The following is a 72,089-nucleotide window of genomic DNA, read 5'->3' on the forward strand; positions in this document are numbered from 1 at the left end:
GAGTGTGTGTGAGCTGCCACACTGACTTAAAGTGTCGTCATGCTCCCTTGATAAGATTGATGCTCTCTGCTGCAGCCATCAGGAACGCCTCCATTAGCATAAGTCTGCATGCCGGAGCTCATGGCCGCCTCCCTCTGGGCTCTTACTCTCCACGACCTCCGCCTGAACCGCATCGCTGACGCACATTAACACACACTTGGACCCAGAAGCTATACACACTACTTCAGAATGAGCCGCTTTGTGGTAATGTCACAGATGAGAGAGGAACAGCGGTGGTCTGTTTCAGAGCGTGGCATTTATCTATAAATCCAGGCGTTGGTTAACAGCATTAAATCACTCCATGGCCGAATTAAATACAAGATAACAAAGTGTGTCCAGAGAAATCATGTCCACAAACTAATCATAGGCTGAGATGGTTTCTCATGATGTAGTTTGTGCAGCAATCCTGCCACAAAGCATGATCCTTACGTGATAGTGAGACTTCTTACATCATAGTACTGTTCTTACTGGCCAAACTGGAGCTTCCGATTACATAAAGAACATTTTAAAGACAGTTTTGACACTTTGGAACCAGGAAGCAGATTTAGCCATGGCTAGAAGTCCGGTATACACTGAATCTGTTGCACCTCAGGTAGATGTAACAATGCCTTCACGTATTGTCTGTAAATTGAACCGATATGCATTAACCCTTTGACTTCATTGCTTGAAGTAATTTGACCCGTGTTTTCATAAAATTCATCCTTAAGTTTTGTTTGCATAAAACCATACTCTGTGAATATTGATGCACTCTAGAAATTACTGCATCTGAAGCTCTTGCGCTGCTTTTGTTTGGGAGCAAGGGTGTAAATGAACGGTATCATCAGCATAGAGGTGTAATTGTGCTTTGATGTCCTTGCTCCGGTCATCCACGAAAATAGAGAACAGAAAGGGTCCCAAAATAGAACCTTGGGGGACACCTTTAGTGATCTCTGTACTTTCAATCAATCAATCTTTATATGTTAGCTCCAAATCACAACAAATGTTATCTCGAGGCTTTTACAAACAAGAGCAGGTCTAGACCCTTCTATGTCAAATTATGAACAGAGACCAGACACCAAGACAGGGTAAGACTCAGTCTTACCCCACCTTAATCCACCATGAGCATTGCACCCTCGCAGTATTTAGCTAGTTACAGCGGTGGGGAAAAAACTTCTTTAGACAGGCAGAAACCTTGAGCAGAACCAGACTCATGTTAGACAGCCATCTGCCTTGACCGAGTTGGGTCTGGAAAGAGGGATAGAGGAGAATAGAGAGAGGAGGGAGCGGTGATGGTGATGAGACGAGTATTAGTAGTAGTAGCTGTTGCTGGCTGGAGTCCAGCACGTCCTTATCAGCTGGAGTCTGGAACATCCACAGCAGGAGGACGTCTACGGCAGCTCAGAGGAACCTACAAGACAAGGGAGATCAGGGACTCCAGATAGGTCTATGGTTAGTAACTTTAATGGGGACAGGCAGAGTTAAAGTAAGTGAGGAGGGGGTTGGGGGGAAGGGGGTGAGATAGGTTCCCAGTGTGTCAGTGCGCCAGTTCCCCTGGCAGTACTTCTGTAACGACTGTTTTTATGAGTGCTACATAAATTAGCTTTATTATTATTACCCTAAGGTCACCATCAAGGAAGGAACACAGGAATATACCTACAGTAGGTAACAAGTAAGGGGACACAGGGGAGATCAACAATGCACAGGTGTCAATCAAAAAGGAGGGAAAACACAGAAGTAAAACTAAACTTAACAACACCGGAAGATTATTCTACAAAATCAACAGGAAGCACTAGACAAAAACCCAGACAAGGAATACACAGACATGAGGGTATACAAAAGGAAGGAGAACATAAAAAAACACACAAATCAACACATGAAATAGAAGGCACTAGAAACTAAATAAACCTGAACGGAACAACATGCTTCAGTCGGATCGAATAATCTGACTGATGCAATCCACAGTTAACCATTTAGGATCATTAAAGTACACCTACCTACCCATCTATACCCATCCATCGTAACTGAGGCCACAGTCAGACATATAACATCCTGCACATTGTGGCATCAAGTACCTCAAACAGAAAGAAACTGATCCGCCTTACAGATTCATGACTGTACGGGACCAAGAAAGTTCATCAGTTGAAGAGACTGTAATCTCTTACTACATATGGCAATTACACAAAGTTAGCACCATCACAAAGTTCACCATCATTACTGCTTTATATACTTACACGCTGAAGCCTGCATCGGCGTCATATTGTGTTCCAGTGTGCGATTTCAATCTTGCATTATGAGAGGCACGGCTAGGTAAACACACACACACACATACAAACACACACACAGTGCTGTTCTAGCTCAGCCATCGCCACGCATTCCCTTAGGGAGGATCTGAGGCAGAACGACTTTGCCCCACCATTACGTCCCTGTGCGTTACACATGGCAGACGAGGCGTAACGTGCAGAATAGCAGAACGTTAGAGTCTTCTGTTTATCTCACTGAAAACAATTTGGTTGATTGTAAGGTCTTTAGAAATATATCTACATGCAGTAGAGCAAGCACTACTTCTTGCATTAGTTAGTGCCTCAAACAGTTTCACATATTTAATTGCATCATAGACGTTTTTTAAAGATCAGGCGTAGCCACCATGGGTTCAGAGCATAGACTGTATAATAAATGGACGTAGTATCCGTGACTTTGCCCATCTGTTCCTGAGCGCTGTTTTGAAGCAAATCGTCGGCGGAGGCCATATTGGAAAAGCTTAACTCAACCAAATTTAGTGTTAGGTAAAGAGGCGGGTTTTGAGCCTCCTAGCCAACAGCTATGTGTCAGTCAAGTCAGTCATGTCATCATTTTGGGGAAAACTGGTAATCTTAATATCTTCTGAACCGTCGCGTTTGAAAAAAACTCAGCACCCGTACAGTGTGTGCCGATAGAGAAATTAACTACGTAGAGCCAAGCCATTTTGGAACCAGGCTGTAAACATGTTTATTAATGCTGTCAAGACCGTCTTTTTTGAATGGGTGTGTATGTGGTTTCTTGTGTTTCTGCAGCCAGCCTCAAGTGGATTCTCGATGAATTGCAGTTTATAAACACTTGCGCATGTGCTTCAGATTTTGAGACCAGAGGTTGCTGCTTGGGTTTTAAGTCTTGTTTTTAGAATTTTAATTAACTGATGTTGTTTTGTTTTTGGACCCAATAGTGACTATTTGGTTGGTAATCACAGGGAATGGTGGGACTCTGTCGGGTCAAACCCTCTTCCTACCCTTCTTTATCATCTAGTTGACTCTAAATGGGACCAAAAATGAACATAAGTTGGATTGAAAAGACTTCAAACTTCAGATTAAGAACCTTAACTTGTTTGGAAAAGGTTTACCAGAGGAAGAAATTAGGTTAGAAGTTGGCTCATTTTGCTGTTGAGTCTCCCCCTGCTGGCCATAGAATAACTGCACCACCTCCGCTGTCTTCACTTCTCAAACCAAAGGGCGCTGGCTCCCTCTCATACCAGTGTATGGATTGAATGCTGTATTGTGTTTCTGTTGTTACTGAGGAGGCCTTCATCATTCCTGCAGGATGTTATCATTTAATAAAGAGTTCATTGATTCGAATACAGAGCCGACATTTGAGGTGGGATAACAGAAAAGATAGTTCATTCTACACACACGTTAAGCTGAGCATGCACACACTCTCCCCCTCATTGCAGTCACCTGAATCTTTGTGCTGGTGGTTCCCCGGCGATGAATGGCTGGGCACGTGCCAACTTTCACTCCCTATTCCCAGGGAACAGAGACAAAAACCATCCTTGACTGCATACAGTACACAAGGACCTGATAGGGGAATTTAACGGGTTAATCAATAGAGACAGTCGAGCTGTGACTGCTCCGTGATTCGCTGTCTATCAAGCTCTGCCCTCGCCCCTGTCGCTGACAGTAAGCTCCATTTTTCCTGGAAGAGATACATATGAACACGATGTCTCACAGGGGGGAGGTTTCCTGACGGGAAGGATGGATCAGAATCAGGCCAGCGGCTCTGAGGTACCAGCTCCGTCTGAGGCTGCCTGCAGGAGCGCAGCAGACCACGGGGAGAACTCAGAGGAGTCACAAAGCAGAGGATGATTAATGGTTTTTATTACTGTACAACATCCAAGGCTGTCTTCTCACTTACAGGAACAATTGAGGGGATTCATTCCACCCAACTGCAATGCGTACCTCCGTAAGGGAATAATGTTCAAACAAAGACGAGAGGTACACACGAGTCCAGGAGCCTCCAGTTCTTGAGAAATGGTCTAATTTTGCCAAACGATCTGATTAAACTGGTTTTGTTTACCCTCCAAATCCAATATCAACTTTAAATTTCCTTAAACACTTTCACAGCCAGATTTCTTACCAAAATTACCGTTGTTCATGCTCTCAGGTGTCTCACACACTGGCTGACGTTTGATTTGTGTGTTTCATAAACACTCATCTCTGCATGCTAGCTTTACAGCCCAGCTCACATATGCTGCACGGCCTTGTTATTTGCTTCAGTGTAATGTTGAGGTCACTTGTACAACTTTAAGGGGGGTTGTGATGACCACAATCTTACCGACGATACCCGACTTCTCCAGAAACACAAGATTAACGTTGTCTAACAGCAGCTGATGTGTTATTAAATATTTAATCCCAACAAATGTTATCATCAGACTCTTTCCAAACAGAGCAGGTCTAGACCGAACTCTATGTTCTATTATTAACAAAGACCCAACATCAAGACTGGGTAAGATCCAGTCCCATCTTACAGACAGGACTCAGTCTGATCTCATCTTAATCCACCATGAGCAGAGCACTTTGCAGCATTTAGCAAGTTACAGTGGCAAGGACAACTTCCTTTAACAGGCAGAAACCTCCAGCAGGACCAGACTCATGTTAGACACACATCTGCTGAGACTGAGTTTGAGAGAGGGATAGAGAGAGAGAGAGAGAGAGAGAGGGGAGAGAGAGAGAGAGAGAGAGAGAGAGAGAGAGAGGAGAGAGAGAGAGAGAGAGATGAGAGAGATGATAGGGATGATAGTCTGGCACGTCCAGAGCAGCAGAGATCCAGAGCAACCTACGGGACAAGGGAGCACAGGGACTCTAGAAAGGTCTATGGTTATTAACTTTAATCGGATAGGAAGAGTTAAAGGAAGTGACAGGCAGAGAGAGGAGAGAGAGGGGAAGACAGGATCCCAGTGCGTCAGTTCCCCCGGCAGTCTAAGCCTATAGCAGCATAACTTGGTCTCAGCAGATGTGTGTCTAACATGAGTCTGGTTCTGTTCGAGGTTTCTGCCTGTTAAAAGGAAGTTTTTCCTCGCCGCTGTAACTAGCCAAATACTTTGAGGTGCAATGCTCATAGTGGATTAAGGTGGAGTAAGACTGAGACTAAGACTGAGTCTTACCCCTTCTTGGTGTTGGGTCTCTGTTAATAATTTAACATAGTTGTGATTTGGCACTATACAAATAAAGATTGATTGATAACTAAGAGCTGGTCCAAGCCTGATCCAGCTCTAACTATAAGCCTTATCAGAAAGGATATAATAATAGGACACTACGAGCTCTTTGTCTATCTGTTGTCTTTTTAGTTGCTTATCAATCAAGAAGCAGTGAATGATGCAGATTTAGCAGGTCACGATGACGCACATCAGCCTGCGGGTGAATTCATGATGGACGTGTGATTTTTATTATCACGGCTCAAGTGGACAACTGCCCAGGTGTCACGTCATCGCACAAAGAGGACAATGATGCTCTAATCTTTCCAAGTCAGCACACCTTGGAGGAGAAGTGGTTCCAACAATGCTCTGATAAGTCGTCATCGTGTTTGTCACAGAGACTCATCATGCCTGGACAACAAAACATCCATTTCTACCAGCGTCTCACCCACACACACCACACACACACACACACACACACACACACACACACACCACACACACACACGCACACTCTCTCTCTCTCCTGCACAGAGATCCCATTTCTCACCTGAAGGTGTGTGATGATGTCGCAGGAGCTTCAGGCAGTCTGACTAATAGTTGTTGCTAAATGGTTTGAACATCCTGCACATTTATTGGATTAATGCTGCTCCTACACTCCCCTCATCATCCCTCCATCCATTTATCGCTCCGCTCGTCTGTCCGCTAATGCACACAGATCTATAGTTCTTGGATAGGTTGATGACTCAGACAGGACATGTCTTTGACCCTAAAAATTGGCTTGTTATGAAAGAAACCTAATTATCAGCGCCGTTGGATCTTTTTTTGCACCATGACTCAGCAAAACTGGAACCAAGGGACAAAAATAAATCTTACATAAACTTGCAATCGTCATCATTAACGTCACTTCTACCGCTCTGCTTCCAGGCACAGAGGCAGCACGGACGGACAGATGCAGAGACAGGGAGGATGACATCACCATCACCCGTGGGAGCCAGGACCTGCCTTCAGTGCCAGGGGTGTGTATATCTCTGTGTGTATGTGTGTGTGTGTGGGAGCCTCTGTCTCTGCGTGTCACTTCCTGGGAGAGAATAGAACAGGAAGCCAGAGTGAGAGCCGACAACAAGTGCTCGCCTCACCTCCACAAGGAAGCCTTTCTCCCCAGAGAGCAACACGGAGGGACGTGTGTGTGTGTGTTTGTGTGCGTGTGTGTGTGTGTGTGTGTGTGTGTGTGTGTGTGTGTGTCCTGCATTCACACTGCAGAGGGCCTTCTATTGGTCCAGGGTTTGTGTAGGCTCCTACTGTTTCTGTTTTCTTTGAGTTCAGTCTGACTCTTTTAAAGCCTTTATACAAACTGTGATCACTTCTTCTTCTGGGCAGGGGTGTAAACAGACTCTTTGAGGATGGGGGCGCCTGACAGGGGGACTTTACAGCCAATTAGGGCATTTCAGGCAACCTGAGGGGCTGCTGCAAGTACGAATTAAGCATCCAAGGTTACATATGTGCTGATTTTCATTCTAAATCACTATTTCAAACTGAAAACGATCCCTGTCCTGACAAATCTGAAAGCCCTGAACACATCCGATCACTCCTGCCCTAGAAGTTAAAGCACTGGTATAAACCAGGGGGTCCCAACCCACACTTTGGGAACCCCTGGGTCGTGGGACACAAATGGGGGGTTGTGAGGTGTCTTCAAGAACAGTTTTTTTAATAAAATTGATCTAAAATTGGTACATTTCACCCATCATAGTAAAAAATATCGACAAAAACAGTAGCTACACTTTAAATAAAACCTTGAAATTAGAAAATGTAATGAGTTTTCTGCCTTTCTTTGCTGCCAGATGACTCCTAAGTTTAGGGTTAGTGAACAGTTGTTTATCAAAAGCATCAGTAGCAGCAGGTTAATTCATAAAAGCACAGGAAACACAGCCACATGCTCATATAGGTAGGGTACTTTTCTCCAGACCAGCTAAATTAAGCCACATTTAATCACTTTGAGGGACAGTGGGGGTCGCAAGTTTTTGGCACCGATATTTTGGGGGTCGCTGGCTGAAAAGTTTGGGAACCCTTGGTGTAGACAAGCAAACTCTTACTGGTCCTCTCATCCAGTGCGGCTGTGCTCTATGTTTAGCTGATAATGTCTCTGTTTGATAAAGTTATTAGAGCTCCTGTGAGGAGTCTCGGGCTGGTGATGAAGCTGCAGCTATTTCTGTATCATTATTTTTAACGTCTGAAACTACAGGTGGAGGAAGGTGTCGCACAGAGTGATTAACACGCTGCTGGTGCATCCTTTTTATCACATGCTCTGCAGCACAGATCCTTCATGAGTGATGCATTTGATGGTTAAAAGAGAGGAGGGCGAGATAACAGCAATTAATCAACACTCTTTCATCAACGTGTGGTCAGCTTTTAGGGTGGTGTCATTTAAAGCACGTCTCAATTTGAACCTTCCATCTGAAGGTGTTGCAGCCTTGCAGCAGAGATGCTCAGCAAGGGCTCCATGTCTCCATGATGGCTTTGCTTTTGGGGGAGCACTCACAGGGGGACTTACGGGACAGAGGCTGAGCACTTTTTACAGGACGTTACGCCACCTCTGGATACAAAGCCGCCTTTGTTTATGCAAACCAGCAACATCAGCTCCTTCTGAACGAGTGTTTTGTGTCCTAGTTGTGTCCCGGCTGACTTTAGACAGTGTGGACATGCTTAGTGAGAACAAGTAGACAGAAAACTGGATGCTCCGTATGACTATATATCCACAGTTTTCTTATTTCCCATACTAAAGTCATGCTTCAGGAGGTTTTACCACTCTGTCCGACTAAGTGTGTTTTTATAATGTCCAGTAAGAGAAAACATCACAGTAATTATGCTCCTGATCAATCCTCTGATATCTGCACCAGTTTCATATATCTGTCTGCTGCTGTGCCACACACCCTGACCTTTGACCTCTCTGAACTGAGGGCAGGAGGGATGAGAGCTCCCCCTCTGTGTCTGCTTCCTTGTACAGTAACTGCTCTGTTTCAGGGAGCTCTCAGATGACACGTCCCCTCTTGCGGCTGAAAGCAGAATTACAGGCTTCAGGAGCCGTGTCTAACCATATGCGACAGCTTGGCAAAATATTATGTCATGACTTTAAGTGCATCTCAGTGTGAGGTATGATGTGCTTCACTGCTTTTGGATGTGAGATCATGTTCAGCTTCCTCTCCGTCCTCACTCACACACAGAATGGGCGGGATTTCAACCCCAAACAAAGACTTACTGCCCCCACTTACACCTCCTCATCACAGGTCACCTGACGCTCATTTATCACAACACCTGTAAGGGCCACGGGGACAATGCAGCTTTTTACTGTGAGCCCTGTTGTCATGACGACCTGACCGGTTACATAACCGCTGATCGCCGTTTCCCACAAATGACAGCGTTCAGCGGTCTCTGTGCTGCGACACGAGACACCAAACACACAATTTGTGCATTCCTGCAGCCACAGAACAGAGGTGTGAGGGCGGGAGAGCCTACACAGCCTCTGTAATCAGCAGTTTGATCCGCTGATGAGGTTAAATAATCTGATGTTTCCTCAAGTGAGCACAGAGAGACGTCAGCCGATCGACATTTCTCTGATTCGGCTCAAAATCTTAGACTTAAGATTTTGTGACTTAAAATCCAAACAAATGAACTCGGTAATCTGAAACTGAGCAGATTCTTGAGCTTCTATTTATCCTACACTCTGTTTTTAATCTCAGGATGCAGGCTGCAATGCTGCAATTCTACCTGCAACCACAACTAACACAAACACTGTCTAAGGATCTGGATTTGTCCCGAGGATGCTGCCAGTTTGATCCGTCTGTTTTGCAGCTCAGTGTCTGTGACTAGGCACACATATTAAAGGGTTCTGGTAATCTAAAAACAAGCACAGGTGATCTTTTGAGAGCCATCCTGCAGGGAACCACAACATGAAACACCTGAAGCTGCAAGACAGCCAAACTAAATCTCAGACGGACAGATCTTGTGTCGTTATCTTCCTAAAACTTAAAGGATGCATGAGTGAATATGCAGCTTTGTTGAAACGGGTCAGCGTCGCTCACTGCAGAGTTAATCCACACTGTGTTTGTCTTGTCTGCAGCAAGCCTCCAGGGTGTGCATCGATTTCTGAGGCACTTTAATTGAGCGTTGAGAACATGTTTATACAACCTCTCAGTTTGTCATGTGAGGAACAACAGCACAAAAACAATTTGTTAACATCTACCCACATTGTAAAACAGTAAGTGCACAAAGCAGATGATTTAGGAGGTACATCAGATTCACAACTTTCAAACAGCTCCTAATGAAATTATTATTTCTTTAAGAGGTGAAAGGCACCGATGGTTGATTCCAGACGTTCTCCATCGATCAGGACGCCGCCTCTAATTCTGCATCCCACAGCTGATGCTCCTCTATCAGCTGATCAATGTCTCAGCAACAGTAGTCATGCGCTGCGTTTATGAGCCCTTGTGGTGAAATGTTCCACTTCTTGTGCCACAGACTCTTCTGAATCTTAATGTTGGATTAGCTGTGATCTGCAAAAACAGCAGAGGTGCTGTGTCACTGAAGAAAACTCGATACAGGCGGAGCATCAGGAACAAAAGGAGGCAGACTTAAGAAAGATAGCATCAGGATTTACTGTCAGCATTAAAAACATGATAAAAAGAGAACATAGGGACATAAAAGACAACAACAAAGGAATAAGTCATTGCAGTTTACAGGTGCTGTGAAAAGGCATCAAGACAACTCTTTCAGTATTTACAGAAGAGAGAAGAACACTTGGTGTCACTCAGTGTGGGCTGAGGTGGTACATCATGATTTCATTCAGAGTAAGATAATCTGCATCTGAACCTCAGTATGAAAGGCTGGAGTATCACTGGAGACTAACAAAGTGTCTCTCCAGGCCGTTTTAGTTATACGGGCTTTGCGCAAAAGGCTGGATAAGAGTACAAATTTTCTTTACTGAAAATTCCTGTGACCTGAGAAATGTTCACTCAGATATCGTAGATTCAAATTTTAAGAATAATGAAGTCTGAAAAAAATACGATTTAAAGATTGTAAGATTTACATTCCTCATGTATTTGAGGTAATGTGACTTTTCAGATCACCTTCTTCACCTGCATTAAAAAAAAACTAAATTAGGGTCACATAAGTTAAGCTATTTTAGTGTTTTGTCGTTGAGTGTTAAAGTATTTATCAAAACTTGCTAGACATTGAAAAAAAGGTATTGATTAAAATGAGATTAAAATTGTGTTATTTGAACTTTCTCCTTGTATTTATTTTTTGGGGTTGTGTGTCATGTGCACATCTTAACCCAATGCAAAACTGGATATTACTGTTTTAATTCAAGTTTGTATTACTGAAAATTCAGTTAAAAAGTTAAAAATGTACTCAGATATGCTTGAGTTCCAAAAGAATAGTTTTGAGAAGAACAATATCTTATATCTTGGTTAATATCTCATTTATTATATATATAATATAATATAATTTTTTTGTGGTTATTTATCTTATTTCTGTATCTACTTTATTTATATATTTTATTCATTTATCTATTTTTATTTTTACTTATTGAAACTTATTCTTGATTGTACTTATGTCAATGTTGCTGCAACAACCGAATTTCCCCCCGGGGATCAATAAAGTATTAACTTATCTATCTTAATATCTAAAGTAAAGATATAATTACTGTATTTGTGGGGATTCTGTGTGTTGTGTGATCAACTGCAGCAAAACACTGAACAAGAGGGTCTTTGAAGTAAAGTATCAAGACTTTCTCTTTGTTTGAAATATCACCATGTTTGGGTTTGTCTCTGATAACACAGCCTGAAGCAGTTTCTCTAACACGGGCGCGACTTTCATGTGCTGTTTGTGAGCCGCTTTAATTCTGTTTAAAGTCCTCGGTGCTGCTGGAGGCACGTTTTTATCGTACCTGTCGTGACAACCACATCCACGAACCACGAGCAACACCGAGAGAGAAATACTGCAGAGAGGAAGAACTAACTTTACTACCAGGGATGTTCAGAGCGTCAGTGATGTGCATCCCAAACAAGAATTTATAAAGCACCTGGAATAAAACAGTGAAAAGTATTGTTAATGAAAGATGTCAGTGACTCCCTGCAGTCCGTCCCCCCTCACGCTGCAGCTGTGATCCGACTCCAAACTGGTCTTCCCCCAGAAGCTGGTTTCACATGGTGGTTTAGATGTGTGTCTCTGTTGTCTAGCACCATTTGAAATCAGTGTTCTTGGGGACAGGAGGACAGCTCCGGCAGTGAGTGAGCAGCGCAGCACCCCTCTCCCTCCACCTCCACCTCCACCTCCACCTCCTCCTCCTCCTCCTCCTCTTTCTCCACCAACAGATAACTGATTTCTCCTGGTGCTTAGAGCCAGCTGCAGCCTTCTAGCACCATTTGAAATCGGTTATAAAACTGTGGATCAATACGTTTAGGAGACTTCAGCAGAAAGAAGGAACTGCTGGATCTTTTGTTTCCTGCTGGCAGAGATCAATCAGGAGTTTGATGGATGAACACACATACCTTCAGGTTTTTTGGGATGATCTTCAGTCACTCATATCTGTTTCAATATGGGTATGGTTGGTATCAATATCCTGTAATTCAAACATATTAAACAATCCTACTTGTTGTTTTTTCAATGGTGACTCTGCCCATGGGTGCAAAACCAAGTTAGGTTGCAGGAAAACTCATATTTACTTGTTAAACTTCTGATATTGTGTCACTTTGATTAAATCTAAAATATCGAAACACCAACAAGTTGTCTGTGTTTTTTTAAGGAAACTGCATTATGTGTTTGGTATATTTGGTTGCTTGTTCATGCTTCCCTCACAGCGTGAAGTCTCTCCTGTCAGATGAGGAAGGTTGTGGATGGAGAGCAGATGAGTCTCAGGAAGCGAGACATGACATCAAAAGCACGCTGTGAAAGCCACAATGTGATGTTTACAATATGATGGAGGACGAAGCAACAGAAACATACACTATGATGACAGTTTTAATGCAGCATGTAAAGGGATATGCATGCATCATCACATGTTCTCAGATGTATTTATCCATCCTGGTATACCTGTTACTCTTCCGGGATTTCCTGTTGTGCACTCTGACATCGTCCCACTGCAACTTCCTGCAGATATTTTAAAAGGGGGCAGGATGAAGAACAGATTTGCATTTACACAAGAAGTTTTTAGGAGTTTTGTGTGTGAGTAAATTCATCTTTAAGAATGAAAACCTGAAGAGAGAGAGTGTTGCTCTGGAGAGTCTGAAAAGGGGACAATGTCATTATTACTTTGGCCACAGTGATATAAGCAGCTGTGCATGTGTCCAGAACATTGTAGTTACAGATCAAACAATAACTGATCATATTACAACAACCGCAACAACGATAACTACAACATATTTGTATAGCTTAGTTAAATGTAATATGCAACTACAAGTTTTTACCCTTTCCTTGTTATTTTTTAATCATTCACATATTTTAACTGCGATAAAAAATATGATTGAGGGATTCAACCCCCTTCTGATTGTCATCAACACAATGCACCAGCTCAGTCTGCGCTATTTATCAGACTACATGTCACTCTATAAAGTGTAATTTATATTTATGATACATGTGTGATTCATGCTCACACACATATTGATATTTTATATAAATGTTCCCACTTTCTAGGAAGTATTCAAGCAGTGAACCTTTTCAATTTAATACATTTTCTGAGAATATTAACATGAATGTAAATTAGAAAGTCAGAAGATTATAAAGAGACTTTTACTTCAATCAATCAGACTTTATTTATTATAAAGCACTTTTCACACAATGACATTGTAACACAAAGTGCTGTACATAAAAACAACTTAAAATCAAATCAATTTGCAATATTTAAAAAAATAAATAAAAAGACCCCCCATTCTAATCCAAAACCCACAATCCTAAAGCTAAGAACATAATGTATGCAAAAAATAATGATAATAATAAATTAATGAAAAATAAAAAAGAAGTTGAACGAACTGAGGAAACACTTTCATATAGATATCTTTCATAGATATCTTAATGAGGAAACACTGGAGGTAAAATAAGATGATAAAACTCAACACAGGAAATTAAACTCACCAAAATGAAATAAATTACTAAAATAATAAAAAAAAACTAAAATATTAAACCAGTAAAAGAAACTAAGGTCCTATACTTTCAAAAAGTACACAATTTAGTGAATTTCTATTTATTTATTTTTTTGTTAATTTCAAACTTCCGGTGTAACTGTGGATATACAAAATATGTATATTTGTTATTTTATTAAACTGTTGTTTTAAAAATAACAATTTGATGCTGCTCTAGCCCCGCCCACTCAGGAAGATATCCTAGCAACAACTTCCGGTCTCCTCCTCTCTCATTGGTCGATTTTTTAATTTCCGCCATATTCAAACACAGTCCCTCCCTTGTGCTGTTTTAGCTTCATTTGTTGTGTTTGTTGTTGTTTTCTCGTTAACCCTTTCGGTGACACGTAGTTAAATCCCCTCCCGTCTGCTTTATCTCAAATGGGTGAAACTGTTGAAGCTCCCATTTTAGAGAAAACTTCATATAAACGGAACAAACAGCCGAGCTGCAGGGACTTAAAGAGGAAGAGTTCTGCTGATGGAGAAGAGTCTTCCTCCCTCGGGAGTAACGGGAGGAGTCTGAGAAGGTAAATCCACATCACAGTCGAGTCTAAGGGTTTTAACAGAACCATGAGACGCGACGCATACAATGTTATTTATCAACACGAGCTAACGGTGTCTAGCATGTTAAAGCTAACAGAGAGAGCACATCAGCGTACATGGAGGCGTGTTTTCTTCAATGAGGAACTTTAAACCTGGAAATAATTAAAATGACACTATTAGTTATTATTTATACATTTACTAAACTATTTAAATGCATGTTATTATGTGTTTAATACCACTTTAATGTCTGTCCATGTTGTTGTTGCATTATATGGCCACTAGGTGTCAGCAGAGGACAGAGAGAGGAGTGTAGCATGTCACCTTCTCTACCCTTTAAACCCATTTAATTTGACATATCTGTTGTTTTAGATGTAAAACATGTACTTACAATATTTTGTATATTGTAAATAATTCTGCTAATTTCAAAATATGAAGTTTTTCTTACTAAAACTAGTCGTCTAATTTCAGTCTAATTACCCCTTTATCTTTTCCAATAATCACATTATTTTTCACTTGGATGTACTTTTTATTTTTGATACACTGCAGTAAGCTGAAATAAAATGTAAATAATGTACAGATACACATACCAGATAGTAATTAAGCTAATTAATATTTAAAAAAGGGTTAATTAAAAGATATGACCACTTTTTCTTAAATCTCTGTCTCAAAACATGTCCCTCCTTCACTTTTTGCATGAAAACACTGATTTAAGAAGGAATATTGTACTCAAAGGTATTATTTTTATCCACATATTTCATAACAATATATCAAATCTTTGGTCTCTAGAACATTTTTATATTAATATCACATAATATGCTGCAATACAGTTCACCACAAGTTCCAACATGCCTAGGTGAAGGCTTGTTTATCATGATATAGTTGGATTTTTTAAATTTTGAGTAGATTTTTAGATCAATAAAAAATAGTCTTCTCTGAATAGACTTGTATCAATCAAGCTTTATTTATAGAGCACCTTTCATACAAATCAAATGAGATTAAAAATAATATTAATGATAATAAAACTATTGTAAAAATCTAATAAATCCTGACTAAACCTAAACATAAAGCAAAAATTGGATATCAAAGTGCTGAAAGCAGCATCACTGGAAGTTTTTGTTCTGTTCAGAGGAAAAGAGAGGAGCTGGAGGATCTGAGAGGCCTTTCTGGTTCATACACTAAAAGCTGAGATGTGCTCCGGTGCGATGCCGTGCAGCGCCTTAAAATACTATCTCTGGTTGTCCTCTAACTTTGTAAATATCACCTCGCCATGGCTCCTCGTTCATATGACCCTCAGATCAACATAGAGCTGATGTTTTGCATAGTAGGGCACATTTGGTCATTTATCTCTATATTGTAGTGTCCCTGGAGGCGTTCATGTTCCTGCCATGAGGGGGCAATGTTTACTGAAGCGTTTAAATATTTCTTTTGTGATGGCATGTCAGAAATATTCATAGACAGACTGAAAAATGTGAAGTTGTTTTAAGTAAAACCCTTAAAACTGATTCCAGCTCCACAATAATCTGGAAAGAGAGTATTTGACTGATATAATCAATTTCTCTATGATCCTCTCCAGGTACGGGGTGAACTTTGAAAGTCCCGGGGCAGTGCTTATGATCAAAAACCTAGAGTCCCTGCAGGTTTTATTGAACCCTGACTTTGTTCAGAGCTTCAAAGATGAGCAGAAGACAGAAGTTTACATACATTACCATCTTGGATCACAAACATTGTAGTTGAGTAGTGCTCCAAAGGTCATTTATGTCAATACAGTGAGATTGATCTGGTTTGAGACTCACAGCCAAGCACATAAAAACAGTAATCAGTATGTTTTTGGACAGTGAACCCCTGAGAGTGTTTATGTTGGACTCTTTTGAAGGCCTTTCCATGTTGTGTGCCAGTTTGCCCCGGCCCTGCCCAGTGCACATCAGGCTCTGCAGACAAACATGGAAAAACATCACCCAACATTTGACCTCCATAAAAAACAACATTAGCTATGAGTGAGAGAAAATAAGGTTTGATTTCCCGAGTGAGATTGGCATTAAAATGTTCGACTGGCAGCAGAGTTTTTCACACTGCCAAACACGTGCAGACTTCAGCCGACAGAATACAACACGGCTGATCCAAAGCCCCTGAACTCGGCTCTGTCCATGTAAAGCCCCCCCGAGGTCAAAACATCACGTTGAGTGGGCGAGTCTGAGTGGTATTAATGTTCTTAGACGGCTGTTTGTGTCGCCGGAACATGATAAACTTCATGCTAAACTTCTCACGAGTGCATATGTACAAGTTTGCAGACTTTCTTATCAGCTGCACCTTTACTTGCTTCCACAATCAAAGATCTTACATAATGGACTGAGTGAAATCTTGATTCTGATTTGCTGCTGAGTGACAGTTTATCTCTCAGTTAATTCCCTATTCCTTTTTTTTATTAGAACTTTTTTGACATAATTTGAAAGTTGTGTTAAACACTTGTAAAAAAAAGTGTCATATAATAACAACAATAAGTCAATAAAATCCTTAAATAATAACAGGAAAATAAAAATAAATTAACAGATAAAATGTAAAAAATAAAACAAACAAACAAAAACTTAATAATTAGGAAAATAACTGTAATTATTATTAAAATTACAATTCCCTATTCCTGCGAAGGTTACGTCAGTCTCAGTCATTGGTTGCCTCTTGAGAGTTTAAGGTACAGTGAAGTAGTAATTAACGGCATTTGTCAGATCAGACTCATTGCAAATGGAATATAATTGTCATAAGTGTGTCTAAATGAGTGAAAAATCACTTTAAGATAAAGACAGTTATGTTTTTGTCAACTTAAAATGATCCTTTTACATCTAAATAAGGAGCAGGCCCACTTCCACACACTGTACCTTTAATACTGAAGCCTTTTTGTGGCCTTAAAAATCAAACCATCAGCATGAAGGTAGATTATTTCTGCTTCACTTAGTTCACTTTCCAGAACGCAGCAGCTCGGCTTCTTACTGGTTTTAACCATAGACTGTATAAAATATGGACATAGTATTCGTGACATCACCCATCTGTTTCTGAAGAGCTGTTTTGAGACCAATTGTCGGTGGGAGCCATATTGCTTCTGTCGAGCTAGTGTGACGTAAAGAGGCGGAGTTTGAGCCTCCTAGCCAACAGCTACAGTGTTCCCACAGGCAGCTGTGCCTCTCATTGAAAGACTCGTAATCTCAATATCTTCAAAATTGCCGCGTTAGAAAAAAATTCACCCCCCTCACAGTTAGAGCACATCAAAAAATGAGCTATCCCGACTACACTGGTCTTTTGTACCAGGCTGTAAACATGTTTATTTCTGCTGTAAAGATCAGCTTTTTGCCATTCATGTGTATGTGACTTCCGGTACTTCCGGAGCCAGCCTCAAGCAGATGAACTCCAGCTTTTAACACTTCTGGATTGGACTCATATTTTTAGACCGGAGGTTGCTGCTTGGTTTTAACAGACAAAATCACACAACTCCCGTTCTCACTTCTCTCTGCTGGCCTCCTCTGAGTTTTAGAATTGATTTCAAGATTTTACCGACCACTTTCAAAGCTACATTGCTGAAATGCTAACATCTTACGAGCCATCTCGCGGCCTTAGATCCTCAGGTTGGGCCTTTTTGCTCGTTCCAAAGTCGAGGCTCAGAATCAAAGGGGATCAAACTTTCTCCATCAGAGCCCCTCGACTTTGGAACGACCTGCCCGAGGAGATAAGGCTCGCAGAGAGAGTGACATCTTTAAATCTCTTCTTTAAAACTAATTTTTACAGACTTGCTTTTATGTGACATCATCCTTTAAACCGCTTTTTATTTGTAATTATTATTTAATTTTTTTTATCAAACACATTAATTAATTGTTTTAAATTTTATTTGATTATTTATTGCTCTACTATTATTTTATTTATTATTATTAAAAGTTGTTATCGAACTAATTCATTAATTGTTTTAGTTTTATATGATAATTGTATTGGATTATTCATTTATTTATTTTTTATTCATTATTTTTTAAACTTTTTATCTAACAAATTGTTTTGATTTTATTTGATGATTTTATACAATAATTTATTGCATTATTTCTTTTTTATTTATCATTATTTTAAGTTTTTATCTAATTAATTCATTCATTGTTTTTATTCCATTTGATTATTTATTGCTTTATTATTTATTTTTCATTTATTATTTTAATGTTCCTAGTTTAATCTTTTCCATTTTCTATTTTCTCCGATGTGATGTCTTATTCTGAAAACCGTTTTATTGTCCTTTAATGCTTTTATTTACTCATCTATTTTTATTTATTTATTTTTGAAAACCTTAAACTTTACATTCCCTCTGCAAGTCTTGGTGGACGATGCATTGGACTATGTTAGGAATGTAAATTGAGATTATAAAGCCCTTTGAGGTGTCCACATTATCGAATTTATAGTTGCACAACATTTAAGATGGTTCTAGCTTCCAAGTTGTCCATTAATTTCCTCACCTTGTCAGGTATGTTCTCTGTGGTATGTGAGTCTTCCTCTGTGTCTCCCACAGTATCAGCAGTACAGATAAGGAGCGCCGTGTTCACACAGGTGGGGTCAGTGCTGGCGTGATTCAGTTTCAGAGCTACCCAGCTTCAGCAAACAAAGGCAGGGCCCGCTGAGAGGCTGATCCACTGACTCATGAGCCACACTTCCCTCCACACATCAGAGAGGGTTCAGGACTAGAAGAGACCTTTGTCCCCTGCTGGAGGCATCAATCATAGAGTCATGACAGAGTCACACACGCAGGGGGTGTCTGCTTTCAAAACATGTGTGGGAATCATGACATCAGATAGCCCCGCTGCAGTGAGTCACTTTGGACTGAAAGAGAGTTGATATTTACACCTGATTAGGATGTCATCAATAGGAGTATATATTCTGTAAGTTACACACACAGAAGGTGAGGAAGTCAAACAGGTGCTCTTGCTGTTATTAAGAGTCCTGATGATCACACTTCTGTACCTGGAGGCTCACAGAATGATCTCACCCTCAACAACCAGGTCGACGCTTGACCTGACGTCTTTACCTTATTCTCAAGTTCATGAGTTAAAGTGAGAGTCAGATCAATTTTGGGGCTGATTCACTTCTTTTTGAGGTACATCACTATATATCTTAACATGCATTCATTTGACAATCTATTCTGTATCAAAGTAGCACCTGTTGAGCTCTCAGATCTCTTTATAGATCTGGCTGAGTGGATAGTTTATGGCCAAGGATGTCATAAACCTACAAACACGTCAGTGTTGCGTCAGATAGGAATTTCATTGTCACAAATAATACACAATATCATCCCACACAGGAAGCCCAGTAGATGTGAAGACCTTGAGGAGATGCAGCTGTTGTGCCTTTCTGTATTTAACTTCTTTCAATCAGTCTGATTGTAAAATATATGATAGATGTTTTTGATTGTTCATAAGGTGGTGCAAACTCCACCTCTTGATCGTCATTGCCTTCATGGATAGACTAGAACACTCTGGATTGCTTTACTGAGTTGATAGAAGGTCTTGTGACTCTATAAGGTGTTAGCATTTGTTGGCTGAGTGATGCTCGGTTGATAAGATATCCTGAGTGTATCAATCTCCTTTTACATCGCCTGTTAAAGACAGAACCTTTATTCTTTATTCTAGTTACGCTTTCAAGTCAGTTGGCTCTTACACATTTCCAGTTCAAGCTGGGATATTTACGCCTCTGTTACGGCCAAATTCCACCAGATCCGTGTCCGGTCTGTCTCAGATCCGTCACAACACAATGACTAGAATAGAAACCTATCAGATCCGGTGCTAATTTCCACTGGATCCACTCCATTGCATTACGACTGCGTCTCTGATCCGGCAGGTCAGAGCTTCTGGTTAATTTTCAGAATAAAACACTCTGTGTTATCACCAGATCGTATTTTACTTACCTACAACAACAAACCGTCATGATGAGCGGAGCCAGGCCTGGAGTCAACAGGTCAGAGGTTTTCAGAGGACCAGAAAGACAACATGGATGAGGAGAGGAGGAGAAGAATCCTTGATTCAGTGATTACTGCGGGAAAACCTCGATCACATGACTCCAGCTGTCCGGCAGTCCTGCTCCGTGCTGCGTTCTGAAAACTCAGCTGGTGGGTGATGACAGACGAGAGAGCACGGAGCAGGACCACAGCGGATCAGAGATGGATCTGGTGGAAGTCCTGTGTTACACATCATCTGGAGCAGTGAAGTAAATCTGATACCCCGTTGTAGGTAGTAACCAAGGTGTATGAGGGGGAATACTGTCAGGGCCGGCAGGGTGGAAGAGCGCTGGCCAATCTATCCGGTGTATCAGACGACCGCTTGTAGCACCTGCTCCTGAAGTTCATCTTCTATGGTTGCTGCTTTGGTTGCTTTTTGACTCAATTAAAAGTCATTGTTTTTCTGCCGTTTAGATAAGCTAGCTCTACTGCTTTCTGCAACCTCTACATCTTAACCTTTCATGGTGACATCTTTCTGGAGAAATCAATCACATCCCCTCATTTTAGATAACTTTTTCATACAGTTTCAGACAGGTTCCTTAGCATGCGTTGTGTCATTTTCAAAAGAAAAATAGTTTATTTCATTTTACATACACTGGACAAAAATATTGCTCTGCCACTTCATAATTTTTCTGCAGTGTTTGAAAATTCCTATCACCCCCACATAGTCATTTTGTACATTTCTGTGTTGTGTAGTCCTGGGCCATGGTTTAGTAAATGTATCCGTGCTTCGGTTTTTGTTAAACCTTAACATTTCTGGTCTCTCTAAATTTATATTTCATCTTCTACTAACTGTTTGGGGTTTTTTTCAGTCTGAACATCTTTCTTTCTCTCGTCTGTTTGCATGCATACCTAAGTGCAGTCAGACGCTGTGTGTGTTCCTCTACCCCTCCAGTAACAATCCACTCTTTACATTCCTTTATGACCGTCTGGTGACCTTCTCCTCGACGAGCTAACTTCCTCGAACCTCTTCTTCTGTTGCAAATATTATTGCCTGTTTTGGCACAGCGAGCTGCAGCACATTTGTTTGGTTTCAGCAGAGATATTAAGTCAATGAGCGGAAGAGCGGTTATGTTTAATTGCTGCAGGCTCTTGTCCACTGTGAGATTCCCAGCATGCCTTTCCACGCCAGTGTGAGAAACTGGCTACACCTTCAGCTGAAAGCCGTATGATGTAACTGTCGTTCGATGGAAGTTTGCGTCCCCGCCTGGCTCCTGGGCCAATTCCTGTCATATTTTCAGCAACAATGACCGTCTGCCTCTACAGTCAGACAGAACACAGACCTCTGATATCTTAACAGCATCCTGAGTCTGTCATCGAATGCTGCAGAAGCTGGAGTCACTTTCATGTTACAACACTTAAAGGTTCAAGAGATGACACTGGTCCTTAATATTCAGTTATACGGGAAAAGCTGTGATGGTATGCACATTAATCTGGAATAGAGGCTCCTTGGGTGGCAAATTCCGTGAACCTCTTCTAATAATCACACTTAAACTATGTTTAATGAGAAAACACAGGTCACAGTTTGTATAACTAGACTGTATACAATTCTTTTACATGACATTTGTCTAATACGGCTCATTTTCTTCCAAACATTTCCTGTGAAATCTCCTAGACAATGACTCTCACGCAGAGATTGCGTCACAAAAAGTTAAACACACCTTATTGTGTATCTCAGCAACAAAGATGTTTGCCATAAACTTGAAATCATAATAATGAAAAAGAAACTGACAACATTCAGTTTCCTAATAAATTTGTCATTTTGTTGGATCATAGGGAGAGCCCACATTTACAATAACTGGGTGAATATCACCTCCTATGACGTACCACAGCTAAGGAGCAGCAAAACCACAGACTCAATGTTGTCTCATAAGGAATACACAATCCAGATAAACTCAAATGTTGACGTAAATCAGTGGCTACCCCCCGCTGAGGTCACAGAAAGTATATGATTGCTTAATTCGGCATTTGTTTCTATTAGTTTCCCTTTGCATTCTGGGAAATGATTAAACCTCAACATCCTGTTGAAGTCGGCATTTTGCAAACTCAGCGTGCTGTAGAGGAATGTGGAGTTAACTCAGCACTGCAACAGTTAAAGTCTGAACAACACCTGCACTGAACTCTGACCCTGGACTCGCCTTCAGGACACCCAGGGAGCTTCTCTCTGTCCTCCTCTCCTTAGCTGTTGTTGTTTTTCCTCTGCACATGCTGTTTATCCAAAACACCTTACAGTATCATCAGTGCATACATCTCTATCCTGGGTGGTCTCAGTGGGATCTTTGGTCATAGTTAGTTGTGCATGTGGGTGTAACATCATCATTATATCCGCCCTGAGTACTCAACGTACATTTACATGGTCTGGTGGTTGTTCTTGGTTCTGCTTTATCTTTGGCTCAGTGTATTTTAAAAACCTGTGTTTGGTTTTTGTTTGGACTGTCTGCATATGTTGGTGTAATTGTGGTGTGTTAACCTGTCGGGCGCCAGGGTTAGCATATAGTAGGGATGCAACTAGCAAATGTATTCATTAGGGATGTGAGAGAGTGACTCATTTCCCAGTTGTTAAAATGGAAATTTAAACTCTGTTATTTTTTTAGTTTATATCATGAGCAGACTGTTTCTTATACTAATACAAAATAATAGTGAATAAAAAATTTTTTGCTGCCTATTTGGCCACTTTTTCCAAGATACAGCGCCTCAGTTGCAATCCATGGGTAACCAGTATTTTATGCAGTTACCTGATTGACTTGTCTTGTCGGCACCTAGCCCCCATCCTCTTATATCCATGAAGTACACCACCAGTCAAAAGTTTGGAAACACCTTCTCACTAAAGGGTTTGTATTTATTTAAAGGTGACATATCACGCTTTTTTCATCAATATATATTGGTCTAAGAGGTCCCCAAAACATGTCTTTAAAGTTTATGCTCAAAAAAACACTGAAATCAGATTTTGGCATGCCTGAAAAGTCCTTTTCTTCAGTCCTCCTCAGAACACTCTGTTTTCCCTCTGACCACGCCCCCTCCAGAAGTGGATGTGCCTCGGCTCTCCAGCACGTTGATCTAATGTTTACATGTTGGCTGAATATACACGGCTGCTCACAGATCGCGTTATTTCAACCCTCTGAATCTGATCCTGACGGAGAGGCGCCTGCAGCAGGACCTCTCTGAAGGATTGGTCACAGATTTAGTGTTTCTTGTTGTTTTATTTATCAGTATGTAGACGTGTGTCTTGGTACACAACTACGAACATGTAGCTATGTGGCTATGCTAACTAGCGCTAGCACTTATCCATGATAAATAAAAATCATCCACTAGATCTTCAAATCCGCAGATGTGGGGAGTAAAACCGACCTCTGCCAGTAAGGCAGCAGGACCTTTTATGAAGGATTGGTCACAGATTTAGTATTTCTTGTTGTTTTATTTGTCAGTATGTCGACGTGTGTCTTGGTACACAGCTACAGCTACAGCTACGAACATGTAGCTATGTGGCTATGCTAATTAGCGCTAGCACTTATCCATGACAAATAAAAATCATCCACTAGATCTTCAAATCTGCAGACGTGGGGAGTAAAACCGACCTCTGCCAGAAAGGCAGCAGGACCTTTTCTGAAGGATTGGTCACAGATTCTGTGTTTTTTGTTGTTTTATTTATCAGTATGTAGACGTGTGTCTTGGTACACAGCTACAAACATGTAGCTATGTGGCTATGCTAACTAGCGCTAGCACTTATCCATGATAAATAAAAATCATCCACTAGATCTTCAAATCCGCAGATGTGGGGAGTAAAACCGACCTCTGCCAGTAAGGCAGCAGGACCTTTTATGAAGGATTGGTCACAGATTTAGTGTTTCTTGTTGTTTTATTTGTCAGCATGTTGACGTGTGTCTTGGTACACAGCTACAGCTACGACATGTAGCTATGTAGCTATGCTAACTAGCGCTAGCACTTATCCATGATAAATAAAAATCATCCACTAGATCTTCAAATCTGCAGACGTGGGGAGTAAAACCGACCTTTGTGTTTATTAAGACAGCCTGCAACTAGCATGCCTCCCTCCTAAGCTCCTTGTTAGCACACATGTGTGCAGGTAATGAAAAACGGAGGAGGGGATTCAGTATTATTATATACAGTCTATGGGCTGAACAAGCTCCGAGCTCTGACTCCGTGACAGCCCAGATATTGTTGTTGCGTAACAAAAACACGGAAGTCTGAAACGGCTCGTTTCACACACATTTACAGAAAGGTGTAGAAATCAAAACAGGGGCAGAATGGATTTTTTTTCATTCTCGGGGGGTTTGTAGACATGCCAGGGACACATATTTCAGGTAAAGAACCATTAAAAAGTCAATTTTGCATGATATGTCACCTTTAAACTATTGTAAACACTGTAGATTAATACCAAAGACATCAAAACTATGAAAGAACATATATGGAATTATTGAATGAACAAAAAAGTGTTAAACAAAGCAGAATCTGTTTTTTCTCAGTCTGCTTCATGAAGTGGTCTACTGGAATGGTTTCTAATTAACATGAGCCTTGTCAAGAGTTCATTTGTAGAATGACTTGCCTTCTTAATGTGTTTGAGACCATCAGTTGTGTTGTTCAGAGGTAGGGTTAGTAAACAATGGATAGCCCTATTTGACTCCTGTTGTAATCCAGATTATGGGAAAATCAGATTATTTCATAGTTTTGATGTCTTCAGTATTAATCTCCAATGCTGAAAATAATTAAAATAAATAAAAACCATTGAATGAGAAGGTGTGTCCAAACTTTTGACTGGTAGTGTAAGTCATATCAGATCCCGCAACATCCAGCAGATTAGAATCGGCTTTACGTCCGGGGAACTGCAAAGCCCTAATGTGCCTGTGCTAAGTCACCAAACAGCTAACAATACCTTCTGTGTAACTGAAAGACACGGGTATCTCCCAGTGTCCCAAACCAAAACCAAAACAGTGATTAAACTAAACTGCCGGGATCTGTTTGCTTCCAGAAGTGGCCTTAATGAGAGCCTCAGTATCTCTGTTTTACAATCCTAAACAAATATTTGATTTGCTCTGATAATCTGCTGCTCAAGACGGGCAGCAGTACAGCTAGCTGAGTGTCTGTTAACAATGAGCAGCCATACATGATACGAAATCGACATGATAAAGAAACACGACATTAAAAAATATTTAAAAAAGTAATTAACTATCATTAATAAAGTCAATCCATCCATCTTTGATTCTATAAATTAGATATTTTTCATTTTAGGAGGTTTAATTTAGAACTAGTGATTAATTAGTCATCAAATAAGCACAGTCAAGTTTCTAAACTTTAAGACTATCTGACGTGTCTTTCTAGCTCAGACTCTGACCCACAGTAATGAGGTGACCAAGCAGAGATGAGGGCTCTGTGATGCTGCAGCTGCCTGTGTTGCTGCCTGTAGATGGACAGTTGCTGTGTCGCTGGAGAAAAGCCAACTGGAGCAACAGTAGCAGAGCGGCAGTATGACTGGAATGACTCGGCCTTACGAGCAGCGCTGACCTGACACACGAACGCAACAAGTGTTTCTGGGCAGCTCAGCATTCTCCGGATGCTGATGCCTTTTTAGGTCCCGCCATCTGAGGCCCCCCAAGACATCGAACCTGTGATAATATGATCCGCTCTGACGCCATTTATGATCATGTGTGAGTCCCTGATTGGATTATGTAAGCTGACCGCTGTGTGAGGTTTGATTCATAGCTCTGTCTCATCTCCTGAGTGTGATACACCGGAGTTGCATGGAAGCTCTCCTAAACATACTCCAAAGTGTCTCAACATCTCATCTTCTGTTTGGTTTTCCATATGACTTCAGAATATGCTGACTAATGGCCTGCAGGATATGAAGGGAAACATCAGGCTACGGTTGTTTTCACAGATTCTTTTGATTACTATTCAGATTTTTTAATCACAGCTTTTATTGTAAGTGATCAACAAAGACATTCCCCTTTCAAAAGTTTGTTTGGTCTTCATAACAATTAAGAAACTTTTTTACATGTAAACAAAAGATGTGGGCAGGGACGTCTTTGCAGCTCTACAGTACGTCTTATTATCTTGATTTCTAATAGCCTGATGGTCAAATAGGGCTATCCATTGTGTCCTACCCCTACCTCTGAGCAACACAACTGATGGTCTCAAACACATTAAGAAGGAAAGTCATTCTACAAATGAACTCTTGACAAGGCTCATGTTAATTAGAAACCATTCCAGGAGATTCAGGTGTAAATCTTTGTCCACAGAGGGCGCAAAAACGCCAAGCAGCTTTAAAACTTAAAAATTTCCCATATCAGCCATCGTATTTCTCCTCTGTTAACACATTGCGCGATGACACTATTTCTGGATCTGCGTTAGCTTTTTTAAAATGATGATTCTTTTCTGCATAGTGTTCTTATCAGCCCATATTGAAAATGATTTTTATCTTTTACCTTTTGAAAACAACACAAGATGCTCGAGCCCAGTGAGGAACCAACTCCACACCTCCAGTTGTGCCCTCTTTCCAGTGCTTTTACCGTATACTGATAACTTAAAGTCGAAAATGGGCTTGAGTGAGTGCAGCACAAACGGCATTACAACCTGCAAATGACCCAGGCTAACACTTGGCCCGTTATGGCCCTCACATCTCCCGTGTTAACTCTCACCGTCCATCATATGGGGGGATGTTGGGATAGACATGCAACACAATATCATGGCTGATAGTCGTACTAGTGTGGCTGCAATGATTGCGATTATAACCTCTGTACTGTGAGGATACTTACACTTTCCAATGGTTCCCCATTTGAATGTTGACCCAATTCTGTCTTTATTGTATTTCTATTTATGTCCCACCGTAGGAATTGAACTTGTTAGATAACTCAAGTCTTTACACGAAAGGCTTAGACATTCTTTACATTCTGATAAATGCTTCATAACTGAATTTATTTCCCTCTGTCTGCAGTCATCGCAGGACTTTTATAATCTGTGCACTTGGTTTCATAAGTTGCACAGTAAGTTATCCTTGTACGGCAGTCGTGAGACACACTTTCATTGGAAGCGTTTCATCAATGTGAAATAGTGCTTCAATAAAATTCCAATTTATTATTGTTACAAGTTAGATCTGAGGAGCGGCTTTGAAGTTTCCCCTCCAGCTGTGTAACCATCCGTTCACTGAGCGGGATGTGTTGTGTAATTGTCCTCCGTGTTGCCTTTTCCGGGCCTTCATAATCACACAGGTTGAAGATAAGTTGTTTGACATGAGAAGGATTAAGAGTATGCACGGCTGGTTTTTGGGGGGAGTGTTCAGTGTGGACAATCCCACTGTGGAGTCCCAAAAAAGGGCAAAGCTGTCCCCTGAGAGAAAATCCCAACAAAAAGAGACTTTTGGGCTGAGTCCAAATCTCTGGGAGGAAGGAAGGTGTGCGGAAAACGACTCCTCCTTTAAATCTCACGGGGTCTTGGGGTGGTGTAGAGGTTGGTGAGGTTTCTTTGAGGACCTTCCCTGGCTGACCAGGAGGATCTTTATGTGTCAGGCCTGGTGGACTCTAAGGCGGCACCATGCTGAGGCTGTGGTAGGTAACGGGAGGTCAATGTTTTCTCAGGACGGTTCCCTGACTCACTGTTTCCCATTTATGAATGCTTTGTCATCTGCTTTACTCACCCTTTAGCTGGGACTTTAGGTCAGAGTGGACTCCATGGTGGTTTACATAAATCTGCTTCTTCTTAGTTATCATCACGGTTGATTCACGGCGGTGGATTCTACAGGATTAACTTTTTAAGTGCATAACCAGGAATCTAGCACACTCACTGGTACACCATGTAACAGGCACAGTTAATGTGTTTTTTGCAGCCAAGCGTGCATTGTGCTCTATAAAGTCAGCTTCATGTTCTGCTTTTGTTTCTGTTCAGGTCCATACGAAGAGGAAGCTCCTTCAGCTTCCTCACACCAGGACCACAATGGGACTTCAGTCTGGTGAGTACAGGCCTCAGTGTGAACATTACCAAAGCTCTGTGTTTCTCAAACTAAAGCATAAGTTCAACCTCAGATGGTACAGCTATTTAGTATTTATATTGTAGGTTCCTAAAACTGATTTATATTTGCACACGTCCAGTTTTGTTTTACAGAATAACAAAACAAAAATCAAGGGGGTAGGTAAAAATGTAACTGCTGAAAACTTGGGAAGTAAAAACTAAACCAACAGAACGCTGCATGCATTTGGAAGAATGAGCTTCATCTGTCTTTAACCTCTGCAGACTTTTTACTTTAAAAGAAGATGGTTCATGAGCTTCGTGTGTCTATTATGAGGATTTAGTGACTCAGTTGTTTTTAGTAAATCGGGAAGTAATGTACAACCTTGTGACAGACAGACAGACAGACAGACAGACAGAGACAGACAGAGACAGACAGACAGACAGACAGACTTTATTGATCCCTCATTGGGGGAAATTTGTTTGTTATAGCAGCTTACAACACGGGACAGGAGAATACAACAATATGCTTACGTAGTTAAAAAAAATAATAAATATATAAAATAAAAAGAATGATAATAGTAATAATGATAAGGTGGAATAATAATATAATAATAATATTAAGATGGAAGAAAGTTTGAAAGATGATGCGTTAGGCCACCTCTAAGAGACAACGTATAGTGAACAGGGTTCCTTCAGAGTAGGGGCTCCCAAAGTGTGGGTCGGGAACCCCTGGGGGGTTGCGAGACACAAATGGGGGGTTGTAAGATGTCTTCAAGAATGATTTTTTATAACGTTATCTAAAAAATAGTACATTTTACCCATTATAGGAAAAAATATCAACAAAAATAGTAGCTGAACTTGAAATAAAACCTTGAAAATAGAAAATGTAATGAGTTTTCAGCCTGTCTTTTTGCCAGATGACTCCTAAGTTAAGGGTTAGTGAACAGTTAATTATCAAAAGCATCAGTAGCAGTAGGTTAATTCATATAGGCACAGGAAACACAGCCACATGCTCATATAGGTAGGCTAATTTAATGTAGACCAGCTAAATGAAGACACATTAAATCACTTTGAGGGACAGTAGGGGTCGCGAGTCTTAAGCACCTATATTTTGGGGGTCATGGGCTGAAAATTGTAGGAACCCCTACTTTAAAGTATAGATAAGTATTAAAAAGTAAGTAACGTGAGTATGAGGTCGGGTTTGCAAAAATATTGCCCCTTTAGTTTCTGGAGCCAAAATGTTAACCACAGTGTGAGAGTGAGAGTGCAGACATAGTGGGTTTATTGTAGTCCAAAGCAGTTTCAGATATATGCTGTATGACCTGCCTCTACACCTCTACATCACAGCCCGAGTACTAGTCCTGCCCAAGGCACTGTACGCACACCAAATCCCATCATCCACAGCCAAATTATTTCAATGCAATGTACAGTAAATGTTATTAGTCATATTGCAGAGCCAACAGTGTCAAACACATCATGCTTCAGCTTGTTTGCTGTTCGATACAAAAGGTTAAACTCTCAAGGTTCTCTTCTTACATGACTAATCCGAACGAGGAGTCAGTCTGATATTACATTACAAGTTCACCCCTTTACGAGAGCACGCAACACATCGATCCCTCGGATGATCTGACCTAATGCAAGAAAGGTTAAACACACACCTAACAGATCATAGAGCGGTCTGTACTGACATGTAACATATATAGCACATCTGTAACAAACAGGTCCAGTTATAAAGGTCAGTAAGCACCTGTTGTTCTGCAAATATCTCCTCACCTGTTCTTTCTACACTTGTTGTTGCTCATGTGTTAGAGCTGGGAGAGGGCTGAACCATGTGTGGTAGAAGGAGAGGGTGTCTCACATTCATACCTAAAAAAAAAAAAAAAAAAAAGCTATGAAGCTATTTAAACTAACAAACTGTTTGTGTGGCTGTCACCAGCAGCAGGACAAGGTGCTGCTAGTAGCGGGCACTGACATAGACTGTATATAAAATGGACAGCGTCGCTCCGCCTTTTCCCATTGTATGGTTTTGAAGCCAAAATATGCCGTTCCAGAATGCTGCCATCTTGTAAAATTTCTGCAGCCAGAGTCCGTACAGTTGGGAATTTGTGTTTCCACGGTAACAAGCTCCGCCCTCCAGCGTACCATCCCGAGGTCCTATGGAGTTTCTCTCTACAGCAGCTGTCAATCAAAGTAAACCAAGAAGTGAAATCCCGTTTTTAACCTCTAATAGCTAGCAAAAAAGAAACTTTTCAGAAAAATGAGGCCTTGAACACAAAACAGTCAAATAACAACTACATATCACCACAGCATACGGATGCAAGAAACATTCGTACAACGTGTATTTATTTTTTAAAGTTTGACCGCAGCCCAATTCAAATGAATGGGGGAGACGGAGTTTTTGACCTATACTGCAGCCAGCCACTAGGGAGAGCAGTTTTTGTTGCAGCCTCACTTCGAGCCGAGCAAGATGACGTACATTTTATATACAGTCTATGGGCACTGTCAGCGTCTGTCTTGATCTTAATGTCAGTGTTTCTGTGACGCAGCGTGGCATGTGTTTACATTTTACAGTCATGCTCACTCTCTGGAAATATGTGTGTAGTAGTGTGAGATTCAGAAACGGATAAAATCGCTGTGACTGTCGCAAATGTTTTCCTCTTTTGCTATATAATGTAGTTAGCATTCTTCTTCTTCTGTTACTTAATGCGGTTAGCTAACAGCTTTAAGACGCTCTATAGCCACCATCGGGCAGGAATACCGTATTACAACCAGGCAGCGGTGAAACGGTGAAAATTTTTACTTTTAAAATGAGAAAATTTTACGAAGTGAACATTTTGTAATCCTGCTTTCTGTTTTTGTTGACAAAGAGGCGGAAACATGCAGGGGCAATGATGGTGTTTTATAAATGTTATGAATCCAGCAGTCAAAGAAAATTAAAGCTTCTATTTTGACAGAGATGTTTGAGCCAAGTAATTTAATCTCTCTTACTGGCTGCTCACCATCCTAACAGTTTATTAGCAAAACACACAGCAGAGTGAGCCATGCATTAAAGGGAAGTGAAAACGTGCAAGACAAACAATGACATTCCAGCTTCGTACATAAACTACAGTAAGCACATGATGTTTGCATTTCTGCAGCACGTTTACATCCCCGGTCTGCACACTTCTCCGTGCAGACGCCTAGCTGACTTCTGTCGTGCTGTGCAGTCTTGGAATCCGATCAAACACCTCTTCCCATCATAACTGTGTGTTTGGGCTTTAAATCTCGCCTCGCAGTTTTCAACAAAGTCTCGGAAATGGCAGCTCTGTTCTTCATCACAGCAGTGAAGCAGCTTCTTGTTGGCCTACAGCCACTCGGAATCCAGACTGGAGGACTTAGACATGTTAACACTAAACTTAAACAATATGAAGCCTTCAAAACATTTGTGTTCAGCGTCTTCGGAGTAAATAAAAAGAAGATTTAATAAGGCTCATTCTTTTAAGTGATCTTTCGGTCCAATCCTATACTTCTACTCTCTGCGTTGTTTAAATATTTGACACATTCAAATAAAACCTTTAGTTCACACATTCTTCCCCACTGTGTAATTCACAAGCTATTTACTCCAAATACAGACAGAACAGGGTCAGGCTGTCTCCTGTTCAAAGAGGTTTAAACGGAGCTTCGGGATCTTTAATGCATCTGTAAACATAAATACGTTTGCGGCTTTCTAAAACAAGAAAAACACGGTTATTAAAGCAGCTGCAGTTTGCATATTTTAACTGGAAAATACAAGAAAGTGAGTAAGTGACACATTCTTGTTGACATACTATCCTGTAATTGTCTTATTATGCTGTGATAATGAGTGAGGTGAAGGGAGGTAATCCTTTGACACACCCTTGTGCAGATGTTCCTGTGTGGATAATGAGTTTATAAAGGATGCTATAAATAGAGTAAAAAAAATGTTCTGTTTCTTCTAATGTTCCAGACTGAGTAAAAACATGGAAAATATTGACAGCAACAAAACACGTAGAGCTCCCTCTGTGGACTGGCTGCAGATATCCGTTGAAATTGTTGGTTCTTCTCACAATAATTTATGTGTTGATGATTGACAGCTGTGTTGACCAATGTGGCTCCTGCAGTGCTGTGTGCACCAGATTATCAGAGTAGAGGAAAAAAAAACACTAACACAAGAGTCATTGAACTTTCCATAACCGTGAGTGTTTGCTTCAAACCCACATCTGTGGACCCACCAACGGCCAAGTTCAACCAGATCCGTGTCCGGTCCTACTCCGATCCGGTTTCTATTCTAGTCAAGTGTTAACTTCCACTAGATCCGCTCCGTTCCGTTCCAGCTGCGTCTCTGATCCGGCAGGTCAGAGTCCTCCGGATCAAATACACAAGACCTCTATTTTTGCCGGATGCCGGAGCACAACGCATCAATCTCAACAGAGCAGATGGAGCAGGACAGGAAGTCGGGCACCAAAACAAAATGAAAACATCCGGTTAATTTTCAGAATAAAACACGCTGTGTTATCACCAGATCCTATTTCACTTAACTACAACAACAAACCGTCACGATGAGCGAAGCCAGGCCTGGAGTCAACAGGTCAGAGGTTTTCAGAGGACCAGAAAGACAACATGGATGAGGAGGAGGAGGAGGAGAATCCTTGATTCAGTGATTACTGCGGGAAAACCTCGATCACATGACTCCAGCTGTCCGGCAGTCCTGCTCCGTGCTGCGTTCTGAAAACTCAGCTGGTGGGTGATGACAGACAAGAGAGCACGGAGCAGGACCACAGCAGATTGAAGACAGACCGGACACATATCTTTGCATGTCTTGGCTCCAAAATCCATCACCTATTGCAGGAGATGTTTTGGCTTCACATTTGTTCAACTGGAGGATTGTCGTTGTTTGTGCAGCACTACGTTGAAAGTCTTTGACCTGCAGAGAGAACGACCCTCTCACAAACCTCTTCCTCTAACATTAGAATCAGGCCTTGATTCTCGACCTTCATAGCGATCACCGGCTCTGATCTTCATACCTGAGTTTTATGCGTTCATCAAAGAGAGAGCTATAAAGTCTGCTCTAAATTCCAGGTCATCTTCTCGCACTGAGGACTGTGATGACTGTTGTTAACTGTTGTCATGACTCAACAAGGCCTGCTCATGAAACCAGGGACCGAGTGATGGATCTAAATCCAGCCTGCTCTGATTCCTTACAGAGGGACATGGCCTACAAACCTCTGCTCTCTCTTACAGACTGGCCCTCTTTGAGGTTTACAGTCGGGCTGATTAGAAACAGAAAAGAGCGGACAGATTGGACGGCGAGTGGCGTGACGAGCATGGAGGCAGTCCAGGGCTTTTACAGCTGCCTGAAACACAATCCATCCCCGATCTGACGGCAGAGCAGGAGAAATAAAAGCAGAGTTAGAGGGAGAGCAGGCCGGTCGCTCTTTATCTAGTGCCAGGCTTTGATTTGCAAACGTGGCACACTTAGCTCATCCACCAAAACCATGTGCGCCTCGTTAGCTCTCCCTTTCAATTCATCCCCCTCGTTTGTCTGTCTTTTCAAAATCCACCAAACAGCCGATGATAAAAGAATCTTGGAAGTGTCTTTGTCTCTTACCTCTCTTATCTCAACCCTGCCACTTTAAGCTTCAAGGTTCTGCCAAGGCTTTGAATAAAGTTTCACCAGGTCCGTGGGCTTTGAAGTGGCGAGGAGGGGGGATAGTGAGGAGTGCGATGGCCTCGAGGCAAACCTTGGCGTGCATTCCCCGGGCGCTTGGTGTGTTCCCTCAGACTACATCAGGTACGAGGGGGAATGTGAGTCAGGTTTCCAGCCCAACGCCAAGGTGGAGCACATCAAACCAGACTGGCGTTTGGTTGGAATGTGAAGGTAATTAACAGCAGCGAGAGTCAGATATACCGTCTCTTCATGCAACATGTTGAGGCGGATGGAGACGTCAGCCTTGAGAGTGGCCCGTCTGATAAGCAGCATTCCAGCTTTAATCAGAAGATGTGATTTAATACGAGGCGCGTCAGCTCTCTTCACGCAAACTTTGATAATTGTTGTGGGAAGGCCTTGCCCATATCAACAGCAATTTATCCTCAAACCAAGACCGACTTCTTCGACCGCCGACCGTCTGAAGATTCCTCAGCATTCCACTGAGAGTGGGATTTAAATCACTGCAGCCCTGATAGCTCCTAATGCATCCAAGGTGCTGCTCATACCGGATCATTCCTGTGCAGATACATCCCACTTTGATGTTGGGTTGCAGCTGTTCAGTGTCTTGGACCCACGCCAGTTAATAGTTGATAACACGTGTTGGAGAAAATGAAATTTTGTACCTGCTTTTACAAGCTCCCTGTGATGTTTAACAGGCACCTGACAGTAAATCTAATTTAATGAAAGAATGTTGTAATGCTGCAGTCATTGCCCATAACTGATCGGTTTAGGATCATTTCAATCAAGGCATATGATCCACGTGTTACGTGCATGCAGTTTGCTGCCTTTTAAAAGCATATTGAATAAAAGTATGACCCCAGTTCAACTTATACATTTGCTTAAAGCACATGTGAGAGTGTTGGGTCGCCAAATTAAAAGAAAAGGAAGAAGACTTCAGCAAAAAAATGGACGTATCCTGAAGAAACGATTAAACCTTGCTCCACTTTTGCTGTGATGTCCATTCTAAAGGCGTTTTTCGACCAGAGGAACCTAACCCAGGAACAATGTGTGTTTCTACCGGAGGAACCAGGGTCTAAACACAGAGGGAGTTCCTGGGAATGCAAACTAGTTTAGTTTTTATTAAGATTTCAAACTATCCTCATCAGATACTTAATGATCGTCTAAAGACGTTTATGAGGGATGCATCTGGCTGAAAGTCTCCAGTTAACAGGGTCCCTGTTTAAACCAAAACACCGGCCGATCTCTGCCATGGCTTGTCGAGTTAGAAACGAAATTAAAGCCGTGTTGAAACATCTTTGTACTCGCGCTTATCTCCTCTCACGTGTTGATTCAGTGAATCCATCTGTGATGAAATATAGTGAATCCATCTGTGATGAAATATAGCACCATCTAAAACAGCGCCAGCTGAGTCTCTTCATGCTAACAGGCTAACTGGTGATGAGTGGCGTTTGTCTTTGTGTTACTGCCCTCTACTGGTCTGGTGGTGTAGTGCATTTACTTTGTTTTTCCACATACGTCACTGGCCTGATTTGCACAATCTACCCGGGACTTCAGCCCGCGGTCAAAACGCAGACAACAATTGTGGGGGCACAAGAACCTTTTAGTTCCGGGTAAAGTAGTTCTGGGGGCTTAAAGACCCTGGAACTCTTGGTCGAAATGCACCTTAACAGTATTGGAGGTCATTAAAAATGTGATGTGAATGTGATGATATGTGGACGATGCCACCGCCAGCAACTACAAAGTGCATTCCCTCGAATTCATGCCATGTTGAAATAAATTCTTCCTTCTTGGATGACATGTCTACACCACACGTGATGCACTTTCTATCTTTTTTTTAGTGGCGAAGCTAAGCCAAGCTTTCAGCTTGCTGTGGTCTGCCATGATTCTCTTCTTGCAGCTTTGTGGATGAACCGCATCTCGAATGATATGATGTTATGTTGGCGCAGCTGGTCCTGGCAGATAAGTGCAACTTTTACAGGCTGCAAAATTCTCACTGAAGTTTAATCCTGAGAGATTTATGTTGCAGTTGGGAACTGAAAAGCAGAACTCAAGTCCACGTGCCTTACTGAATCTACGAATCCCGGAAAGTAAGAAATGGTTCTGAGTCGGAAGGATTCTTGATACCCAAGCCTACTTTTACTGGGTCAACTTAGATAAAGCATTGTTCAACTTTTCTCCTCATACGTGTCTTTGCATGAGTCAGACACGTTTGACTCACTCCATCTACTCTAGTCTGTAAGAAACAAAGCCAAGACAGCTTCATTTACCAAGTACATTTATAACACAGAGGCAGGTTAGAGTTCTATGTGTTTGCTTCATGCAGGGCTCAGTACCGCTCTCAGTCTGGTCCCGGTGGAAGTCTGGCTGCATGTGTGCTCAGTCAGCAGACCAGCTCATGTTTTTAATGTCATTTACATGTGACTGAGTTAAAGTAGTACAATAGAGGGAGGGGGAGGGTTGTTTTTGCTCCACTCAGCTTGTAGTAATGCCTCCCTGCCCCCCTCCAGAAACACACATTTATCACTTCGTCTAATTCAATACACACTTTCTTGAGCAGAAGTGTTACACAAGATCAATCCTTGTTTCAGTTTGTGCACAAGTGTCTTTCTTCTCTATCTCTCTCACTATCTCGCTCTATCTCTCTCTCGCTTTGCACCCTTTCCTGCCCATTCAGTCAATATTTATCTTCCTCTTAAGAAGTTAAACTTTTCTTAGTTACTTCATTTCTTATCTCACCCTGTCCTGGGTCAAAGGATTTCTCTTTGAACATGAGAACCAATGACGTCATGTTCAAATGAAACAGTTTGAGACAGGCTGGTACAGAAGAAGAGAACTGCAAAGCCCTTCATTGTGGATCTCAGGAGTGTTGAAACGTGTGTGTTAGCTGCTGATCTGATCTTGTCTGTTTTTATCCCTGTTTTCTGTTTTTTTTCGTGTGTGTACATCATCCTCCGTTTACGTAACACACAAATCTGTTGGTCTTAGATGAGTAACAAGTAACCGGGCCGAGGTCGCAGCCGCTCCTACGGCCTCGCCGGTGTAATGAGCAAAGAAGGAGGCCGTGTTTGTTGAGTCATCGTGTTTACACTGAACCCGGCCCACCTTTTGAACAAGTCGCGGCTTGGAGTGTGTTATTCCATCTCTCGGCTGCTGACGGAGGGGTTTCCAGAGGTGGCAGAAACAGGACGGCTAATTTTCTTCTCCTTCCCGCGTCATGTCTGTTTCTGAACACAGATTACTCCTGTGTCTTTTTTTTTTTTCTTTTGTGTAAGCTTTGAGCTTAAGGCAATATTTAACTTGGAGGGAGCTTTCACACTTAGCACGCACACTTCAGGATGAATGAGCTGCTGACCTGCTGATCTGTGTCTATTCTCTCTGTACGGACAACATTTTTATAACCTAGTCTCAGTTATTTTTCTTAACACATTCTAACACTGTCAAATCATCGATGTGTGAGGAGGCAGTGTTCTGCCAGTGTTCTGTAAAAAACATGACGCTCACACAGAGTAGGCCTTTATATTTAACCTCTGACTGGATCCTGTGGCTGCAGCAGTAAAAGCTTTTGTTCTTGGTGTATGAACTCTGAGATCTCTCAGGTGTTTTAATAGTAGAAGATATCACGTGAAGTTAACAGTACATCTGCTCACGTATGAGCCACGGGAGCCACGGGAGAAAAACGTTATTAAGAGGGATAAGGGGAAGTCCACACAGTGAAAACAAAAAAGCTGTGAAAACTCAAAATTTCAAAGCAACTGCCTGCACTAGATTTTTGCGTTTTTAGGCTAACTAGAAATCTTACATTTGAGCTAACTGATTAGTTTTTGTTTAGATAACGTATCATTCATATGTAGTGTTTCTTCAAGTTTTGAGTTCTACATACAAAGAAATGAAAGCTGTACCAACTTATTGTTGTATGTTCATAAAATGTACCTGCACGTTACTGCACCGGTTTCACACTTGCAAGGTAGCTAGCTAATGTTCAAGTCGGCTAACTGTTGGTAATAACCATTAAACTAACTAACTAAACAAATTAAAGGGACATTAACCAGTAATCAACTCACCATCAACTGACCAACTGTAAAGCTAGAGTTTCAATACAATACTCAAACAAAATACTCACCTTTAGGGAGATCAAATCCACACAGGACAGGAGAGATGGCGCCACATGTGGGGAATTGAAAGTGTTGAAGAACCCTGTAGATTTGAGTTGGAGACCCCGTTCTTTGCCTGAAGCATACTCAAATCATTTAGCCAAGCCTCAAACCCATCTTTTCAAATTTTGCCAACCTAACTTATGAAATGAGACCAACTTTACACAACAAACTTAATACAGAGTTAATACTTTGATGTAGTTTGTAACAAAATTGAGCATTTTTTGTTTACTGAACCAAAGATCATTTTCAGGCCAACAATTTTAAGTTTTTTTAATTTTTACAGTGCAGTGGGTTTTTATATGTTATGGTCTTTAAGAGATTCCTGAAGACGATGCTTATTGTTTAAGGACTCTTTCCAAAGCGTAATATCATAATGGCAAGCAGTGTCCCTGCAGTATGATATCTTTCTGTTTCATTTCTTAACACCGGCCATTGTCCTCATCTGCTGAGCTCAGCTGTGGCACTGAATAAAAGTTTACAGAGTAAAAGTGAATTGCACAACCCTTTGTTATCTGCAGCCTCCTTTCAGATGCAACTGACTCTGAACAAACTCTGGCCTTTCAGAGTTATTTCAGTGCTAACAGCCACCGACGGCCCCTGAAAACATGTTGGGAGGCGTTTGTCGTGCAGATGACTCGCATTTTTACGAATGTGGGAAAACAAACAGGAAATTCTCCACTCCAACACAAACAAACAAACAAACAAACACACACACACACACACACACACACACACACACACACACACACACACACACACACACACATAGCTCAGTCATTCATCGTCAGCCATCCCTGACCAGTATGTGTCCATTTTGGTCCTCCTCACCTCGCTGGTCAATCAGGTCTTGACGTCCTGTGTGTCCAGCCAGCAGCAGTCTGGCCTGCATGCTTAACGGACCACAGTGAGCCAGCCCCAGGGGTCCCAGAGGCCACCAGAGCTCCTCAGGCCTTTAACAACCCTCCTCATCCTCAACAGGCCAGACTGCTGTTCTCACCTGCTAACTGACTGCCTGCCTGACAGTCAACATGCAGGTGTTAAAAGTGTCCCGCTGCCTAATTAAGCCTTTCCTGTTCCTCACAGGACCTCCAGCAGTGTCTATTGTGGATTTACAACAGAGCTACAGGGGCAATGAGCATAATTAGCCTCAAGTATGAGAGGGGAATGGGGAGGTTGTAAATTGCTCTACATGTGGAGGGTTGTAAAATCCAGCCCTCAGACAGAGATGTGTACTACAGCATACAGCAGAGAAAAAACATGCACAATGTTTGTCAGTCTAATACGCAGCCTGACCTTCAGAGAAACCTCCAAGGCCCTGAAGTGTTAGCTCAGTTCATCCCAATCTGAGATCAGTTTTAGTTTTAAGTTTTTAAGAGCGCTAAACAATTTAATTTTCTGCTTTAGACTTAATATTAAACAGCAGGGGGGAAAATGTGAATAAAAAACGTGTGTAAACAGTCCAGCTATCCTCACAAGAATTCTTAATGACTTACCTGGTTAAATAAAGGTTAAATAAATAAAAATAAAAAACAATCTGCATTTTATAAATGTTGTAATGATACATGAATATGTTCCAGTGATGTATGTCGACTGAGCTGACGTCCTGCTCGTTCTTTTCTCTACAGAAACGAAAGCGCAGAGAGAAGGATGACAGCGACGTCGTCAGCCTCTGCAGCTTCGACTTTAAGGTAAGACATTATCTTCATCATTATACACTGTATTCATGTAAACAAGACCTGGGATTTCACACCTTAAAAAAACTCTACTTTATGCAAGGAAAGGTTTGGTACGATTTTGTTTTCTCATCCAACGTTCTTGATTTCTTGAAGTAAATAAACCTTGTAGAGTGCTGCTTTGGTTGAAAAGACAGTAGAAGCAGAGAGGTGAGTCTTGGCAAGTCTGTAACAGGCAGTGGGTTCGTCTGTAACTCACAAATCTGTATGCCAATACGGATATCTGGAAGGTAGCTCTTTCTTGTGACAACAGATGGTACTAGAAATAGCTACACCTCTGCACAGAAACTGCACTTTGCTGACTGCAACTGAAGTCTACACACAGGAACACAGTTTCAACCTGTTTATCTGTAGAATTCTTCCCAAAATAGTGTCTTTTAACCGGTGTGACTTGCAATCTGCATTTTATAATATTTAAGTTGGAGGTCACCCCTCCCCTTAAAATGGGCTGCTCTGTGGTGCAGGGGGTAGCGCTGTTGCCTTACAGCAAGGAGGTTACTGGTTCGAGTCCCCGGTCAATGGTGTTTGCATGTTCTCCCTGTGGGTTCTCTCCTGGGACTCAGGCTTCCTCCCACAGTTCAAAAACATGCTCTCCAGGTTAATTGGTCACTCTAAGTTGCCGGTTGGTGTGAGTGTGTGTGTGAATGGTTGTCTGTCTCTACACCTTTGCCCTGTGATAGGTTGGTGACCTGTCCAGGTGTACCCTGCCTTCAGCCCGAAGTCAGCTGGGATAGGCTCCACCGTGAGCGGTCAAGATAATGGATGGATGGAAACTGGGGCGCTGTTAGCCTAGCGCTCTAAGCACACGGCCCATATATAGAGGCAATGGTCCTCGACACAGTGGTCGCTGGTTTCGACCATTTGTTGCATGTCTCCGGCCTTCTTCCAACTCTCTACTCCCTATATTTCCTGTCTCTCTCCAGCTTTCTTATCCAATGAAGGCAAAAAAAATGCCCAAAAAACATAACTTGAAAAAATCTCTGCTCAGAATCTCTGCTTTTTGCAGACGATGTGTTTCTGTTGGCTCCTTCGAGCTGGGACCTTCAGCAGTCATTGGGGCGGTTTGCAGCTGAAGCGGCTGGGATGAGAGTCAGTACCTCCAAGTCTGATATATTCGCCAATACAACATCCAACTTATACAATGTTGCATCTTTATAACCAAGTAATCAAGGCAGTGGTAGACAAGCAACTCCTTGTTCTGTAATTTTGAATGACTATTTGTCAGTGGAGTCTGGTTAGGAGTCAGGTTTCAAGTTTCAAATGATGCATCTTACCTTCAACAGAAACGCCTGTCTTTGTAGAGATCTTATCTGTAAAGGTACGAGGCATTTAAAGAAACAATCTGAGCCAGTGGCTAAAACCAGAACTTTCAAAATGTCTACTCGCCCCCAAGCACAATGCTGCAGCCACCACAGTCTGTGTTCATTGAGCAACCCTTTAACTGGAGCAACTCCAACACTGGTGAACCTACAAGTCATTTAGTCATGTAGATACAGGACAGCCTTCTAATTGAAAAACAGTTATCTCTTTTTTTAAATGAACAAACTAGACGAGAATAAAGCAGCTGCATCCTGACCTCATTTTAGTGATTGCAAAACAGAAATTAGGCCGTTGTATCTTTGTCATGGTTACAGAAACACCATGTAAACTAGATCCCGTATCTGAGTCTGTGCTTCATCTGCTCATTTCATCAAAATGAGTGAGCATATCAGTGGAAGGGATCTCAATAGAGCCAGTGTTTGTTTGGAGAGGAGCCTGTTTAGGTCTGCTGTTTGTTTTTCGATTGTAGAGATTTTAGCAGCAGGACTGGCCTGGTTGGAAAATATACCTCATTTGGTGCGTGGGTGTTTGATGAGCACACCCACAATGAGATGAAGTAACATTTCCAAATGATTTCTTCACAACAAGCTGACATTTAGTTTCATTATTAATTTGATATTCTGTGGTTCTTGGAGGTGAACAGAAAGAAGAAGTCTCAAAGTTGGTAGTTTTGTGTCAGATCTTCATGCCTTTTCGTCTCTTCGTAGAATTCTAGTCCCCTTTGTGCTGCGGCTTGCACAAACGTACCAAACAGTTTCAAATGAACCTGAGGCCCTTCTTCTTGTCCTCCATGTGCATGCAGGTTGTTTTTGTCCTGCGCCCACATGAGAGGGATTATCAGAGGCGTACAGCCTGGACTTCTGTTACCAGTCGGATCAGTTGCTGTGATTTTAACTAAACAAAGCTCAAACAGTGCTGTGCAGAATCCCGGGGGCCACTCCTTGATTCATATCACAGCAGGGCTCAGTGTTCTGCTCTGACTTTATTTTCTTTACTAATTGAGCCTCTTCCAGTGCAGACTAATCCCCGCACACAGTGTTCAGTAACAGAGGCAGTTTGAGGAGAGATCCTGTCTTAACCGTTTAGCTGCTGGTTTACGGCTGTGCTTTAGCTCACAGTTACACGGACAGATCTAAGTAAGCTGTTCTGTAGCGGTCATGTTGTTGATTTAGATTCACTAAAATAAAGGTTGTGAATAAAAGTGCTTTTGTTATTGTTTGCTGAGGCAATTATTTTCCATTACAGTTTCGCTGAGCCCCAAAAATCTCTTTAAACCATCGGTTTGCATGTCAACAGTCCAGGAAAATATTTTCAGCAAGATATAAAGAAAAGCAGCATACTTTCATGTGAAGGACTTGAACCAGGAGAGATCTAAAAGTCTGTGACCCCCTTTTACATTACTCTATGTTCTATTATTAACAAAGACCCAACATCAAGACAGGATAAGATCCAGTCCCATCTTACAGACAGGACTCAGTCTGATCTCATCTTAATCCACCATGAGCAGAGCACTTTGCAGCATTTAGCAAGTTACAGTGGCAAGGACAAACTTCCTTTAACAGGCAGAAACCTCCAGCAGGACCAGACTCATGTTAGACACACATCTGCTTAGACCGAAGGGGACTCTTGCACCACTCTGAAACTTTCATTCAGTAGTCTTTTCATACTGTCAGTTAAAGGCGAGATGTTTACACCCCTGTGACGTCACACCTTCGATAGGAAAGTCTCAGAAGCATGATGGACCAAGTGGTCCCGCTGCTGTGCTGGTATCAGAGGTAGAAACAGAAGCATCACGGAGGTGAGACTGCATCATTGAGCTCCTGCTGTGTGTTCATGTCTCATGCTTCCACAGTGCTGTAACACAATGTGAATGACTAACTGGACCGCAATATAATGCCATCGCTGGTTCATATAAAATTACAAAGGTATTGTGTGACGATGCTTACACTATAGCAAGGTTATTGTAGATGTCACAGACTGTTATGTAACAGGGATGATCCAGGATCACCTTGAGTCCGCTGAGTTACTGTGCGTCTGATGACAAACTCTTTGTGCAACCAACAAGCCAGGTGGAAGATTACTTTGAGTCTGCTATTAATCCTTACATGTTGTTAAAAAATGCAAAGAATCCTAATTAGTCTGCAGATTCAGAATCTCTGTTACACATCTCTGCTGTCACATCCCGTTTTAATCCGTTACATCAGAACGTTGAATCACACTGAGGTTCACAAGTGTTGCCTCTGCAGTGTTAAGTAAACAGTGTGAAGACAGCGGCTTGTGTTACTTCAGGGGCTTTTGTAAACATGTCTTCCTATTTAAAAAAAAAAATCATTTTATTCTCATTACTTTTATTTTTCCATTTTAAAATATAGATATTTTAAAAAATATTTTTCTGACTTTTAAAACAAAATATATAAAATAAATCAGGGATACATTTCCATCGTTGAAATGTTTCCTGATCCAATATGCTAGCATTATTTTTATTTCCTGAAAAAGTATTTGTCTTTTGAATAAATCAACAAATGCACTGTTTGTTACATGAAAACTTTGTTTTATTATCTTATATTATATCATACATAGTTAAATAGTTAATTCTCTAAGAAAATCACCAAGAAACGGACATAGATAAATAATCAGAGAGGAGTAAATGTGCTTTAAATAATATTAAGTCACTTTAGATTAACATGCAAAAGTTTTCTGCACTTAGAACTATAAATATGAAAGTATGAAAACAATGGCTACCATGGATTGCGACCGTTTATTATTTATTTCAGCTTTACTATGGATCTGTGAGGTCATCTCGTCCTCAGTCCATCCTCTCTGCTGCTCCCTGCTCTCTGTGTGGATTTGATAGACTCAGACCTGCTCACCACAGGCCTGGTCCTGCCTCTGATCACCCTGAGCGCCTTTTATAGTGTTGTCAAAACAAGTTTTCCTCTGTAAGTGACGCACATGATGTGTGAAGTTTCATCAGTGGAGATGCGGCACAAGTTATGAATCCTCTAAACATCTCAGCAAAAAAATGTTTACTTTACTTTTCCTGAAAACTGTGAAAGTTAAAAGTGCAAAAACACTCAGAAGACATAACCATTCATATCAGGGGGTCGCCAAAATCAACACAAACCAAAAGTCCCTCATAGGAGTCAGTGACTGAGAAACCATCAGCTGTAGTTGGACAACCATTCAGCATCTGAAGGCCATGCTGGATGTTCTGTGCTCTGGTGTACTTATTAAATATCAGGATAACTTTAGACTTCAATTAAGACTTCCTCCTCTGTCCACTGGTCACTGTTTACAGTCTGACTCACAACTCAAAAGCCAAACCGAGTTAGAGCCAAGACATTTTGAAGCCCAATGATGATAGTGGTGATATGTGTAATGCTGACTCAACCTAACTTTTAACCAATCTAGAAACAGACAAAGAGGAGGAACCAAGACAGGCTCTTAGTCTCCTGGAAAACAGCTACCTGTCAGTTAACTCAACCACGCCCCCAATTATGCAAATGTATGCAGAACTCTTCTCTTGATTTTATCTTAACAGATGCATTAGAACTAAATTTACATACCATAATCCATCTTTTAAACAAGGCTGTAAACATGTTTAATGTTTTATTTTGCTGTAAAAACAAACATTTTAACGTTGGGCCTGATGGGGTTTCCTTGGTTTCTGCAGCCAACCTCGACTAGCTGCTGTTTTTTGCACTTCCACGTTGGCTTCACTTCTTAACACCTGTGTTGACGCTTGGTTAGAATTTGGAAATATCTGCTACCAGGTTGTGATCTGCCTTCATTTGCAGATGACTCTTGGTCCAGATTGAAGAAAAAGCGAATCTGGATTCTGGGACTCCTGAATTTGACCCGTTTTATTCCCTTTGTAGAGATTGTTTTCCCGCATTACAAATAAAGCCTAAAGCCATGACCGGTCGATGCTCCCCATACTCAAAACCACGATAATCATAAATCTTTCTGAATTCTGTGCAAGGCATTGGTTGGATATTTCTCAGTGGTTGTGACTGTTAACTCTTTCTGTAGGTCTCCCTTTATCAGTCCCTCCAGGAAGTTGCGATTTCGCGATCGCAACTATCAACGCAAATTCAACCAATCAGCGCGATTTTTTCGCGGCCTTGCAATTTTATACAATCACCGCAACTTTCCCTCCCTAGGAACATCAATGTAAGTCCTCACTTGATCGGCACTTTTCAACAACAAAACACGCACAGAGAACGGGTGAAAAGAGGGAGGACAGCAGGCAGGACAAGTGACGATGACAACGTTGTTATTTATAGATTGAGGGGCTCAGTGTTAGCTTGGTCTCTACCTGCAGCAGGTGTGCTTTATGAACCAGCTCTCCTCACCTCCATGCATCTGTCTCATCTTCATTGATGATTTTTACCCCCGGTGTGCGTTAGTGACAGAGACACACCCGGGGGACGTCTGTTTACTGTTTGAGGTTTGACGTTGTTGCCGCTCTCACCGTAAAAAGCTCCGCGTTTACAGCTTGATTTAATCCAGTTTGGTGATACATCAGACACATTCAGTAAGTTTTGATCAACTCCTAGTCATCAAAAATGCAGATTCACTTCAGAGTGCGTGAACTGCCTGTCAAGTGCCTCTGTCACTGCGAGGTACATTCAGGGGCCGTCGTAAATGTGCAATACAGTCCTTTCATGGCATTTTTCTGTGAATCAAGAGAATCAAAATACAGTCAGTGGCCACATCAAGAATGTTTTCTAAAAACATCTGTAATTTAGTGTATTTACTTGCCCCTGAGATGTTATTGGGGGGAAAAAAGCAAAAAATAAAAATCGTAACTTTCACCGCAACTTTTTCAAAAAGCTGTCGCAAATTCAGGCTATTTGGGCCGCAACAATCACAAAAAAATCCCGCGAAATCCTGGAGGGACTGCTTTATGCTACAGCTCCAGAATGTCCCTGCGTGAACTTCCTCTATGCATCTTCGCCACATGACCAATGAATTAATATTTACTTTGCAAATAATGTTTTCATATTTATCTATGCCGAGTGTCTCTGTACACCAGTGTTCTGTGTAAAAGCGTTGGCGGTTTCACTGTGACTCTTAGTTACCTCTGTGTTTGTTAGCAACCAGGTCTGCTGTGGGCGTGAGCACACCTACGAAAAACAAAACTGGGGGGAAAAGGATGAGTAACCCGAGGACGTTAGTCTGGTTTGTGTACTGTAGTTTCATTGTTTCTTCAGGCTACAGTGATGACATCACCGTCTTCACCTTCATCTAATGGTAGCTTCAGAGGAGTGGAGGTATTTATAGTTCTCTGCCTGCAGAACAGAATATATTGAGATTAATGGTGGTTAGGATCTGTCCGTCACGCCCTAACCGGGGGCCTGATTTAGAAGCAGTCTCACTCTTAAATCCTTGGGGGGGAGGTGATGGTGGTTTTGAACTTTACAGCCAGAGAGAATCTGACGTTCCCTCTTCACAACCCGAGTATCAACGTTTATACTTTAAGATGAAAGCTGGAGAGGTTTAATAAACACTGATGCAGATATATGCTGCTTTAATGAGCATGTAAACACTGTGTATCAAATGTTATGCTCTTTAAATTTGATAAGATCTCAACCCTAATAAACAACTACAGGAGATTTATGTGCAGCAGTTCCTTTAGAGCTGCGGCTCGTTATGTAAACGTGGTGAGGGTTAAACAAGTCGTTGTCATGCCTAAATTAACTCCCATATTACTTTTATATGAAGCCACAGAAGCTTGGCCTGCTAGGTCAGGCCTGTGAGCATTTTTGTAACTCTTTCAAATCAAATCATAGAGGTGTAGCTTCAGGGATGACAGTGTGTGAAACATGAACAGGAACATTACATCCCTGATGCTGCTGCTCTCCAACAGAAAAATAAGTTTAAACACGTTATGTGTGTCTAATAAAGTCTAAGTATAAGATTTTAAGATGTTGAGGGATTGTTAAAACCATGTTACTTATAAGTGCTCATAAGTGTGTTAAAATCTAATAATAAGTGCTGTTCATGATGCTTTTTACTCTTATAGTCTTATAAACAATCTCAATTACTGACCACATTTAAAGGACCAATATGGGCTCTTTTCATCTATCACATGAAAATAATTTGATTACAAGAACTTTAATTTGAACCAAATTAATGCAACCACATGGTGCATGTCTCACATCTTATAGGTCTGTGAATTTGTGCATGTAAACAGATGATAAAAAGACTCAGTAACAAAGTTTAAAATCATGATATTGAAAAGTACAGATATTTTCCTACACCTTATTTTTTACAGTTGCACACTCTGTGAATGAATAGATATTGTTAAGGCTCTCTCTCTCTCTCTCTCTCTCTCTCTCTCTCTCTCTCTCTCTCTCTCTCTCTCTCTCTCTCTCTCTCTCTCTCTCTCTCTCTCTCTCTCTCTCTCTCTCTCCCTCTCAAAAATGCTGTACAAAAAGCATAACTTGCCCCTACAGCTACGAGTGCTCCTGGTTTTGTTCCAGGACTGAGGTTTGAAGCTTGTTTCAATTAAAGCTCCAAAAAGTCTGCAGCATGTTGCCTCTCCCTAAATCTGCTTGTTCTAACACATATTTATGTCTCAGTATAAGACGTGTCTTTTATTCACTAGGTCATCTTTTTGTCTCTTAAAGCCTCAGGTAGTTCAGCTTGGGTTCAAACATGATGTCAACGTTTAGAGTCTTATTGAGCGTCTCTTAAAACAGAAGTCAAAGTAAACTGTAAAGACTATAAAGAAACTCAGCCGAGGAAAGAAACAGCTCATGTTGTTGTTAAAATGACTTCTTAAGACTGTTGTCAGGTGTTTTTTTGTGATTGCAAACTTCATGGCAGCTCAAAACAGGAGGAAAATAGCTGCCATTAGACTTTTCCTATGATTGGTTTTAGAATTTACGTCATTTTTGCATAAAGTTTCAGAGCAAAAATAAGACTGCTTCTATTGCTAAAGTTTGCAAGAAACTTATGATCCATATTTGCATAATTAGGATCGAAACATAGGACCCTACATTTCATTTCATAGTTTCTGCTGGCTCTGACTTTTCCTCTGCAGTTAGTTTTGTACCTTTATTGTCAGTGTTTATTTTTGACTTTGCAGCTCTTCTATCGTCTCCTGTAGTCTTTTGTGTTCTTTATGCATGCATGTTTGTTTGTAACCCATCTGTTAATTTCAAAGTGTGTTTTTCTCATACAAATAGAGAGAATGAAGAAAATGTTTGTTTAGAAGTGGTGAATCTGTGAGGTCAGTTGCTGCCACATGTAAGGATGTTGAGTCCAGCCCTCCTCTTCTCTGTCTCTGCTGACCCTCCATCGGATCAGTAGAGGGCGGCAGAGCCTCCAGCCTCCTCTTGTTGTTTTAAGTCCCTCAGAGTCAGCACTCTGCAGTGTTTCTCTGCCCCGAGCTGCAGGCTTTAAGCCTCCTCAGGTCTGTAATTAGTCTCTGTTCTCACTGCTGCTGCTGATGTGGAGGTTACGCTGAGCTCAGGCCTCCAGGCTCAGTCCCTTCCTGGCACGGCACAGGTTAGACAGCGGTGAAACTCCGCCTGTCACTGCATTACTCATCAAACTCCTCCACGGTGTATGCAAATGCTGTGTTCACCTATGTGTGTTGTGGAGTGTAAATCACGGCTGTGCAGCTGCAGCTCAAGCAGCAGAGAGGCCGGGCAGGCTGAGCCATGTTGTGTTTAGTTTTTATAGACGTACGGCTGATTCAGCCGAGGTCTCCCCATGTGAAGTGAGTAATCCACGGATCGACTGCACACGGTGTCTGTCTGCTGCACACACGCACAGACAACACACAGACAGACACATTCATTTTTATTAGATCCTCTCTGACTCTTCAGTCTGCATACTTTATCGCTCTGCTGTCTTATCCTCGTCTCAAACTAAAGTCCTGATTTCTCTCTCTCCTCCTGAGACTGAAATCTTTAATTTCATGCTGCTGCTCTGTTTCGGGGGATTTGGGGTGATGTAACCCAGACTCAGCGTCCTGTTGGTCTGCAACAGATGATTCCCCCTTGCTGTTCTGTCAACAAACCCCAAAGAATAAGGTGTCAACATCCATACACCTCCATCAGCATCTGTGTTTAGTCACTCACACACACACTCACACAGAAGCAGCAGCATGTGCAGCCTGTGTCTTGTTTCACACCTTTGTGTTGACCCAGGAGGATGAGCAGAGCCATGACCAGACTTGTCCATTTGCCCAGAACACACACACACACACACACACACACACACACACACACACACACACACACACACACACACACACACTTACACACACACACAATGTGACACCCTTAACTTTAACCCTCCGTAAGTCCTAACACCTCCACTCTGTGCATTTGTGCAACAGCTGCACTGGTGTGTAGAATCTGTGTCTTCAGGTGTGTTCATCTTTCAGCCACGTGTGCATCTTCCTGTGAAATCTATGAAACATCAAATCGCTGCGAGTAGCGTTAGAGTCAGGCATCTCTCCAGAAGAGCATGCATCTTACCATTTTTGTGCATGTGACAGGAGTGAAAACATTTCCTGTCAGAGATAAAAAATGATAAATAAGATGTTTGAAGCTGTGAAAAATGCCCGAGCATTAAGTGGCATCAGATTTGACACTTTTTCTTAGCAGAAATTCAAAAAGCAAAATGCCGTAAAGTTTTTTGCTCTAAAATTCACTGAAACCACTCATGCACTACCCAGAAATTTCAACTCAACTCTCTTTCTAAGCACTTCTAAATTCATGATGATGCTGGTGCTAAATATTTGGATATTCAGCTCCAGACTCCAGATCTCTTCCCAGTCCGTACTGAAACTGGAGGAACTTTCTCTCCCATACGAGACCAATCAACATATGGGCGAGCAGTCGCACCCAGCCCCCCGTTCGTACCCAATAAACAGGTTTCAGTTCAAACATCTGGCTCAGTGTTTCTCTATTGATATTCTAATTGATCACCTCCCCTGGTCAGCTGATGAGACTGATAACAGCTGAGTTTAAAGCTGAGAAGAGATCACTTTGTGTAATTACTAAGAAGACATAAACACATTAGTTATTATTACTTTGTATTTTGTTAATCAAACCGAATTCATAACTTAGATCAGCTAAGAGAGCCCGAAACCGCATCTGATGGAGGGAAGAGACGTGACAGATTAAGTCATCTACAGAAGCTTATTACGCCCATATTCTCAAACCCAAACCAAAGAGAGAAGAAGAAGAAAACAAGAGCACACAAGTTCAAGGACATTTACCTTCAAGATGAAAAATTCACTGAATAATAATGGTTTAGGCCCAAAGTTATGATGCAGCTTGCGATATAAGGAAATAAGCTTTTAAATGTGTGATATTTATTAATTATGACACACCTTCATTGTATAATGATTAAGATGAAATCCTGCAGATCTAACGTCATATGTGTAATAATTATTCTGTTAACTCTGTCATATTGGACACTTCTGCACAAACATATTTCTGTACCATTAAAGACATTTTCCATTAATCAATCAGACTTTATTTATACAGCACTTTTCATACAATGACATTTTAACACAAAGTCCTGTACATAAAGATAACTTAAAATAAGATAAATTAAAAAAAAAGATATAAAAATAAAAAGACCCCCCCCCCATCGTAACCCCAACCCAAGCACCGACTGCAAACCCACACCACAATCCTGGGGTCAAGAACACAATATATGAAACAGTAATAATAGAATAAATAAATAAATAAATAAATAAATGTAAAATAAAAAAGAAGTTGCTGAACGAACTGAGGAAACGCTCTCATGATATCGTAATGAGAAAACACTGGACGTAAAATAAGATGTTAAAACTCAACACAGGAAATTAAACTCACCAAAATAAAATACATTTCTAAGATAATAAAACACTAAAATATTAAAATATTAAACCATGAAAAGAAAACAAGATGCTAAACTTAAAATAGATAAATAAAATGAAATAAAAGTGACTCAAATTAGAACTTGATAATACATAAATAAATAAAGTTAGGTGAAATAAAACTGTTATAAGAATAAAACTCAGTTAAAAGCGAGACTAAAAAGGTAGGTCTTGAGTTTGCTTTTGAAAATTTTTATGCTCTGTGCATTTTGTTTAACTTGGATTAACTGTCAAACATGTATTTATCTTTAAATAACTAAAGAGTAATAACTCTTTAAATTAAGTGCATTTAAAACAGTGATAACAAAGTGGTTGCAGATAAAGTCAAAGACAGATACTCAGTCAGCTCAACAGAAATCAAATCAACACGACAGAACAGGAGTGAGATAAAATGAAGGGATGGTGAAGATAGAACTGAGAATACAGAGGAGTTAAACAGTTTAATGATAAAGGAAAACTGTAGATTATTAAACATTTCCATTTAGATTCTGCTGACGTGATCTGATAGAGCTTTTTTATAACCACAGTTGTCAAAAATGAGTAAACAAGACATGAGTGTATAAAAACAAGAACTGTAATTCTAATAGAGAAAGCAGAATAGCAAACTGATGCTACAAAACATACAAAAAGCATGTTAGTTTTAAATTGTAATTATACTTTTCTTAATCTTTTAACAATAAAAAAGTTTGATAAATTTGATATAAAGTGAAATGATCATCCCTCAGACCTCAATTTAATCTTAACTGCAAACCCAGCTCTGTGATCATCTCAGTGTTCCTCCATCTTTCTTCACCCTCATCATCTGTTTGTGTAAACTCAGTTTAGCAGAAAGCGTTCCCCCTGATCTTTCAATTTCTCACTACTGTTGTCCCCTCGCTCAGCCTGCGGGCAGCTTCTCCTCACTTCTGAGTAAAAAACCTGAAACCTCCTCGTCTCCAGGCACGAGGGCTGGAGCTCAGGCTTTGCTCCTCCCCTGTCTGTGCTCCTCATATAAAGCCCTCCCTCCCTCTCTGTTGCTCAGAACAAAGTTTAGAGAGACTCAGTGTGTGAGGCGAGCCTGCAGAGAGCCTCTACCCATGAGGCCAAAGCAGAAGACATAGGGGGATTTATTTATTTATCTAGGTTTGAACAGTTTTTCTCTGTGGATTACTCGGAGCTGACTCACACGGATTAAAAGAAGGATTTCGTGTTTTTACTGAAAGCTATGGTGGCTTACGATGAACTGGGTAGCTTGGTGCCTATCAAACGGACTCTGCAAGTGATAGACTACCAGAACCAAGCCAACAAAGACCTAGAGGTGAGATGCTTTGACAACTGTGTGTTTCTGCTGTGTTTGGCTGTGACTTACTTCGCCGGGTGAATGTCTGACTGGAACTCATTGAAACGAAGTCATATCTCTGAGTGAGTGAATCAGCGCCTAACCCTGTTTTTATCTCTCTCAGGGCACACGCTGTTTTTGTGTGTGTGCCTGAGACTTTGAACTTTGTGTGAGAAGATGTTGCCTAACTTGAGGAAGTTAATCATTAAGATGAAACTGGACCTCGGAAGCAGTGCAGAGTAATCAGACCCCCCTCAGAGTTGTGTATTCCTCCTGTCTGATCTTAAATATGCATCCCAGCAGGCGGCTGGTGGGATGTGGAGAGTCCACGTTCAGCAGGGGGTAAACTTTGAGTCAACATCTCTGCTTCCTTTTTGTTAAAGATTTCTTTGCTTTTGACCCTTTGATGTTTGAAGATAAACCAGGTTATCACTGATGCATGCTGGGAGCATTCCTCCATGTGCACACATCATTAAAGGAACACAGGTGTTTGAAGCCAAGGTTGAAACTCTCTGGGCTTAAAACTCACCACTTCTGCTCCTTCCTTCCTCTTTGTGAGATCTGCATGGTTCTCTTTCGGAAAGTGTGATTTCATTGACAGTAAACCTCTTGAAAAGCAGAAGTGTTTCCTCCTCATCCAGAGTTGCATTATTTGAGTGTCCACAGGAGTATTTCACTTCTCCTGTAATGACTTATCCATGACCTCAGCTCAGCCTGCTCTGCTCTCAGCTCCTATCAGCTCAAGCTGTGCAGCAGCCGCAGGGACACATCTGTGGTCTGAGCTCAGCGCTCACAGCCGGGCACATCAAAGAGGAGAGCACAGGAAGGGAGTTCCTGATATTTATGAGCTAGTAATCTTAAGTTAAGGAGTCTGAGGAGCACATCTGTACAATATGTATGTCTGGAGGGTCATTGTTCCCCTGATAGAAGTCGACCAAAGCAGCCGCACAAACCCCGGATCTGTCTGGTTTCCTGAAGTGAGCCAGACTGGCTGCGACGCCGCTGAGTGTGCAGGTCGAACAGCCAGGAATAGCAACTTTCCCCCGTGTGTTTCACTGTACGGCTGATACACAAAGAGAGGGACGAGGCTTTGTGTTATTCTTGGACTGATTCGTTCAGGACAGGAAACACCCTCCCTATTCTATGTTTTATTTCTCTATTGACATGAAAAGGTCACAACGTACAGTCTGGCAGGTCTTTGCTTGCAGACCTCTGTGTGAAAGAAGCTGTCATTGCTTGCCTCGGCCACTAGAGGGCTTGCAAAGTTCTCAGCCTGTGTGTCTGTTTTAGTACAACGTGGAAACCAGGACCACAGCAGACCGTGACTCGACCGCAGCCGCATCAGCTCACACCAGACTGAGCGGATCTGTTCAACAGCTGTGTCCGCAGAGAGCCCGGAGCCTCAATGGCTGCTCTGTTTCCCAGAACTGCTGAGCCAAGGCAAAACCCTCATTTGGCCTGAGTCAGTAAAAACACAAGCAGCAGCTTTAAGCCGTGATTTAGAGAGCAAGCACTCATTAGTGTGAGGTTTTTAAAATGCAAACTTTGGAATACTAATTACAGCCTGGTCCGCCTCGTGGAGAGGAGTTTCTGAAGAGGCAGAAATCATTACCTCAGATCTGCAGCTCTTTGATTCCTGCAGCCTGTTGTTGTTGGCACAAAGCCAAGCAGCTCTCTCCTTTCTCCCTGCCTCAGGGCTGGGAGAGGGGAGGAGAGAGAGGAGGGGGGGCACCTGGCCCAGGTGTGGTGCTGCTCTCACGCAAGGCCTGTTGAAGAGCCTGTCACAACTCGCAGCTCTGAACACGGCCGTGCACCCCCTGCGACGCCGCACTGTGTAAACACTGGAGAGGGGACAGATTCATTGTGTGTTTACAACTGCTGCCCCTCTCCCCGGGACTCACAGCGGTGGTCTGCTTCACTGAACTGTCCTGACACACTGCCACGCTGTCCCTGCTGCTGCTTTGTCTCTGGGAACAGAGATCAGGAAGCATTTATCTCACCCTGTTTGAGCATATCCACTCACTCTCAAGTGGAGCTGGAGCTGTTGTCAGGCCAGATAGTAGCAGGGGAGGGGTTTCAAACAGCTGAGACAAGGGTCTCGTGCATTCCTGGCATTCCTCCAGACCCCCTTCCCTTCCAGATCAGCAGTCAGAGAGGGTCTTTGTGCTCTGTGGGCTGGCCTGGCTCGAGACTCTTCACATGATGGAGCCAACAGCTGCTGGAGCTGCTTCCTCTGCCTGTCCGCCAGTCTGTCTGCCTGCGGCTCGACCTCGGCTCCAGCAGCTCCGATTTACTCCCCTCAAAACCAGGGAGTGCAGTCCATAATAAGGATTTATGACCCGGCTTGATGTGTTTAATCACAAGGAAGTCACAAGAGAGAGTCTGGACTTGCTGCCGAGGTCTGCTGAGGCCTTACTGATCGATTTGTTGTGTGTCAAGCAAAATAGAAAGTTTGAAAGAGTCCCCTGACTAATCCCCTCTTCCTCTTTTCTCTCGCTTTTGCAGGAACCCAGCAACAAGCGTGTCCGTCCTCTCGGCAGGGTGACGTCGCTAGCCAACCTCATTTCTCCGGTGAAGAATGGGGCCGTCCGGCGCTTCGGCCAAACCATCCAGGTAAGAATGGGAACTCCTCTGGACGGGGGAAACCTTTCTACTGTTCTGCATGTTGCACCAAACAACTCGCATCGCAACACTGTCTGACATCTGGGGATTCCTCTTTGCCACCTTCAGGCCTCCTTCAGGGGTGATGGAAAGTCGCCGGGCGTGCCCCAGAAGCCTTGCAGCAAGGCAACGGCCCCAACACCGCCCAAAAGGAGAAACAGCACACTGTGGTCAGAGACGCTCGACGTCCACCAGAAGGGAACTTTCTCCACCAAAGAGATCAAGAGGCAGGAGGTGAGAATACACAAAATACACAGTAACACACGGTCAGGGCACAGAGGGGCAGAGAGAAGTCTTAGTGTAGAATCCAGACAGTGGGAAGTTCAACCTGTCTACCTCACTGCTTCACATCTGCCTGCAGTATTTGTGTCAAACAGTCTAAATGGGTCTATAAGCCATCCAAGGCTCATTTCCCAGTCTGTGTGAGCTCACATATACCTGACAAGCCAACAAACCAGCTCTCTCCTGCCCCACTTGTCCTGCATGCATCAAACATCTTAGCCAACTGTCAGGACCTCTATAAGATGTACAGTCTGAAACTACGTTGAGAGCAGCCAGAGTTGATCTCAGCCATTTGGCACCGGCACACTCTTAGATTGAGTCAAAGGCCACAGTAATGACTTCCTGATTCAAACATTTCACTAAAAAAGTCTCTCTTTCTCCCTCTCTCTCTTCAGGCCATATTTGAGCTGTCTCGTGGAGAGCAGGACCTGATTGAAGACCTCCAGCTTGCACGCAAGGTTTGTACTTTTAAATCTCTGGGGCCGAGGGAGTACATATAGAGCAAACAGATTAAATCAAAGTCTGGCAGGGATTGCATGCAGCCAAGCCAGGAGCTATAAAAAGCCCGGAGTTACTCTTCTGTCTTTCTCTTGTACCTTTAAAGAGAGAGTTATTCTTAGCATCCCCCTTCCTCCGATGTCGTTATCTGACCGCTTTGGCTCTGCTCCCATTCACAGGCGTACCATGACCCGATGCTCAAGCTCTCCATCATGTCTGAAGAAGAGCTCACTCAGATCTTTGGCAACCTGGACGCCTACATCCCTCTGCACGAGGACCTCCTGGCCCAGCTCTCCAAAGCCACAGGTCCTGATGGGACAGTGGGGCAGATCGGACAGATCGTCGTGAGCTGGGTAAGCATTCACTCTTCTTCAACCCTCTTTGATTCTGTTAAAACTCAGCTGGGTTTCATGCAAAAGAAGAGAGCAACACTAAAAGTCTTCTTCTCCTGCAGCTGCCCAGGCTCAATGCCTACAAGGACTACTGCAGCAACCAGCTGGCCGCCAAGGCCCTGTTGGACCAGAAGAAACAGGACCCACGTGTGCAAGACTTTCTGCAGCGCTGCCTCGAGTCGCCCTTCAGCAGAAAGCTGGACCTGTGGACCTTCTTGGACATCCCGCGCTCTCGCCTGGTCAAGTACCCACTGCTGCTCAAAGAGATCCTGAAACACACTCCAGCAGAGCACCCGGACGCTGCACGTCTGGAGGAAGCGGTAAGTCTAGCACGCAAATGTTTAAAAACAGGACTTCAGATTAAAGAATGTGTCTGAAGTTAATCATTTCAACCCTCTCTGTTCAGATCACCATCATTCAAGGCGTGCTGTCAGACGTCGACATTAAGAAGGGAGAGTCTGAGTGCCAGTACTACATCGACAAGCTGGAGTATCTGGACGACAGGCAGAAAGACCCTCGCTTTGAGCAGTGCAAGAGCCTGCTGTGTCACGGAGAGCTGAGGAACAAGAGCGGCACGGTGAGCAAACACTCCCATAAAAGGCAGCCATGCAGGCTCAGGAGACTTCCTACAGCCATGATTTAACAAAACCACTATGAACCTCGATAACCGTGTTATGTAACATATCAGAGCTCTGGTTTTAATGTTTTCTCTTTGCTTCCTTCCAGAAGCTGCATGTGTTCCTGTTCACCGAGCTGCTGGTTCTCACCCGCCCTGTAACGAGGAACGAGCGACACTGCTTCCAGGTTTACCGACAGCCGATCCCTGTGCAGGATCTTGTGTTGGATGACCTGCAGGATGGAGACGTCAGAATGGGCGGCTCCTTCAGAGGGGCTTTCGGCAACGCAGACAAAGGTGAGGATCGGATCAAATATGACAAGCTTGAGGAATAATAAAATCTCTGTAGACACAGGACATGATTTTTGTGTCAGGTTACATCAACATTGACTAACTCTTCTTTCTCTCTCTCTCTCTCTCTGCAGCCAAGAACATCTTCCGTGTGCGCTCCCAAGACCCGAGCCAGGCACAATCCCACACACTGCAGGTCAATGACGTCTTCCATAAGCAGCAGTGGCTCAACTGCCTCCGCAGCGCCATCTCCGTCCACAGGCCCCTCAGCGAGCCCTCTACACCCTCCCCACCCGCCAGTGACACTCGCTTTAAACGCCGCCCCTCCTCCATCTCTGCCATCATCCACATGGAGGAGGCAGACGAGAACTGCCCACAGCAGGTCTCTCAGTCTGCGCCCACCTCGCCATGCAACAGCACCACCCCAAGTCCCACCCCCACGTCTCCCTCATGCCGCTCCTCTACGTCCTCTTTGTCGACGACATCGTCATCTTCATCGTCGCCGCTCTCCTCACCCACACCACACAAATCCAAAAAGGACAAGAAGTCTCTGTGTTCGTTAGGGAAGAGGAAAGAGACGATGGTGTGAGCTGAGAGGAGACATGGACTCCTGAGCGGACTTTTTTTGTACAGAAAACAAAGGAGGAGAAGCGTGGGACTTGTATTTATGTGTGTCTGCGTGTGTGCGTATTATTACAACAGTGTTCTGTGTTACTGTCCTCTTCGGCAGCTATTTACCTTACCCCTCCATGGAGAGAGCATCCCACAGAGAGACAGTATTCTGGAGAGACGTGCACGGCTTCCATCGCTCTGAAAGGGAAGCTTGATGAAAAGCGAACACACAGATGTGTGTGTGTTGATTTCTTGAAGATAGAGGTGGTGCATTCAATCCTGTTTACTTTTAATTTGATATTTAAGCATTATTTTAGACCTTATGGGGGGCCTAATGAAAGTTTTACATTTTTATATTCTGAAATTTATCTAGTATTTTTTTAGGTATCATAAAGCAGCACTGTTTTAGCTTTTAGGTGGAGTATTTGGAAATCGGAGCATGTATTTCTCAGAAGAGAAAGAGAAGAATCCCAAAAATGATCAGGTGTACGCTACACACGGATACAGATCTGTTAAAGATTGTAATCAAGAAGACGTCTTATTTTTATACATTCCTTTAATGACAGATGGTAAGATCAGGACACTTTTATTTTGTTGCATTTATTGCAGTCAGAGGCATTAACTTAATCCACTAACTGAAGAGATTTCAGTTTTTCTCTGTTAGAACAAAGACATCATGGAAATCATCTGATGTTCAAATCATGTCAGAGAAGAGGAGTTTCGTTTTGAAACAAAATTTTGATCTGAGCCATGTTGGTTTTTAAAAGAAGCTGACTTTTCAGAATGAATCACATTTTTCAGTGTAGCATCTTGCATGGAGCTTTAGTTGTGGACACTGCATGCACCAGTAGAGGCTGCAGGATGTATTTACGAGCCCTGAATGACGGGACGGTTAAACATGTAAAGACTGGTTGAAGAGAAAAAGAGAAAGTTGTTGCAGGAAGAAGAGAAATGAGAAGATGGAAGTGCTGGAACTGAAAGATAGAAAGCGCGAGTTTGACTCTGTTAACTTTCTGTAGAAGTTGACGTGACGTTTCGCTCGCAGATTGATGACAGATGGCGAAAAGCAAGTGAGAGTTAAAGAATGAAAAAACGGACGTGTTGAAAAGGAGATTAAAGAGAAGGTTGTAAGTGTGTTTGAGATGTTTTGTTGTGAAGATGGAAAAAAGAGAAGACAAAGGGGCAAATTGTTTGCCATGAACTTTATGTAATTAAAAGAACAATAAAGATCTGTGTAAGATTTGAAACTGAAAGTTTGTTTCTGCACCTTTTTTTACTTCAAGCTGATCAAAAGCATTCACTCAACATATGGGAAAGTGTTTGCTCTCTCACCAACTTGGATGAGACATCAACAGTCTAGGAACTGTATGAAGTTACTAAAAAGCAGCACTTTAGCTTAGCATAAAGACTGGAAGCAGAGATGAAGGTAACACATTTAGTCTACCTGCACTTACTCACATTTACACAACATATCCAGGTTGATTAAGGGCCTGTGTCCACTGACAGCAACACCTTTTTCTATTCAAAACAAATGCAGTCCAGCATTTTCAGCACTTGACATCAGCTGCTCTTAAAGCGCTCTTAAATAGTTTCTAGAAAGTCTAGAAAATATTTCCATATTTGCATCATTCTTTGTCAAAATTAAGGAGCAAGACATCTGATGTAAACGTTGACAAAGACACTGGCCTAGGCTAAGTGACTTAACGTAACATATGCATGAACTACTCTCATCGATAGTGCAATTAAACCATTGTTTTTATATTTTCCTGCAAGATTTCTTTAATTAAAAGTAAACCTTAAGCGTACAGAGAAGACGTAATGTTTTGAAACTGAGGACATTTAGCCCAGCTAGCACAAAAAAATGCCATCAGTGGACACAGACCCTAATCTGTTAAAATAAATATACATAAAGTTGTGGTTTTATAGGGAAACCACACAAGTCTACTAGTTTTGTACACACTTTTTATATGTATTGATCAAACAGAAAATTAGTAATTTATTATTGAGACTAATTAGCTTGTACTGTTTGTTAGAGAACTTATGACCGAACCAACCTGCCTGTTTTACGACATTATGCTAAGCTAAAATAACTTGTTGTTAGTCTCTCATTTATCTAAACTAAACACACACTTTCCCTTTTTAAATCTAACCTGAGATAACACACTGTTAGCTTTATTTTAAACTAATAGACAGCCAGTCTCATGCTAAACCTAAAACACACCAAAGTTTCACTCTAAAATACGCTCATAGAAAGTCAGACTTGACCAAAAATCAACAGACTCTCTGTGCTAAGCTGGAGAGAACCTCCCGGTTTCATTGCAAAGCTAACTGGCTCTCAATCATTATGCTAAACGTCACCAACAGGAAGCCAGTTATGCTAAACTGATCTGACCGATGCTCCATTTTCATTCTAAACTTCACAAACACCTGCTATTTTTTGATTTGCTAAACTATTCTAACATGTAGCCAGTGTTCATTCTTATTGAGAGCTGCTATATTCATGCTACACAATGCTTTCTAACCCAAATTAACAGGCTGGTTGTTAAAATGTTAGACCAAGTTAGCAGGATGTCAATTATGCTGATTGTAGCTAAGAGGGAGTCTGTTTTTATGCTAAACTAAGCAAACAGGCTGCTCAGTTTCATGTTAGGTGTTCCATTATCTCTCTAAACTTCACTAACCGGTTGTCCATGTTTTGTTTGTCTGTGTTAACACAGAGACAGTTGTCATAAACTAAGCTAACAGGCTCTCAGGCTCAATGCTAGATGAAGCTAACAAGCTGCTGGAAACTGCTATTCCAAACTACGCAAACCAACCACCAGTTCATTGATCAACCTATGTTAAATAAACCTAAATATGCTTTTTAAGCTACCCGGTTGAAGGGTTAACTTCAGTCCCGGCCAAGAGCAGCATAAAAACTTTTAAGCTAACATTAACTAGCTACAAGACATGCTGTTGAACTCTTCAAATTCTCCCTAATTTTGGTCTTACAATCTTTCAAGCTTACAAAACAGGTAGTCAGGGGTAACTCTAAAGATAAGACCAAAACAAAGGAGCAAAAAATGTGAAGTGTTTACAACAAAAACAAAAGAACAAGGGCTGAAACTCAAACTGGAGATTGTAGCTATGGACAGTTTTGAGAGTACAAATAAATAGAACAGTGTAATGACCATACAAAGAAAAATGTGCCAAATGTTTGTTGCAGGAATATAAAAGTTTATAAATAGATTTGGGTGACGAGTGGATCTTTTCAGTCCAATTCTGAGCCATGAAGCAAACATAGCTCTATCCTAAGTGTTAAACTATTCTTAATCCAGGCTTAAAATAGACACTAAAGCCTGCATGTCCTCATCAGGCTGCTCTTTTACTCACATGACAGTGAATTGAGGAGTGTCCCAAATGAAGGCAGGAGGAGATACCCACTGATTTACGACAGTGCTTAACTCTTAACCAAACATTCATTTCCATGTAGGTGCCAAGAGAAACATTTCTAGTGAAGGATTTGTTTTTTCAAACTGCGACATCGCCGCCCGCTCCCTGTTTGACCAAACTTATCTATTGACAGAGTTTTTATGAAGGGAGACGCCTCACGCTGTCAGAACTGTGATTTCCATTTGGGCCTGGCAAATGGTACACAAGAGCCTTTAAGATGTTTTGGGTTTAGAGGATTTAAAGCTGGACAGTGTGTGTGTGTGTGTGTGTGTGTGTGTGTGTGTGTGTGTGTGTGTGTGTGTGTGCGTGCGTGCGTGCGTGCGTGCGTGCGTGCGTGCGTGCGTGTGTGTGTGTGTTTTTGGTGATGATGCAAGATAAATTAAAGGGAATACAATATGTGAGATTGAGCCGTCAATGTGCGATTTTAAGCTGTGAAACATCACATGTCTGCAGGTTTTCTTCTCTTAAACTTGCCTGTTTGAAAGAACACAGACGCTGCTTGTGATTTTATTAAATAATGGCCTCACGTCTGCCTCTCAGAAAATGAGAACATTCTCCGAACGTTCGCTCACGCTCTCCGCACAGTCGCCAATTTACTTTAATGGAAGTTGAACGCGTACCAGCTGAGTTAAGTTAATGAAATAAGTTCCTGGGTAGTTAAGTAGCTTCACCTTTGGACTACTTTGGTAACAATTATGGTAACAGTCACTTCTTCAATCTTGTTATGAACACTGATCAACAAGCACTGTACTCTTCTACAGTTACTCAAGCTGAATTAGGAAGTAAGAAGATAATGTAGTCTCTTTTATTCTGCCGGTTTTGATCGGCTGCTTTAAATTAAGACAATAAACACACAAAATCAAAATTACAAGAAGATATTGAAGATGCAAAATCCTACATAATAAAAGCTCAGGGAATATAAACTCAGCCATTAATGGTGGAGTGTTAAAATAGTAGGAAATAACCTGATGGAATAACAAACAATACAAAAGGAAACAATAGGATGTAGTACATCTATAGCGCCAAATCCCTACAAACATTTTCTAAAGACTCAAACAGAGCAGGTCTAGACCGTGCTCTATGTTCTATTATTAACAAAGACCCAACATCAAGACAGGATAAGATCCAGTCCCATCTCGCAGGCAGGACTCAGTCTGATCTCATCTTAATCCACCATGAGCAGAGCACTCTGCAGCATTTAGCAAGTTACAGTGGCAAGGACAAACTTCCTTTAACAGGCAGAAACCTCCAGCAGGACCAGACTCATGTTAGACACACATCTGCTGAGACCGTGTTGGAGAGAGGAATAGAGGGAGATGAAAATGTGGATACAAATGTAATATGATATGATAAGATACAATACAAATAAGCATTCATTGACATACACTCAGAGAGGATTCGGACTCCCATCCTAGTTCATTTTCTCAACACGACAGGATGCGGCAGATGGATGTTCATTGTTCAGTCTGCTTCTGTTCAACATTTCGGCCTGCTGTAAGAAGGTCTGTCTTGCTACTGTTGCCAAATGTCTGCTCATGTTGAGTTATAGTTTGGTTTCTGTGAATAACTACAAATAATTTACAAACAGTATGTATGACGTGTATTAATTTTAAAAATGATTAGTTGATACTGATTCCTTTAAAATGAGACTCCTTAAAGCTGAAATTCAGACATTTTCCCAGCTTATTGCAGTTTAGAGGTAAAGATAATTTTTGAAGAAGATTTATGGAGTACAAATTGCACCAGGCTACTCTTTGGTTTGCCTTTCTTAGAAAGAAAGAAAGTGGCTGTTAACCGGAGAGCTAGAGGCGTCTGCTTAAACAAAGTGTTGATGAGAAAGTAAACCAAGTGGCTGAGGTTGATTTAAAGATGCCACACACTCTATTAAACCCACCAGCTGCTGTTACGTAACGAAGAGGCTCTTTCTGGAGGTCTGTCTTTTATATAACAAACACATGCAGATGAGAAATATACTCTTAAAGCTTCCAAAAGCAGCCAGCTGAGACTCAGCCCAGTGTCTGCAGCAGAAACTTCTCTCAGCAGCTCGTCTGTGTGAAAGAGCAGAAGGCTGATGGACACAGACAGCTGAGCCTCCTGTCAGTGATCCATCACCGCCACATCCCATCACACTCATCTGCCTCCGCTAAAAACTCCAAAACACACCCTGAGAGCTCCAATCTGCCGTGTGAGCTGCCCTGTGGCCGCACTCAGAGGAAGAGTCACCACCGCCGATCAGATTAACCAGAGGAAGTAAAAAGTTCCCCAACTGGTCAGACTGAGTGTCTCAGTTTCTCCTTTACTGAAATATGGAAGTGATGCCTTGTTCCGGAGATGAGCTAATGTGACAATGAGGAAGTAGAATTCAGATCAGGGGTGAGGTCATTTATTTAGATGATAAAAATAAGACATGAGACCACAGGAACATCATACTTTCATTTCATTATCTTAAATGTTGAAGATTGACCCGTCCACAGTCAGATGCTAACTTTTTCCAGTTTTTGTGAAATGTAAAGAAACCCCTTATTTCTTTTATCTTGTTTCTATTGACCAATGGTTGATTTTGTCAATCTTGTTTTTATTAATTTTGCACTTATTGATTGCTCATTTCCTGTTTTTATTGTTTTTATTAAGGGTTACCTCTTAAGCACTAAGCACTTTGTCACTTTGTTTGTCATGTATTGTCCCGTGCTGTTTGTTGTGTTGATGTTAAAAGGAGGCTGACTCACTGCAAACAAAATCTACCTACCAATACAAATGAAGTCACCTTGAACCTTGAACCTTGTTTTACTTTCCTTAATCTACCACCGTTCGCTCAAGGTGAGCTGGATTTTCAACCACTCAAATAATCTTTCCATGATGGTCAAAGCTCCCTGATCAGTATATATTTCAATGCATTTTAAGTGACTACATATAATGTGAGATAAGTCTTGTAAATGTTATATTTCCTGCTCCTGGTGTAAAATTATTAGAAGAAAGGAAGAGATAGAAGCTCATTTTTTGCACAGCGCCCCCTGTGTGCAGTAGTTTGAGTGATCTTCCATAAAAAAGAGCCTTTACTGTGGCTGCGTTAACATTATAAGCTAATGGGCTAGCCTGCTCATTTATAGATTAAGTTGGGTCTCTGTTAGTCCAGTGTCGACAAAAACTGAATTAATTGATAAGAAGGCAAGTCGTCCTCCTATTTCTGCTAGCACACGCTAACATCATGTCGTAATGTAGACGGCATAAAACATGGACGTAGTCTCAGTGATGTCAACCATTTCTGAAGTGGAGTTTTGGGGCCTTAGAGAGCAGAAACATGCTGCTCTACTGATCTCAATCAATCAATCTTTGTTTATATAGCCCCACTTATCAATAAATGTTATCTTAAGACCCCCTATTGAGAGACTTGACACACTGGGATCCACCCCCCATCACTTACTTTAACTCTTCCTGTCCCATTAAAGTAACTAACCATAGACCTTTCTGGAGTCCCTGAGCTCCCTTGTCTCGAGGGTTCCTCTGGATCTCTGCTGTTGTGGATGTGCCAGACTCCAGCTGATACTAGTACTACTATCCGTCTCACCACTATCATCTCTCTCTCTCTCTCTTCATCTCCCTCTATCCCTCTCTCCAACACGGTCTCAGCAGATGTGTGTCTAACATGAGTCTGGTCCTGCTGGAGGTTTCTGCCTGTTAAAGGAAGTTTGTCCTTTCCACTTACTTGCTAAATGCTGCAAAGTGCTCTGCTCATGGTGGATTAAGATGAGATCAGACTGAGTCCTGCCTGCAAGATGGGACTGGATCTTATCCTGTCTTGATGTTGGGTCTTTGTTAATAATAGAACATAGAGTATGGTCTAGACCTGCTCTGTTTGGAAAGAGTCTGAGGATAACATTTTTTAAATAAAGATTGATCGAGTCCTGACGCCTCAAAAAAAAAACAAGCTTGAACACAGGTGGCAGGCAAGACAGTGACGCTAAAGTTTGTCCATTTTGCAAAGAGACCTGTAGGTAAGGTGGCTCCTTTGTCGTGGTGTTTTCTGATGCTGTCTGCTGTGTTGGGCCCTGCAACCAGGAATAAAAGCCCTGATGTTGGGGAATCAGTTTCACTGTGTCAGAGTTCACTGTTGGCCAACAAAAGTTTGAAACTCGCTCCCCTGAGCAGCTAACTGGGCCGTGATTGGCCCTTGTGCCGTCCTGCTCACTGCACAACAAACAACACAATGAAGCTGAAATCTGTACTGGCTGCTAATTAGTCATTGGCAAAAATATTGGGTTCAAAAAGCTCTCAATTTTCAAACTGCACACCCAGACTAAGTAAACGTCTCCTCTCTCATTGGCTTTGTTTCGACCTGCAGGCAGCTGCTCTCAATACTGAAGCTCTTATAACTCAAATGAACACTATCTGCCAAACTCCAAACAGATTCAGATTGAGCAACACAACTTTGTAGCAGCGTAAGGACACAAATTTTGTCAACACCTCATGAGAAGGCCAGAAACATGCCTGAAGATAAATGTGAGAGTTGTCTGTGTAATCAGGTGTCTCTCAGCTGTAATGTGTGCTTAATCGATTTTCTTTGCCCTTGAAAAATATACGATTGTTGCTTTTATTCACCTCACTTCAACTTTTTTAAACAAATCAGACTGACATTTATCTGCAGAAATACGAGCGGGCAGACGCTGTTTTACTTCTGGACAGAGACTGAGCTGTTTACTGTTTTCAGTCTTCATGCAAAGCCTGGCTGATTGACATCTGGCAGCTTAATATTTAGCTCACAGACATGAAAGAGGAATCAATCACATGAATATTAATCTCTCTGTATCCAGAGCCGAAGTTGAGGAAGGAACTTGATTGCTGCTTCCTTGTCAGGAGGATCTTGCAGTTTTGAGAAGTATTTAGCGGCTAATTTCCCCGGGACAAAGGCCAGTGTAAACTTCCAGAAAATCAGCGGCCTTGAAAGTGAAGGAAATAGTCGACAAAGAGGCCGATATGTAACGACTGCTTTTACTAAAATAGTCTGCTTTAAACAGCTGCAGAGAAACATCCACTGCAGCGTGGAGAACAACGGGGTGGTGGGCTATGAATTCATGCACTCATGGCTCATGCATGGTAAAAAGGCCACACAGCCCCACACAGACTGAGATAATATAACAGAGGGATTGTCTGTGAGATTAGCATGCAGACACGTGAATGCTAAGGAGCTGTGTAGCTTCTCTGTCACTGTAAGTGCAACAACATCCTTTTTATGGCCACTGGGTTGGATGCTGCAGACGGTGGAAATTCCCTGGATATACACTTAAAGATCAGTTTGCACAAATCCACGCCCACAGCTGATAACAAGCTCCAGACAAAATCTGACCAGCAGAGAAGAGCTGGAGGGCAAGCTCAGAGGTCAAACGGGTTCACAGCATCTCTCCATCAAAACCTGCACTCTGTGTTTAAGTCAAAATACTCTCTGTCAGTCTCGTCCTGACAGACAGAGAGCTCGCTCAGTCATCACTCACGCTCTGCAGAAAGGATCTGTCAGCTCGACGAGCCTCTCTCTCACACAAATATCACCTTGTCTCCTGGATTTCCTCTCCCCTCAGGACAGGACATGTGAGGGTGGGAAAGAAAAAACCCTGAACAACAATTAATGGCTCACAGAAAACATTCACGTCTTTTTGAAAGGATGATTGAAATGTTTAGCCTCGGGGAGGTATGACACAAAACAAGGCACAAATAAGACTTAGTGACCGACTTCTGTCTGTTGCAACAAGCTTTAAAACTTGCATAACACAGAGACAGCTTTAACAGGTTTTATATCAGCAGTGGTCGAATGATGTGCAATAAAGTCTTTGTGAGTCTGTGGAAAGAGTCATGAAACCAGGCCACAGGTGTCGTGTTCCAGAGATGCAAAGTAAAACTTATACTCAGTGTCATGAGCTGCATTGTGATAGGTATGTAATTTAGACCAATGTGAATAAAGGAGCAGGAACAATCTGAAAACTTTGCAATAAAAAGTGCTTAGTCACGTTTTCTTTGTCAAGCAACCAAGATACAGAAAAAAACGCTGAACTTCACAACTTCTAACTAATAACTTTTATGTCAAGCCAACTCTTTCAATTAAAAATAACATCCCTGCATCGTGCTCTTTGTAGTGTAGTTATCTATAAATCTAAAGAGCATGCTCTGATAAACTGGGTCAGTGAAAAAGTCTCACGGTTATAAAATCAAAGAATACAGGTCAAGGTCAGCTCTCAATGCTCGGAGCTGTTCGATGTTATTTGGTAGGATGATCAAGATGTTTGCTCCAGTTTGCATCTATTCTTTTATTTCTAACTCTATGTTTTGAGTTCTGCGACATTGGGTCACTTCTTACTGAGGTGGATCACCTGCTTCTGAACAAGTTGTGTTCAGAATAAGAGATCATCCTCAAATAACAGGACACTTCCTTTACACATGATATATGTTTATGTAAAATTTGCTTTCCTGACGTCATCCTCCAACGGAAACTGAAACAGACTAACACTGGAGCCTTGTAATTTGTTCTACTTATGACATTAACCCGATTATAAGAGAGGTTTTTGTTCCTTGATGTAAATCTAGACAGAGTGGGACCATCATAATTTCTGGTTTAGGTGTTAAATGTCAATATGTGTTACAACAGACAGAGCCAGACTGAGGCCACGTTGCTCACCGCCGCTACACTCCCAGGAGGATGAGAGACAGAGTGACACAGACAAAGTTGCTCAAAAGTAGAGCAAGTTAACGAACACCTGAGGCCAAGGTATGAGGCCTCTTTTAAGGAAACTGTTCTCAGTGCAGGAGAGACTTTAAACAACTTTCAAACATCCAGGAAAAATAAAATCACGGGGTGTGATTTCAGAAGATGAGTGATGGAGTATGTGACTGAAAAATAGATGGACAGCATACACATTATTAGAGCCGTCCTCAATCCAACAGAGTGCAGGTTATTTGATTATTATGGTGTTAAAATACAGACACCATGAGTGCTTCAGGATCACAAACCTGGACGCAGTCTGAGATCCTCTGGCAGTGCTCTGTTAGCTGTTCCAAGGACCCGACTGAAAACTTAAGGGGACAGGGCTTTTTCAGTCAGAGCTCCTACACTCTGGAACAGCCTGCCAGAGGAGATCAGACCTGCAGAGTCAGTCCTGTGTTTTCAATCATTACTCAAGACACATTTTCACAGGAAAGCTTTTATTGTGTAATTTTATCTAATTTTAGCTCTGATTTCAAGCGTCTGTTTATAAGTTTGTATGTCTTTGTATGTCTCCAATTAATATCCTGATAGTGCTCTCTTTGATACCATCAGGGCTGCAGCTGGAATATCACATTTAAAACTTTCATACACGTTGCAAGAATAAACCAAAGGAACAAATTAGCACATGAGAATTGAACGGGAATTAGTCATTCAGCCACTTATGATAGGAAGAAGATATATGAGCCTTAATTTGCATTTCAGATTCAGTGTGTAGACGTAGGAGATCTGTTAGGCCATGAACACATCAACACTTGGACGAACCAAGGTGACGTGGTAGCATCATATTTAGGTCTTTAGTTTCAAACAAACTTGCATGATCTTTTCATCGAACCATTCCTGCATTTTCCAAAGTGTTCTTCTTCGTTGTGTTTGGCTGGTCTGACTCAAACTGTCGTCTACACTGCTTGACACTGCCCCCCCAGGATTTCCAGAGGTGCTGCAAAGTTTGGTCCATGTCTGTAAGCTTCAAGAAAACATGCAGAAACACAAAGTGAATGCACAAACAGAAAGTTTTGTCAGTACCCGTGTGCATATCAGCCAAACTATAAAGACTCTCTACTGTGTCACAATGACTCCTCTCTTCTGCTCTCATTAGTTAAAACCATTTTTCTGCTACGTATGAGCCGAGACAGTTCGGTTACAGTAACATATTCTCCTTATGTCATAAACTTGAATTCTCTCTCTTTTGGATCACATTTGGATCACTTACGCAACAACAAGATGTTAGTTTGCTTTTTTAAAATTCCTTTCCGACCAATAAACCAAATAATTCACAGCAGACCGAATAAGGCCGTGCTTGTTACGATTAATTAGCTTCAAAAACAAAGCTCGGCTAACAGGGCCTCAAGGCTTTCAGCTAACAAGCTAGCCTTTGTGTGGAGCAGAATGAGCTCCCGTTCCAGTCGGGGGAAAATGTGAAACAAATGTTTACAATTGTGTGTGATGTTCATGTGTTTCCTCCAAGATATTGAGGTATTACTTTCTGTGTTGGAGGGAGAGCCGGGCTCTGTTTCATTTCCTCTCGCTGAGGCCCAGTGACGGCTCACTGTAAGCTAACGTGACTTTTTCTTGGACGTAAGAAATCCCAGACTTTCCCAGTCCTTTCATGTTGTGAGTCTGAACATGCTGACATTGAGTCAAAGTGCAGCAGACAGCAGAAGTACTTTGAGGGCACATAACCCGCCAAGAATGGTATAATAACTTACAAACAAGATGCTTATCAAGCAGCCGAAGATGTATTTTTCCGTATTACTTTGAGAGGGAGCACATGCAGGTTTTATTTCACAGGAATGTCCCTGCTTTGATTTATATTTCTCCTCAGTCACGAGAGCCTTCAAACAGGAATCTGCTCCACATATCAAACATTCTCCAACAGATTAAAAGACCAAAATAGCCGCCTGGCGTCCTCCTTTCTGAGTCACTCAGGTATGAACGCTCCTCTACTCAGCGCTTTGTTGAAATCTGTCACTGCTCTGTTTACTGTTCTTTTCCACATCCAAGCCTCCGAGTGTCTGAACACAGACGGACTGAGAAACCTGAGGATCTCAGATTATCTCTGATTGATCAGCGAGTTTGTTCCTCTGTAGCCCCTTTTCTCACTGCAACACATCCCATAAATGGTCCTGAGATTTTCCATGTCTACATCAGGAGCCACTGTTAATTTTCCATGAAAGACCTTCCCGGAGCAAGACTTCCTGGCTCGAGACTTAGTCCAGCATGATTTCCATAAATATTATCTGATGGCTCTTGTGGGGATTCAAACCATTCCCAGGTGAGGGTTATGAAACAGGTATGAATGATGATATCTTACAGCAAATGAGCCTTCATTAGAGATCCTGTGATTCCCAACATTGTACAAATATCTATTTTAAAAAGGAAACGATGCCAAACACAGATTACAGCCTTAAAAAGGTCTCCAGGAAACACAGAAAAACAACATTTGGTGGATGACGCAATTTGATACCTTTGTTTTTTCCATCTAAAAAGTGGGCCATTTCATGTCTACCTTAGGTGACTCTATTTTAACCCTCCAAAAGGGTGTCTAAGTTCACTTTAATGTAATTTAAAACCCACATGTTTGAGCTCATACGAGGACTGGATTGTTCATCAGTGCACCTGAAAAATGCCGCAGCAGATAAACCATGTCTTCAATTATAAACCAAAAAATACTTGAAAACATGTTATCATTAACCCCAGTAAACAAACCAAAAGATGTTAAGCTATCGCCTGTGATTGCTTAATTGAAGCAAGTCTTCACACTACTTCCAGTCTGTACACATCATTTGTGTTTGCTCGTCTCAATGTCTTTGTATTTCCACCATGTTCGACTGAAAATGGACGCTTGCACAGTATGCAAAATGCTCTTCAAAGGAAGCTGTAACTCACCTAGAGCTCATTGGAAAACACCAACTTCCTGTTGGTGCCTCCCTGATATTTTGCAGTAGGCCCTGTCAGTATCATATGCTGAGTTAGCGAAGCAACAGATGCACGATGAGATTGATACAGGTGGGGCATTAGTGATGTTATTCTTATAGCAGCCTTCACAACAAATTGATTGACACAGACAAATCAGTGTTGCAAGCACGGTGCATTGTCTGGGTTTTTTAATCAGTTAAAATGGGGACAGGGTTTGCTCAAAACTGGGAAATATCAATCAATCAATCAATCAATCAATCAATCAATCAATCAATCAATCAATCAATCAATCAACCAATCAATCAATCAATCAATCAATCAACCAATCAATCAATCAATCAATCAATCAATCAATCAATCAATCAATCAATCTTTATTTATACAGCACCAAATCCCAACAAATGTTATCCTCAGACTCTTTCCAAAAAGAGCAGGTCCAGACCATATTCTGTGTTCTGTTATTAACAGACCCAACATCAAGACAGGATAAGATCCAGTCAAATCTTCCAGAGAGCATTTAGCAAGTTACAGTGGCAAGGACAAACTTCCTTTAACAGGCAGAAACCTCCAGCAGGACCAGACTCATGTTAGACACACATCTGCTGAGACCGTGTTGGAAAAAGGGATAGCATATAGGTGGCATATCCTTCAAAGATCTCACCTTAAATCTCACTTTGGTTTACATCTCATGTATTTTAACTTGTTGGCAGAAGAGCCTTGTTGACCTGTCCTATGTCAGCATGGCATCTTGTTACGTTCCCAAAGGTGGTTAGAAGATGAAGCTACTCTTCTCCTGACAGAAACCAAAAACTTTAACACAAGATTACAAAGAAAAAGATATAAACTCTAAGTCAACGCCTTGAACTAACAAACACTCCCTCCACAGAAGGAGTAAGCTCTAGTCTTAGGATGACGTCCGAGCAGGCCCGAGAAGCAGCAGCTGGGGGGAGTACAGGGGAAGGAGGAAGAGAGGGAGAGCACATTAAAACTACTGCACGCAACACATCTGCAGTGATGCTTGCTTCGTACCAGGACATTGCTGCAAAGAGGGAGCTGAGCCGGGCATGACATGGTGTGCTCTTTTGGAATCATAGCGTGTGTTGTCCCAATGTTTTAAAACAAAATGAATGTCCTCTGGAAGAAAGGATAGGGTCAGGAGTTCAGAGCTAGTACTCCTTTGCACCAATGGGGCCAATTGAGGTCTTCCAGGGATGTCCAAGTGGGAGGACACCCCAAGGTAGACTCAGAGCCCACAGGAGGGATTATGCATCTGGGCCGGGAACATCTCAGACTCCTTCAAGAGGAACTGGAAAACGTTGCTGTGGAAAGCGACGTCCAGGCGGATTTACCCAAGTATGCATGCCAGGCCTTCCGGTGACAGCCTCACACACTTCCTGTTTTGTATTCGATTACAGCTC

At 41.9% G+C, this 72,089-nt stretch overlaps 1 protein-coding gene across 2 annotated transcripts; it reads left to right on the top strand.

Annotated features, from left to right (window-relative positions):
- Window positions 1-13,878: 13,878 nt before the first annotated feature.
- Window positions 13,879-58,828, top strand: net1 (neuroepithelial cell transforming 1). Of its 2 annotated transcripts, XM_034673954.1 has the most exons (11): window positions 13,879-14,156; window positions 28,079-28,142; window positions 39,586-39,648; window positions 54,729-54,836; window positions 54,954-55,118; window positions 55,562-55,624; window positions 55,844-56,017; window positions 56,119-56,376; window positions 56,463-56,633; window positions 56,783-56,969; window positions 57,098-58,828. In XM_034673954.1, the coding sequence occupies exons 1-11, from the start codon at window positions 14,011-14,013 to the stop codon at window positions 57,550-57,552; spliced, it is 1,854 nt and encodes a 617-aa protein (XP_034529845.1). In that variant the 5' UTR covers window positions 13,879-14,010; the 3' UTR covers window positions 57,553-58,828. The 2 variants fall into 2 exon arrangements, with proteins under 2 accessions (XP_034529845.1, XP_034529846.1); XM_034673955.1 differs by lacking the exons at window positions 13,879-14,156; window positions 28,079-28,142; window positions 39,586-39,648 and adding an exon at window positions 51,925-52,202.
- The last annotated feature ends 13,261 nt before the right edge of the window (window positions 58,829-72,089 follow it).

This window comes from Notolabrus celidotus, chromosome 21 (genome assembly GCF_009762535.1).
Source record: "Notolabrus celidotus isolate fNotCel1 chromosome 21, fNotCel1.pri, whole genome shotgun sequence".
NCBI classification, from domain to species: Eukaryota; Metazoa; Chordata; class Actinopteri; order Labriformes; family Labridae; genus Notolabrus; species Notolabrus celidotus.

What these genes read in the sequence shown, in the direction of transcription:
- net1 (XM_034673954.1), top strand. Translation starts at nt 14,011, where the DNA reads ATGGGTGAAACTGTTGAAGCTCCCATTTTAGAGAAAACTTCATATAAA. An exon ending in GCTTCGGCCAAACCATCCAG is followed by an intron (nt 54,837 to 54,953) that starts GTAAGAATGGGA and finishes TGCCACCTTCAG; the next exon opens with GCCTCCTTCAGGGGTGATGG. An exon ending in TGAGGAACAAGAGCGGCACG is followed by an intron (nt 56,634 to 56,782) that starts GTGAGCAAACAC and finishes GCTTCCTTCCAG; the next exon opens with AAGCTGCATGTGTTCCTGTT.